Genomic DNA, 72,089 nt, shown 5'->3' on the forward strand with positions numbered 1-72,089 from the left:
ATCGACCCCTGTCAGTGTTGAATTCAGTTAAAGGCAAGTCTAAATAATTTAGTATTTAAACGTTTTCTTGCCTGAATTTAGTTAGTTTCAGATCTCAGATTTGGGCTTAAGCCATTCCGAAGTCTGGGTACCGGAACCCCAGCGACAATCCTCTGTGTATCATCTTGATGATGATTGTTGGGTGATCCATTGTATGGACACTGAATGACGTGCATTGTTGGGACATCGGAGGTGCCAGTTTATTGCCGTATGCTGTGCCTTTGCCCGCCTAGTATGTTTATGTACAATGCACAAGACTTGAATTTGATACTGGCAACAGTAGGGAGCCAGTAGAGTGCTTTAATGGCTGGTCTGATGTAAGTTCACCTATGACGATTAAAGCAAAGGTAGGCTGCCTGCTACTGAAGTCTTTGGAGCGTGGCAGTTAGCTTTTTTAGGAAGCTGGTGTGAAATATGCTATAGTAATTAAGCTATGCTAGGATGAGGGTCTAAGTCAGCTAGACTCTGCGTGCAGTGCAGAGGAACGGGAGGTTTTGCACAGAAGAGAGAGATGCATGTTTACATCCTGTATCACAGAGTAAACCTAGGGACAGAAAGGATGTAGGCATTGAAAAGGAAGCCTAGTTACTAAGATCTTGGCCTTGGTGCCATTTAGGTCCAGGCGTAATGTTAATTACACTGAGTAATCGGAAGAATTTCAGTAATTCTGTGTCACTCTTTGATGTAGAATTACCGATAATACTGCTATTACACCTGCTTATGCTAGTAAGAGTAATTTGGTGGATAAATTCCTACCACAAGTGCACATTTAGTGACTGCGAGTGGTTGCTCGCTATTCGTGTTCTGCTGCATTAAGCGCTATTTCTTAGTGCAAAAGGCATTCTCGTGCACATTTTGGATATGAGGGGGCTTTTTTGTTAAGAAATAGCTCTTAATACAGAATTACTCTTCTTGCATAATTATGTGTAATCTTGTGGAATTTTTCTCAAGGAGCTCACCTTCATGCAGTGGAACACCTGGTCCACGCGTCACAGACTGTTTGTGTTTGGATTATCTGCCCATGCTTGGATTATTAGGCCTATTATACAACAGGTATTGGATCTGTATGTTGTTAACATACATAAGGTTGCCTGGCGCCTCCACCCCATCTTCTTCCTCCACTCCTACTGGCCTACCGCTGGCAATTCTACTGACCTGCTGTGGTTGTGATTGTATTTTTTCCTCACAGGGCGAGGAGGTCCTGGATGTTACTCTTCTGTCCACCCTGCCCATCATGACGTTTGTGCTCCCGGTCATAGTATAACTGACCCCTTCCACATCCAGCCTCTCATGCACATGCCCATATTACCTACGTTGAATGAGGTGGCCATCTTACCGTGTTGTTTTATTTTGCAGCTCATTTTTTTAAACAACTTTTACAGTTTACTATTTGTTCATGTGACACTTATTTATATGATGTTTTAAATCTATTTGTTATTTCCAACGAAGAACAGTACCTACAACGGTTTTACGCAGTAACCAATGACAGTCCCAGGAACCATAAGTTCATGTACTGATGAATTTGGCTGACCGCTGTATTCCCAGGAAACATTTGAACCATCTGCCTACCCCTATGTTCTAGAGATCTTTCATTTCAAATCTTTGACTTTAGCCTAACCTTAAATATCCATTTAACAGCGGTTAGTAGGAGCTAGTGTTTCTAGTGGAGGCCAGCGGCGTAACATTTGCCCCATCAGCCCACATGGTGCGGGGGAGGTAGGGTTTGAGCTCCAAGGGCCCCCCTCAACACAGTACACTGTATCTGTAATCAAAGTGGTAGGTGGTGAGCCGGGGGGAGGGATGGTCCTACATCTGCTTTGCAGGGGGACACCCTCAAGTTTCGTTACGCCAGTGGTGGGGGTCCGGGTTTATATGGGTGAAACACCCATCGCCCACAGATTCCAACCATGACCAGCTCTTCATGAATTAAGGGACCCTTAGTATCCCTTAGAACATAATGTGGCTGCCCAAACCCCAGCACCAGTAATGCCCCTGGTGGAATAGTTTTTTGATTTTTAGAGGTCATTACACAATTGCTCGGATACAAGAATAAAGAGCTTGTGATATTCAATTTTGATTGACACATATCATTCAACAAACATAATCAATCCATAAAATGTAATTAAGATATAGCACTGAGGGTATTGCTAAAAACACATATTGTACGTTTCCCCTTGGTAGCTTAAAATTATCCCTTGGCTAACTACCTATGGACTTCCAGTGCTTCTCGAATAAAAAAAGAAAAAGAAGATAGAAACAGGGAAAACATCAATTCTTATAGGCCTATAAGCCTTCCTAATGCAGACTATAAAATCTTTACAAAACTGCTCGCCAATAGGCTAAATAAGATTGTCGGATCAATTATTTACCATGACCAAAGCAGTTTTATAGCAGGCAGACAGGTCTCCTCAAATACAAAGTTCTTAATTGAAGCTCTGGACTACTTTACCCTGAATAAAATAGAGGCACAGGTGGTATTTTTAGACGCCGAGAAAGCTTTTGATTTGGTGTCCTGGGAATGTCTTCTTTTCAATTCTTGCTAGATTTGGGTTTTCGGCAAAGTTTATACATATGGTGAAATATCTATACAAGCACGCTTCGGCACAAATAATTATCAACTCCAGAAATGCAGGAAGCTGTAAAGTAAATAGAGGTACACGCAAATTCTTTTTACCCTATTTATAGAACCTCTGGCAATAGCCATTAGACAAAAAGCACTACAAATACCACCACTGCAAGGCATGTCTAATATAAAATGATATGCCGATAATATCGTTCGGTCTCTTAAATCTAGTGAGAGCATCCAAAGGGAAATGTTTGCAATATTTACGGAATTTCAAGCACTGGGTGAGTACAAAATAAATAATACTAAGACGGAAATTTTACTTTGTAACTGTTTGGGTCACACATTAATTCCAGAACTCCAGTTATTATACAATTCGAGGCCTAAGAGTTATTTAGGTATATTTCTGACTGAAAATGTTAATTAATTATACACATTAAAATATGTTCCCCTGGTGCAAAAAGTTAAACGTTTATTTGCAAAATGGAACCAACTCCCAATTTCAATAATCGGACGGGGAGCACTAATACGAATGTCAATTTTTCCATTATTTAATTTTCTATTCTCAGCAATCCCTTATGCATTACAAATGTCTTTTTTTTTTTAAAGAAATAGATGGATTATTCTCATCTTTTATATGGGCCAATGAGATACAGAGATTAGCACTAGTTACTTTAAGTAATCCAAATGAGGAGGGAGGGTTAGCCCTCCCCAATTTGAGGGAATATTACTACGCAAATTTTGCACATAATACATATAGATTTTTTAATCATCTCAATCCTCTTTGCATGAAAACTTTTTTATGATAAGGAATCTAAAGGAGTATAGCATTTTAGATCCTTTGAGGCTTGTGAAGAACCCCCAAAAAGTAAGCTATAAGGTCTTCCAGTAATTTTTAAAACAAAAAGCCCAACTGCTTAAGCATTACGAAATACCTCAGGTAAATGGTTTCACATGTTTGGCTGACATTCACGTCGGGGAACAACGGCTGATCCAATCTAATATATTAAGGAAATGGGAGGAGAATAGATATAAACTTGTGGGTGATTTTCTTATTATTGACTCTTGGAAAAGATGGACAGAGATAGAGAATGGTCTGAACCATTCTAAAGATGTACTTAAATGGTCCTTTATTCAAATTAAGCACTTTTTTGAAGATATAGATCCAGCCACACTTAGCGCAAAATTAGAACTTAGTGAGGCTCTATTAGAAACGACTAGAAGGCGATCAATAAGTTGCTGGGTACAAATTCCTAATGAGCATAAGATTTCGAAGGTCTATGAAAAAGGTGAAGATAAATAGCAAATAAAAGAAGGCCTACAAATGTAAAGGGTGGTCTGGAAAAGGATCAACAAATTTAACACTACACTATTAAGAGGCGCCAATTTTAGGAGAATGCAATTTTATACCAAATGGCTATTATGTAGGACACATAACTTTCTGCATAGGGTATATTCCCAGATAGAGGATAGATGTTTTCGGTGTAATGCAGAAGAGGGAGGTACATGTACCCATATTGTTTGGGATTGTTCAAATATTAAGCAATTTTTGGGAAGAAATAGGGATGTACTGTAGATATAAGCTAGGACATATGATATCTGTTGATATGTACATTGCAACCCTTGGGTGCTCTGCTCCCCATATATAACTGTGAGTAACGCACAAGAAGAAGGTCTGTATATGCTGGCCTTAGTGACGAGATCCCAAATTCTTCAGAATTGTTGCAGCACGAACATACCTACTTTCTATAGCTTTTTTTTTCATAACAGTGGGGGGTTGGGCCTATGTACCCGCCCAAACTAGACCACCAATCAAACTAATAACAGAAGATTGTTTGGACGTACTGTTCAACTCTATCTATTTCAAGAAAACCACTTTTAAATCATAAAGTAGGTTTGGTGTCTTTACTTCACCTTTTCTTTATACAATTATTTGTGAAACATACATAAAAAGCATCAAACTCATGTCATAGAAAAGAGACATACATGTGACCATTCAACAAGACGTCAATAATACAATACAATACTATTACCATTAGGCAATTATACAACAAAAAGACATTAGCAACATAAATGACCAGTCCTAAATTTGGAAAGGAAAAAATAGCGGAGCAGACTTGTTTGTACTTTACATTGCTGAAACCTACTATAAACAGCTAGTCGACATTTACATTACAATCAGGCTGAATGCCTTGTTTGCACACTGTATTACTCAGTGAAATGATGATGGTTGCGGCTAGCTGTATATGGTCGACGCGTTTCGGAACCCTATTTTTCTTTGGGGGTTCTCCTCGGGACCAGGAGTAGGTCGGACTCTACCGTGTAATAGAATATAAAAGTAATGTAAGTATGGGTTTAGACTTATGCTTGTCCTACTTATAGTTGCTCTATTTACAAGTCTACTCTTACCTTTCATGCAAGCGAAGGTAAGTGCAAGAGATGATACTCATTCAATGGCAAAATGAACAGCAGCGTTCAAAAAGATTTCTGAAAGAAGTAAATATAAAAAGCTGTATTTTTTGGGGGTGCACTCCAAAAACAAAGCTGCCACAAAGTACTTTATTTAATGATTATTCCACAGCATTGGCATGATGCGTGGATGAACTGCGTACCTTGTCTAAAATGAAACTGGTCAAGAAAAGGACTTGCCTTATGTGATTCCTGGGAAAACTGTGTTAGCGATCCCTGGTGTGGTTTTCAGTAATTCTAACGCTGTTTCAAACTCGAGTGAAGAAACAAGTGAAATCAGGTCACATGATAGGTATTACACCTGTCAAAGCAATGCAAACAGGTTATGTTTTATGGCCTATTCGAGCACTTGTGGTAGCATTCTGATTAGCAAAAACATCCTCTAGATGGAAAAGAAAAGCAACTCACAGAAGCGTGTTCAGTGTCTCGCGCTTAGTCGAGGAAGGGGGACGTCGTGATTGTTACGCTGTGGGCGCTACTCCTGTGCAATGAAAAATAATGAACTAATGAAGGAGTGGGATCTGGTTTCGCAATGTAACGTCATTCAAGGATTAAATCAGTATCATGACCGTGCGTGTGAACAGAAACTTGCCTGGGTAATTCCTTTAAATTCCTAGCAGCGTCCCTCTCTGACCTCATTCCTTCGGCATCTCAGTAATGCGGAAGAGAGGTCTGGTTGACTCAAGGTATCACTTGTAGATCGCATCCTATGGGATGAGTCACATGATCGTTGCAAAGCATTCTGGTTAATGAAGTTTTGTTCGCATTACCAATTGATGGGTTACAGGGCATGTTAAGTGAATTGTAATTTTGGTAGTTGGTATAAAAAATTAGACTAGGTACGCGTTTCAAATGTTCAGAATATATGAATTCACAATCTGTTAATTTCGGACATCTCATTCAGTCCACTGATGGCAGTAATAAAGCGCATTATGAGGTAGGCCTCTCTTTTGAGTAGTGCCCTTTCCAGGTCACCTCCTCTCAGGCTTGGTTTGATCACGCTTAAGACTGTCCATCGAAAATCCTTTTCTGTGTTTTTGTGCTCTTCAAAATGTGCGACCAGTTGGTCACCTTGTTCTTAATTCGTGATCGGTGTTGGGTAATTCAGTGCCTAATTTCTTGTGTTTTTTTGCAGATGTAGATCAACGTGCAAGGGCAAATTATGGCATAGGCAACGTTCTTGGTCTTACATGTGGAGAAGTCATTATGTTTCCATTTGTCATTACCATTTAAGAATTCAGTGCCTTCAATGGTGGAGCTACAGGCTTGGCAGTTTCCACATCTATGATGTCCTAGTATTGGCGGTAAGTTCAAGAATGACCGTAGCGGTTCAGGCCTTTTAGGGGACTCTACTCAAGCATTCATGCAAACGCGTGTGGTTCACACCACATGAAGTCCTGCTTGAGAAAAAAGTAAAAAAAACATTGACTCGTCTTGTGTGTGTTTCCACGTTTGCTCCACACACAAATTCATTCAAGAAAATTGTGCGCCCGAACTGGCACTTGATAAAAGACATTGATAAGGATCTGCAGATCCCATTATTTGCCCTAAAAAAGAATGTCAGCATAGGGCAGCGTATCATTAGGGCGTCGGATGATTCCCCTAAAAGGCCTGAACCGCTGCGGTCATTCTTGAACTTACCGCAAATACTAGGACATCATAGATGTGGAAACTGCCAAGCCTGTAGCTCCACCATTGAAGGCACTGAATTCTTAAATGGTAATGACAAATGAAAACATAATGACTTCTCCACATGTGAGACCAAGAATGTTGTCTATGCCACAATTTGCCCTTGCTCATTGATCTACATCTGTGTATTCAATGCATAATGTAAGCTAATAACCCCTTCGCTACGGCGCAAATTCCGCCACAGTGCTGGGGGGGTGAGGGGTGAGCGCGGCGCTGCCATGCTCATGACGGAACCACGCCGTCATGAGTCACGGGCGAGCTGTGCTCATTTTTTTTTTTTTTTTTTTTTTTTTTTAAATTATTTTTATTGCAGGAATCAGTAAATCGTTACATGATCGGCCAACATTATATCTCAAACCAAAGCATTGAAACACAGCCCTCCATCCCCCTCCGGGTGTTGCTTACACAGCCATTCAGCCCACAACCCTGGGGTCGGGCGGCGAAATTCAATGGGGGCTCCGGAGGATGTCGAGGTTGGCCCGGAAGATCCATTGTCCTTCATCTGCATTTCTAAACAAGCCTATAACTCCAAAAGAACCCCCCACCCTCCAAACACCCCAATCCCAGGAAAACCCCTCCCCCCCCCCGCCATCAGCGCGCGGTATCGACCGCAACCGGATCTTCTAGAGGACCCATAGGGAAAACCAATACAGCTGAGAAGTGCAACCATCTAATGGGACTCGGGGCGCGCCGCTTCCTCACGTTCGGCGTCGCCGGGGGCGCAATAATCCCTAAGGGCCTGCACTAGCATCTCCCACTCCAGCGCTGTCTCCTCGGCCTTCTCGTTACGCTGCCTCCAAGCTAGCTGGTATCTAAGCGTGCTCTCCCCTGCTGCCCACTTCAAAAATTCGCTGTGCCACCGGCTCCCTGTCGGGCCGGCCCGTGCCTTCCAGTTCCTGGTCACCTCCCGTTTAGCAAGGAGCAGCCCCAAATCAATGAATTTACTAGATATTTTATTCTTGGGGGTATGAGGGAACCAGTGCAGGAGACCCACCGCCGCATCCAACGAAAGGGATCGCCCCGTCGTCTCCTCCAGGGTCTTCCCCACTTCCTCCCAATAGGCCGACAGTCCCGGGCAGGCCCACAGCATGTGGAGAAGGTCCGCCTCCTGGGCCGGGCACCTGGGGCACTCCGCCGATGCCGTAGCAAAATATCGCCTGATTTTCACCGGGGTCAAATATGCTCTATGGAGCACATAATAATGGACTAATTGAAAGCGGGCGTGGCGTGTGCCCTTCCAGGCTCGCCGCACCAACTGAGCCCAGGTCGTCTCCGGGATCTCCCTGCCAATGTCCTCCTCCCATCGGTTTCTCAGGGTGGTGAGGGGAGCCAGCCCCTCGTTGAGCAGTCTACCGTAAAGGCAAGTGACCGCCCTTACCGTGCCCGCGGACATCATCACGTATTGGCACACCTGGGATAAAGGGGGTTCCACCTGCCCGGACCGCCAATGCGCCTGGACCGCTCGAACAAGGGCCGAGTGCAGCAAAAAGTCGCCGCGGGGAATCCCGAAGCGATCAATGAGCTCCTGGAATGGCAGGATCGTCCCGTCCTCATATAGATCACCGATGAGCTGCAGACCTGCGTCCTCCCAGGTCGCCAAGCGCGACCAATCACCCCCATGGGGCAAAGCCGTTAGCATCCCCAGCGGTATTTCGGGTGCATACGGTGTTCGCTGGTGTCCCCGGGCGTGAGCTCGGTTCCAGCACAGGCGAACGGTCCGCTCCTCCATTGACAAGTCCTGCAAGGCCAATCGTTGCCTCATCACTATGAAGGAGAGAACATGCCTGGCCATACCCGTACCCCTCCTATCCTCGGGGCCCCGGAACTCCCGAGCGATCACCTGGGTGAAGGTCTGGAGCTGCGCCGCTAAGTAATACTTTTCGAAGTCCGGCACCGCCGGGCGAGCTGTGCTCATGACGGCGTGGTTCCGTCACGACTCTGCCCACTCTCTAATTCACCCGCACAGGCGGGGAATTAGAGCCACGTGGGAGGAGCGCCCGCCAACGGCCGCAGCATGACGGAACCACGCCGTCATGAGCACACGCCGCCCGTGGCTCATGACGGCGTGGTTCCGTCATGAGCACACAAGGGGTTAAGCAGTCTTAGGTGCGGAAACCTAAAGACATCCAGTTAAATCTTAGACAACTTAAAAATGGTCAAAAACGAGTGCGCGCTCTGAGGTGGAACCACACACTGGCAGCAGTGAAATCTGCAGATTTTAGACTCTGTTTGAAGTGTATTTCATTCACTATATCCATATGCTTAGGGCCTGATTACGAGTTTGGTGGTCCTCCTGTCAGCCCACCACTGCCGCACCTACAGGAGCACTGCCAAGCCCATAGTGCGCCTGCCTGCTGGATTAAGAGTGTAATCCAGGGCGGGCGGGCAGTGCTGCGGTAGTCTCACGGCAGTGGCCTGTTAGGCTCATAGGAGATCCTAAGATGCAGACCGCCGCCATGACAGTGCCTGCAGCATGTTACTGCATGTGGCATGCACCATGTCGAGCATGCCACACCGTGCAGGAGTGGGGTTGCAATTCCGAGGGGCACAACATGTGATCCCCCTGCATGCACCCCAGGCCAAGGAGTGGCAGAGGGCCCTGTTAGGGACCCCTTAGTTGCCTCTCTTCCACCCTTTTAATGGCAGGCTTGCTGCCATAAAAGGGGCGGTGGACAGGCAACTCAGAATATGTATGGCGGTGCGGCAGCGGCACCACCAGCATAATTGTGCTACTGACAGTTGCGCCACCGCCGCCGGATTCTGGACCCCGTCAGATGCAGCGGTCTTGTGGCGGTCTGACCACCACACTCATAATACGGCGGGCAGACCGCCAGTGTGGTGGTGGTCAGACTGTACTCGTATTGAGGCCCTTAGTGTTATTCTCCATTGTGTTTGGTCCAGAATCAACAATATTTATAATTTGTAGTATATGATTATGTAATGCAATGCATTTTGGTCTTGCTGTCCTTCCTCAGGACCTCAAACATTATTTCTTAAGACCCTATTTGCCTATGTGTGAAAAAATTACTTTTCTTTCCCCAAGTGAATCCATTATTATGTATCTAACTTGAAAATCTTGAAAGCGTTTAAGCCACCAATGGCGGTTTAAACCCTGTAGAGGTTTCCATGAAACATCGATCTTGGCTATGATACTTACATAATAGACCACTGTGGCTTCTGACTTCACTATGATACTTTACATAATGTCATTTTGTGCAACTGGTCTTGCTTTGGTGCTTTTAATCCTGTGGTAGTGTGCACACTGGACTGGCTCTGATGCTTAACATACACGGTTATTTGAAAAATTGGCCTGGCCAGGGTGCTCATCGTTCTGGGAAAATCTGGAAACTACTTTTGTTATGGTTCTTTAAATACTGAAGCAATAGTGGCACCGACATCTTGGGAGTTTCAGTTACTTAGAGGATAACTCAACCATCTGATGCAAACTCAGTAATCTGTGGGTAATGAGGACCCCTGGTAATCCAATGCAAAAGCCTTAGGACATTGGCCAGTCACCGAACACATGAACAGCCTACTGACATAATAACAAACACTGGCCTGTTTGAAAATCAGTGGTCTTCCGGTTCAGCTTCCCCAGTGAGCACAAATCTGGCATATTTTACTAGTATCTAAAACAGGTTCACACATTGAACTTTGGGGGATATTTAAAAGCCCCTATCGCCCCAGGAACATCACTTTTAAAGACGTTCCTGTGGCGATAGGGGCTTTCAGCCATGGCAGTGCAGGTAAGAGTTGTGGGGCGGAGATTGCAACAAACGACGATGAGGAAAAATTAAATAAATAATTATTTTTTTCTCGGCGTTGTCTGTCAAAATCCACCCCCCCCCCCCCCTGCCTGCCCACTGATCTTACCTGCACTGGCCGCGGCTGGGGGCTTCCCTTTATTTACAATGCGGCGTTAAGCCACTTAATGTGGCTTAACGCCGTCTTGTACATATGGCACCCTTTCACGCTATACTGAGCATGAAAGGGGTGGGCAGTGGGTGTTGGGATGGACGTTCTGTCGCAACACCAATTGATTTTGATGCTGCCCCATATTTACAAGGGTAGAGTAAATATGGGGCAGCGCCAAAATTAAGACCAGGTAAAACCTGGTCTTAACATGGCGAAACGAGGATAAATGTTTAATTTCTCCTTGTTTTTGCTGTTTCTATGTGTGCTGCATTGTGCAGCACACATAGAAACTGCAAATGCCATAAATTATTATGTGTCTCCAGGAAGGTGTCCCTTCCTGCGCATAAACAATCATTTAAAAAATGACCATTTGCAACTTCTATGTGTGCTGCACAATGCAGCACACATAGGAGTCTCAAATCGCCATTCTGGATTGTTTATGTGCAGGAAGGGACACCTTCCTGCGTATAAACATTCATTCCCTCAATGCAGGCACTCTTGCACCATGGGGCCTGCGTTGGCGGTAGGCAGCTGAATTTAACACCAGCGCAGGGAGAAACGCTGGGGTGCACCGTATTATTGTAAATATGGTGCATGACTGCGTTTCTAAAGTTAGGGAGCGTGGCGTTAGCTATTTTATAGCTAACGCCGCGCTCTGTCACTTTTGTTGTAAATATGCCCCTAAGTATTTTAGCAGCACTGTGACATATTGAAGTAGCAACCTAACGAAAGTGGTGGCACCATTGAATACTTGAGCAATGCTCAGATAAATTAGAGGGAACCTGGAGAATGATATAAACTTCTTGATATATAACGAATTCTGGTTTCTTTTTTCGAGCATAGTTTTTTGTGGGCTATTATAGACTATTAACCAAAACAGGAAAAGGGATGCATAGTAATGACATTGCCCATCATTTTGCAAACTAATGTTATTTTTCTTGGCACGATAATTCTAGTTGTGTAAAATTCCTGATAGCAAATTCTCCATATGAGGCACAAAAACAAATAGACACATACACGATTTGCTACACAAGAAATATTCTCCTACTTCGTAGGGCACACCATGAATTTTGTAAATATTTCTATTGGTTTATTTTGCAAACTGCAGTGAAATCAATAGACACTTAGCCAGTATAGTTAGAAACTTGGCTATAAAATGTAGAGTTTCGATACATTTCATGGTGTGAAAAATGCTGCTTTATTGGAAACAGGTGCACCTTACATCCAAATTCCCTTGGCCTGTGCCGTACAAAACTAAACCTCACTAAATCAAGTCTTCCTACATTACCCCCACCCCCTCCCCTAAGATGTTTCCCCCCCTGCAACAATTATAAACAACTGGCCATTCCTAACTTCTCTACACCTACCTAACTAGATAACTTTTTATGTTCTTCTCATAACTGTAACCATCGGACCTTATACCAAATGAACTAGGAAAAAACGCCACTCGAAGGGTGTCCTAGACAACCTTCGACCCCCCCCTAGGAATCCGAACGCTTCGGGTATCTGTGCACCCCTATTGCCTTGTCCAATGCCTCCTTTAGCTGTACTATGTACAGCTCCATGCCATAGCGGGACATATGAACCCCATCCTCTCTAAACAAGTATACTGCCGCATAGCGCAATTCCGGGTGCTCCATTCTCCCGAAACCCTCCTTATCGCAATAAACCCGCATATCCCTATTGATCTTCCTACGCGCTCTGTCTATAGCCACAGGACGCTCTGCCCCCCTCCACCTTCTCCTGGGTATGAATTCAGACCATATCACATGACACCCGGACCACTGCCGCCGAATCTCCCTCAAATCCCGCTGCATCTGCTTCAACAAAGCCAAGCCCTTGCACTGTACCAAGTCATTCTCCCCTAGATGGATGACCAAGACATCTGGACAAATCCCCCCCATGACCACTTGATTCAACATGGGAATTAATTCATGCCACCTCATGCCCCCCTTTCCATGCCAACGACAACTGAACAGCCCAGTATCCAGTCCTAAATTAGGATTCCTGTGCCTATCCCATTCAGAGTGCTCAGCCCGCTTCACAAAAGAATGTCCTACAATGAGGATCGACAGTCCTTCCACGTCTGGCCCCGCCACTGCACCTGAAAAGAGACACATGTAAACAAAACGAAAACTACCTCATGCCTCCTCCTCCATCCCGTGCCCCCGCAACCTAATGTATGTGTTGTAATCGCCTACTTGGTACGTTCCTTTCCCCCCCCCTCCTTCCTCCTCCCTTGGTTCTTCCCTCTCCCTGTCACCAACATTCCATTGCACCCTTCCTCTGATTAGGCTGGATCCTGTGGTGGTGTTTGACCATAAAAGAAGAGTTATCACTTACCTGCCTTCTGGTCATCATTATAACACTGGCCAGTATGTCTTGAAACAATCTGACTTCCACCTCCCCAAGCGCATAAGCTCCTCCTTCCCCCACCCATTCCGCGCTGCATCCGTCGCCGCCCCTATGCGAAAAGAGTGCGTCCCAAAACGTCTGGGATCCTCATCCAAGGCCTGCAAAGCGTGCCGTAGCACCCAGAGCAGCTGCGCCGCCGTCACCCTTCCTCCGTCTGCCTGGCGGAAAACCTCCCCGTCCTCCGTCTGCCCCCCCACAAGCCAGCCTCTCCCCCCACAGCGCGGGGCACACTACTCGCTCAACTACTGGGCCCAGGACCACCCACTGACCATCGCCCCTCTGGTCCGTCCTCGCGCACCGCAACAGGACCGCTACCTCCCGCGACTGCAATTCCACCTCCCCCCACCGCAGTCCTGGCTTACCCCGTGGCCCTACTAGCTCGGACACTCGAAAAGCCCCGAAATACATCCACGACATCAGTGTGGAAAACAACAGGACCTCCTCCCGATTGCGGTAGATATGAGGCATGAGCCGTATCAAGCAGCCAAGCATACCTTCCGTGATGGCACCGGCGTCTTGCACTCGTCCGCTTCTGTGGCTAGCCCATGGAACCTCTGCCATTGTGAACGAGACAAAGCATCCGCAATGTCATTGTCCACCCCTGGCACATGACATGCTTGAAACAGAATGTCATGTTCCAAACATTGCATTACAAAAAACCCTCAACAGTTTAAGCACCTGCGGATCCCGAGCCGATTGTCGATTCACGACATGCACCACCGCCATGTTATCCACCTTGAACAGCACCTTTTTATGCGCGAGCTCCTGCGCCCACACCGCCACCGCCACCACCAGAGGAAACAGCTCCAGAAATGCAATGCTCCTCCTCCCGTTCTGCCAAGCTAGCGGCCAGGTCTCTGCACACCACCTCCCCTGCCAGTACAGCCCGAAGCCCCCCACCCCAGCCGCATCCGAGGAGATGGTCACGTCCCAGTCCCATTCCTCCGGGGGAGCCATGGGGATACCATTGAAACGCTCCAAAAATGCCCGCCACATACTCAGATCCTCCTTCGTGCCCGCAGACAATCGCAAGTGGTGGTACGGTAATGTCAACCCGGACAAGGACAGCCCCAAACGCCGGCAAAACGTACGTCCCGCCTGCACCACTCGGCACGCAAAGGTCAAATGCCCCAACAGAACCTGCACCTCTCTCACCGTCACCTTCTGTTTCTCCAACAGAGTATCCACCAACACCAGCATATGCATCTTCTTGTCCCTCGGCCATGGTGCCTCCATAGCCTCCGAGTCCAGCTCTATTCCCAGAAATGACAGCACCGTGCTGGGACCTTTTGTCTTCTCTGGCGCCAGGGGCACACCCAGGTAGCCCATGAGCTCTGTAAAACTGTCCAGCTGCTGCTGGCAGTCCGCCGAACCGGGCCGTCCCACCAGGAAGAAGTCATCCAGGTAGTGCGTCACCGTCGCGTGCCCCATGAAAAAGCCCACTGCAGAAACGTGCTGAAACATTCGAACAACGCGCAGGAGATTGAACACCCCATGGGCAACGCCTTATCCACAAAAATAGAGCCGTCAAACTGTTTTCCCAGCAGTTCATAGTCTACCGGATGCACCAGCAACAGCTGTAAAGCGGACCTGATGTCACACTTTGCCATGAAAGCACCGGACCCCACCGACGCCACCAGACGCCGCGCCACATCGACCGAAGAGTAAGATACCGACGACAATTCTGCCGCTATGTAATCATTGACCGATGCCCCCTCGGGCCACGACAGATGTTGGATCAGCCGATATTGTCCCGGCTCCTTCTTCGGCACCACCCCTATGGGGGAAATGATCAAGTCCTGAATAGCGGCCCCGCGAAAGGGGCCTGCCATCCGCCCCTCCCGGACCTCTTTGCCCAGTTTCTCCCGAACCACCGCCTTATGCGTCTGGGCAGATGTCAAGTGCTCAGCCCACCGAGCGATCCGCGGACCCTCGTACCCCAGCTGGAAACCCTCCCGAAACCCCTGTTGCAACAGCCCTGCGTCCTCGGTCCGTGGATAAGACGCCAAGAAGGGTTCCAGCCGGTCCAGTTTAACTGGCGTATGAGCCTTTTCCCAAAGCCCCCTGTCCCCCCCACCACCCCTGCCCCCGGACGGTTGCCCTGTCGGAGCGGACTGCTGCCCTTGGCTGCCCCCTCTTCCCCAGCAATGCACCACTGGGTGGCGCTTTCCGCATTTAGAACATTTGTGGCGGAACTTGCAGTATTGCCGCGCGCAAGCTCCCTTGTTGTAATCCCAACACGCTCCCACATTGGCCCCCCCAGTACTCTCTCCTTGCACCCCCCTCCCGGGTGGGACGGGTTGGAAAGGGGCTGTGTAAAGCGTTTTTCCAAACTTAGCCCTGCCCATCGTCTGCTGGTATAGATCTGAGTCGATCTCTCCCCATTTTGCCTCCGGGTCCCAGGCCAGGCGCACCCCAAACTTCTCGTCATAGTGCGACCAGGCATAGCCCCCATACGTCAGCTGCGCCCGACGGATCACGTTCATGTATTTAAACAACGCAACGGACCTTTCCGGGTACTTGTCACAGTACACACTCGCAAAGATCAAAAACCCCGCCGACCAGTTCTCTATATTCGAGGGCACCTTGGGCCGCCGAGCCAGCTCCAGCTCTTCCTCCTTAGACCCCCTCCTTTGCCGTTATCTCCCTATGCAGGAGCTTCAAGATGTTCACATACTCTCCCTTCCAGACCTTTTCTTTGGTAGCCAAGGACAGATGCGCCCCCAGGGGCTTCGCAATGCCCATATACGGGAGTTTGCGCACCGGCACCTCATGACTCTCCTTCCCCTCCGTACCCTTAGCAGGCATCCCCCCAGCCCCCTTGTCACGCGTGGCCCCTGTCCCCTCGGTCCCTGCACCATCCGTCCCCACCCCTGTGTCCCGCACGTACGTACCCTTGCTCAAACGCACCCCCCCCATCGTCTCCCCTCCCCTCCGTGCCCACCGATACCCCGACCTGTGTAGTACCACCCGACCCCGACCCCGTCTCCACTCCTTGCCTCGCCTTACCTGGCGTCAAGGTCGGCGTCCGCACTGGATACCGCCGCCTAACCAGTTGCGCAGGAGGGGCCGTCACTCTATCCGCCTGGAATCGCTGGGGCTGCAAAGAACTAGCACAAGCATTGTTCCGCTCCCCCCCCCCTCCCCCTCCCGACCCTCTCGGATCTCCCCCTCTTCTACACTCTCCTCATCCACATCCCAAATGTACGGGCTGCAGCCGGCTCAACCCCGCCCGCTCCCTTCATGTGTGCAGCAATTCCTTCTAAGTCTACACTCCCGCTCCTTCGCCCTGTGCGCCACTCCTCATGGGCCCTATCTGGACTGTTGAAGCTCCGGCCCCGTCCCCCGAAGGCCGCATCAACCCTGCGGGGTGAGGCTGGCAGGGACCTACCGCCCCGCCTCCTGAATGGCGCACTCGCTGGGTCCCTTTGTGGGAGCGCGACCGCCCGCATGAGGCAGAGCCGGCCCATCCCCTCGGTGGATTGGAGCCGCATGAAGCTCTCCCGAGCACCTCACCATGCCTACCTGTCGAAAAAAAGAAGTGGCGTCCAACATGCCGGTGATAAGCCTATCCCCCGACCCGCCGCACCCCCCAGCGTTTCCCCAAACCCCCCTTCCCCTCCCGCCCCAGAGGAATGTCCCCATCGCCGCGACAGCATAGCCCTCCCCGCCCCCAGGGTCCCACCCCTACCCCAGCCGCCCCACCCCACATCCCCCCACTCTCCCCGTCGCTCCACGCCAATGACTCCAGCTCACACCGTACCGTGCTGACCCCTGACGACCCCCCTGCTGCCCCGGCACCTCCCCCCACGACCCACTCCCTGGCCCCATCCCTCCGCACCCCCGCGTCCGGCCCACTCTCGCCCCCACCCCCCTTCCCAGCCCCTCCCCCACCTCCAACGCAGGCCGAGAATACCCCCGCGCCAGCTCCCCGCCCCATCCCCATCCCCTTGTGGCGCCCCCCACCCTGCTCCCAGTACTCTGCTCCCCCCGGCCCCCGTGAGTACTCCCTCCCCCCATTTCCTACTGGGCCCCTCCCCCCCCGGTGGCCCAGCCTGCAACCCCCCGCTAAAGCCCCCCTCCCCCGACGCCCCGCACCCTCGAGCCTGCGGCCTCCCAACTGTTGGGCTCCCCACCGGGCTTCCCCCCGACCCCCCCCCCCCTTCACCCTCACTCTCTATCAGTAGTGGCGAGGCCTCCCCGCTGGGCCCCGGTGCAGGGGCATCCCCAGCACCGTCCTTCTAGTGCCCTGTAGAAGCTCCCCGCCCCTCGGCCCCGAACCACGCCTTCCGCCTGTCCCCCCACGCGCCCTGGGCCCCCCACGCTGTGCCTGATTAACTGCCACCCTCCCACCCCTTCCTTGAAAGCCAATGCAGGCCTCCTCACTTGCCGCCTCAGGCGCTTCATCGGGGGGGCCGCGTGCACCATGCGGCCGCACCCCCCGCGTCCGCCGGGCCGCGCTTCTGCGCCCGCAGCTGGTCACAGGCGAGCACCGCTGCCGCCACTCCACTCGCGGCGGCGTGCCTGGGGGGCCTTACCTTCACGTCGGGCCGCACGAGATCCATGTGGCCTGCGTCCTCCATTAAACGCAGCGCCTCAACGACGCGCGGATCCTCCCACTGGGCCATCACCGCCACGTCTCAGTATACCGCCTTTCACCTCTGTAACAGCCGGCCAACCGCGTAGGCTTGTCGCACGGAGTCTTGCCACTAATGCCCTTAGGCGATCTCAAAGCCCCTGTTACTCTGCACCACGCGCCACGATTCAGGCCACAAAAATTTACCCCACCACAAAGCCTCCCCCAGCCGGCTGTCGGGTCACGACCACCAATATGGTGGCTCGCGACACAAAATGGCCGGCTTTAAACCCTCCCAGCCCAAAAACCGCACAACCCCAGCCCAACGAGCCCAAAGGAGCCCAAGGCATGCCCCACGTGGTACGGCTGCCTCCCCGGCCCCTAAACTCCCCGGGGGTGGCAGGCCTCCCGCTGGTCGGCCGCCCCCCCCAAACCCCATTCTGTGCTGCGTTTCCCTGACCCCAGTCCTCCGTGTTTATCGCCATCCACTGGAACGCCAATAAAAAAAATTGCCTGAGTGATTTTGTAGACGTGCACATGCGTGGTGCGTGTGCCTACACAATTAAGTAACCGCTAGGTCATGGCACCTTTTCTGTTTCTTAACGTTTTTTGCCTTTAACCATGCAGAACAGTATCGGAGATGACTTACAGCATGACTAAAAATCATTGGCAAAGCCAGTAGTTCCCAAAGGAGTGTGAGAATGATGGGTCGGACAAAGAGACTAGAGAGGCTGAGTTAAGGGTACAGAGAGAGGGGCAACTGGTGGAAAGAGAAATTAAGTATAAAGTGTAAAGAGGAGAAGTAGGGAGATAGAAACAGATGCAGAAGAGAATGTGAGGTGAGGTTGATACAGATGTAGAGCAAGAGAGGACGTGGGAGAAAAATGTGAAGTAGATATAGAATTAGAGACAGAAGTGAGGTAGAAAAATGTAAAAAGAGAGGTTGGAAGAGATAGGTGAGGTAGAAGGGCTGAGTTGACATGGAGAAGGGGGTGCTGAGATACGTGTGAGAAAGAGGGGAGTTCAGGGAATGTAGAGAAAAAGAGGTAAAGAGAAAAGTAGAGGAGGTGAGAAAAGATTCAAGTAGTGAGAGATGAGGTAAACTGAACAGAGGTGGCGCGGAAAGAGAGAGGGGAGGTGGAGAAGTGAGATAGAAAACGTAGTTCCGGGTAGATTAGAGATATATTAAAGTAGTCACAGAGTTGTGGGGTAGGGAACTTTCGTATCAACGGTCGCTCGCGCCTGCTGACACCCAGAAAGCACTGAGATTTTAGGCTTCACGCTTGGGATGCCGGGATGGGTGCAGTCTCAGCCCTTGAACACGCTGGATCCTGGAAGTGACGTACACTTTATTCTCAGTCCTGGGATCTTTAGTATTGTTCAGTTTCATGCCCGGCCTTCAAGGCGACTCCGATCTTTGGTCCTAAGTGTTACCGTCCCTGGGAACCAGAGCTGTCTGAGAACATTCCTGAGGAATTTATAATAGTAATGAGTGTACCAGGAGGGGGCGGCGGGGCACAGGTGTCAAGCTGCGGGCAGAGGTTTCCATGCACAGGAGCTGCTTGGGACCCATCGTGTTAATGAGAGTAACAGACAGAGCTATAGAATACCCTTTAACTTTGACAATCTCACCCTAATGTGTTTTCATAGATCAAACCAATCCAGAGCGCTTTAAATAGATATATTCCAATCCGCGGTTGAAATTACTGAAAGTATGGGAACGGTGATCCTAAGTGTAACGGGACCTGGCTAGTAATTGTGGGAGCGGGGTCAAAAACTCAGCTACAATGGGCAAAATAATCTATAGCTTCTTTAGTTGGTCTTTCGCTTTCAGGAAACTGAATATGAAATAATCACTCACCTTCAGTGAAAAATAAATACAAATTAAATGAATCTGTGGAAAATGCACGCTTACACATTAAGAAACCTCAAGTGGTGAATGCAATCGCTGCAGATGTCTGTATGTGTAACCAGAGAGTCACAGACTTGAAACCTGGGTGGCACAGTGGGGAATAGTGACTTGTGTAATTAGTGCTCCGAGGTCCTAGCTCGTGACAGAAAGCGCAGTGAAAATGTGAGTGATTGTTTAAAGCGGTATTATAGGCTGCAGCAAAATGTGCAGAAGATTTAGGGCCCAATTCACAAAGAGCTTCTGCACTTGTGGCGGGGGTCCCGCAGTCGTGGCGGGGGCCCGCAGCGAAGCCTACGCCATAAGTGCAGAGGCCCTTTGTAAATTGGACCCTACTGTTTCAGGTAAAAAAAGTGCATTCATGATATAGATTTTAGGAATATGTAACTTGATTACGTATTCCAGGCATTTTTATGTGTTCAGTAAAAGGAGACACTCCAGAACTAATCTGCCCTTACATTACCTCTCAAATCTTTGTCACTGTGAAGCTTCAAGGGACTCCATTAAATAAAGCCTATATTGGCTCCCACGCAGCCCATACATTGCTCATCAACCAGTGACGCATCTTTACATGTCTGTCAGATTGCAGGCACCCCGGAGAGAAGGCTTGTTGTTTCTTCTTAGCTCTCTGTCCCTCCCTTGGCTTCACAGCACGAAGACCACCCACTCTCGTCGCTTTCTGCCACAGGCACCCAAAGGTGAGCATTAACTGTACAGGGAGGGTTGTTTCTTAGCAAAAAATATGGGAACTATTTATGTGAAATTAAAAAAACCTAGAGCACGTCGTTCCCCATAGATCCCACCGCTTTGACTTCTGATTCCACTCATGTACAATGGTTGGAATGTAAGATTTTATATCAGGCGGAGTATAGAGGGGTAAAAACGCAGAAAGGGTGATCTTATGGGAGTTCTCCAGGGACATCACATGCGCAGTACACAGAGAGTGTTTAAGTCTTAAGATGTAGAAGATGTGACTGGCAGAGAGATACATGGTTACAAGGCATTAGCACAACCACTACCTTCATTCTTGCAGTAGGGGACTGCGGAACACTTTCCTCGCATGGGGCTACCTGTCTGCTCAGCATTCACCATACCACTAGTGCACCAGAACAGTATACATCTGTTAGAGAGCTACTTGGCTCAGATTTGCATTGTGCAAAGCCTTACAGCCATAATCCTGGTTTAGAAAAATGTTAATTAAAAATGACAAAATGGCTGTCATGCTTCACAACACATAAACACATGCTTAACCATCGGTGGAAACCTTGGAATAGAAACTTATTGTAAGACTACCAGCCATATAAACGTTGTGACACATGCATTCATATGCGAATGACAATAAAAAAGTATTGGCAAAGTCAATAGCTCAGCCTTTTAAAGGTAAGACCTTTCCGCTTTACCAATGCTTGGATAACTTGACCTCAGTACACCATGTCTCCTTTGGTTTCAAAGCAGTGTGCAAGCCGGAAAACACTTTTGGGACAGTTCTAGGATTCTAGTGTTTACTTTTTACCCCAACAGGCATCCGACACAATCACATCCCTCCTAACTAATCCCAAACCTTTATGACAACTACAAATTCACTAACATTCTTCTTAAAAGATACCCTCCGCTTTTAGCCATGTTTTCCCAACTAACAGGCACACCTGACCACTACTTACAAAAACAACTTACTTCCCCTTTCAAACACACTGCCATCATTCTATCCCTACTCTAAAACGTGGTAAACACCCAAGAAATCAAGAGGACAAACCTAACACAACTAATGCACAAGGGGGAAAAACACTTCTTACTAATGTATTAACTATTAAATTCTAATCTTGGGTTCCGGAGTACCGTGCTACTCGCCTCAAAGTGCTTCAACGCCTTATCAACGGTATTAAGTGCTATATAAATATAATTTACAATTACAACTAGTGCTCAATGTGCGCTGATGGTTGCAGGTGCTCGGAACCAACAGACATTTGTATGGACTGGGCCTATTTGTCATCATCAGAACTTTGACCCAGAGAAATAGAGATTAAGGTAAAAAAGGGAGAAAGAAGGAGGAGAAAGATATTAAAAAGTGACAAACTGAAAAAGCAAGGATGAAAAAAGACAGGAAGTGCTGGGTGGTGGTAGAAAGAGCCATGAATTGGAATCAAGCCTAGGTAGCATCAGAAGTTCAGAAACCTCAGCATTTGTCAGTGTTAGGTGAGGGCTCCTAAGAAAGACTTTTGTGACTGCACCTAATCTTGTGCTAAGTCTGGCAAAGGGCATCCAAAATGCATCTTACTGGCTTTAGTGCTCAAGCTCACTCACACACACACAGAGCCTGTAACTAAACATGTGCTACACGCATTACCCTCAGGCACACACTCGACATACAAACGGGATGCCAATGAAAGGTTCTGGCCATACACATAACAAAGGAACACAACTGGGGTCAGTATGCCCAACTCTCAGTGACACATACAATAGGTATTGATAAAGGCATTAGGTCTTCCCATTGCAAAAGCTATTGGCTTCGGCAATGTGTTTTAGCCATGATCTACACTAGTGTGTCTGCTGGGTGGGGTAGATTCAGGTGTGGTAGAATGGGGTAGATTGAAGTAGTGTGGATTGGGGTAGAATGGAGTACATTTCAGTGGAGTGGGTTAGATTGGGGTATAGTGGGTATATTGTGGTGGGGTAGAGTGAGGTAGACTGGAGTGGGGTAGATTGTAGTGGAGCAGAGTGGGGTAGATTGGTGGGCAGTGGAGTGAATTGGTGTGGAGTGGGGTTGAATCGGGTAGATTGGGGTGGAGCAAAGTGGGGTAGATTGGGATACAGTGTAGTAGGGTGGGGTATATTGGAGTGGGGTAGATTGTAGTGGAGTGGGGATGACTGGGGCGGAGTGGGGTAGATTGGGGTAGAATAGAGTGGGATAGATTCGAGTGGAGTGGGGTCGATTGGAGTGGAGTAGATCAGAGTGGGTTAGATTGGATTGGAGTGGAGTGGGGTGGATTGTAGTGGAGTGGGGTAGATTTGAGAAGATTGGAGTGGAGTGGTATGGAGTGTGGTAGTTTGGGGTGGCGTGGGGTGGGGTAGATTGGAGTGGGGTATATTGGAGTGGAGTGGGGTAGATTGGGGAAGAGTGGAATGGGATGGATTGGGGTAGATTGGAGTGGAGTGGGTAGATTTGAGTGGAGCTGATTGGGTGGATTAGAGTAGGGTAGATTTGAATGGAGTGGGGTCGATTAGGGTGCAGTGAGGTATATTGGGGTGATTTGAGTGGGTTAGTTTGGGTGGGTAGAGTGGATTCGATTGGGGTAGAGTGAGGTAGAGTACATTGGGGTGGGGTAGATTGGAGATTGGGAGCTGGACGTGGATTGGGGTAGATTGGATGGATTGGAGTGGGGTAGATTGGGTGGATTGGAGTGGGGTATATTGAAGTGGAGTGGAGGAGGTTGTGTTAGATTGGAGTGGGGAAGATTGGGGTAGAGTGGAGTGGGGGAGATTGGAGTGGAATGGAGAGTGGAGTGGGGTAGTTTGGTGTAGGGTAGATGGGAGTGGGGTAGATTGGAATGAAGTGAGGTAGATTGACGTAGAATGGAGAGGAGTAGGGTAGATTGGGGTATTTGGAGTTGGGTAGATTGGCGTGGGGTAGATTGGGGTTGGTTATATTGGAGTTTAGTAGCTTGGAGTGGAGTGGGGTAGATTGAGGAAGAGTGGAATGGGGTGGAGTGAGGTAGATTGCAGTGTGGTGGGGTAGATTGGGGAAGAGTGGGATGGGTGGATTGCAGTAGTTGGAGTAGAGTAGATTGGAATGGAATGGGGTAGATTGCAGTGGGGTGGGGTAGATTGGGGAAGAGTGGAATTGGTGGATTGCAGTAGATTGGAGTGGAGTAGATTGGAATGGAATGGGGTAGATTGCACTGGGGGGATAGATTGGGTGGATTGGAGAAGGGTAGATTGGAATCGGGTGAGTTAGATTGGAGTGGAGTTGATTTGGTGGATTAGAATGGGTAGATTGGTTGGATTGGAGTGGGGTAGATTAGAGTGGAGTGATGTAGATTGTGGTAGATTGGAGTGGGGTTGATAGGGGTAGGGTAGAGCGGGGTAGATTGGAGTGGAGTGGGGTAGATTGGAATGGGGTGGATTAGGGTGGAGTGTTGTAGAATGGGTGGATTGGGCTTGATTGGAGTTAAGTGGGGTAGATTAGTGTGGGGTAGAGTGAAGTAGATTGGTATAGAGTTGATTTGGGTAGATTGGAGTGGGGTAGATTGGAATGGAGTGGGGTATTTTGGGTTAATTGGAGTGGGATGACTGCGTGAATTTGAGTGGTAGAGTGGAGTGGGGTAGATTGGAGTGGAGTAGATTGGGGTAGAGTGGTGTGAGATAGATTGGAGTGGAATGGGGCAGATTTGGGTAGATTGGAGTGGCGCGGTGTAGATTGGATTGCATTAGAGTTGAGTGGGGTAGATTGGAGAGGGGTAAGTGGCGTGGAGCTGAGTCGTGTGACATGTCGTAGAGTGTCTTAGAGTGTAGTGTAGTATAATGAAGTGGAATAGCATAGAGTGGAGTAGAGTGTTGTAGAGTGGAGTAGTGTAAAGTGGAGTGGCGTAGTGTGGAGTATGCATGGTGTGGTAGTGCCCTGCCATTACAGGTAACACAATTTCAATTGAAATGACCATTACATTTGCACAGACCTACAGTTTTACTGCACACAAATGGTAATGTGTGGAAATGTCATCACCTAGAGTATTGATGTGCTTTGATCTTATTAAAATATTTGTTTCCATCACACTTAAGGATTACAAAAAAATGTACTCTGTTTCTACTTTTCCAGTTGTGATGTATTCTGAAATATCAGCAGTTCGTTTTTGTTGTGTAGTAGAAAAAATAACATCCCACAGCCTGTCCTTTCACATGGGTACTCAGCAGGATGGATTGTCACATAAATTCTCTCACTTTGAAGTCAGCGAAAGAAAATAAACACCAACCTTCCTCGAAATAAAGAGCCTGACATTTGACCTCTGTCTTTGAATGCACTGCAAATGTGACAAGAAAAGGATTTAAAGGCCTGTTTACAGAAAACGAATACTCTGAAGGATACAGTAAACAAGAAATGCTCATGGGAGGGTCAAACAGGACAGGCTTGAACAAATAAAGCCAGCAAATAGAAAGCAAGCAAATGTGAGTTACAATCCATAAAGCCAATAGTAAGCAATGGCCGAAATGCATTCCCAGGGAAGCTTTCAGAAAACCCACAAGAAGTGGTAAGCAAACCAGACAGCTGCGCTTTCTGGTAGTCTTCAACTTAAAAAGGTCCGGTCACACAATTGATCTTTCCAAAACATGGTATGGTGCTATCATCACTTCTTGGACTATATCTAGGTCAGGGACAGTACTCCTCTGTCCACTATGAGGGCACGCATGGTGCACCTCTCCAGGTTAAAGGCTCGGTCAAGGACATCACAAAGTCAGAGGATTCCTAGGCCTCTGTGCACATACTTAGATTAGCATGCCTTAGATTAGCAGGGAATTGGGGCCAAAATAAAAGCCTGGATTCCAGATATTCATGCAGTCTGGCACTCATGGCAGGGGAAGACACCTGTATGTCATGTAGGGGCCATTCCCACCCCATCAACCACATTGTGATGCTTTCAAGCTGGTATTTCTAGCATTCAACATGCAGCCTATGGTCTGCTGACAAGCCTTAATTTTTGGTCCCTAAATTTCAGCTAGCTGGATTGGGCTACAAAGTTTTCATTATTTGAGAGACCAAACTTTGGTTGTATTTTATAGAGTTTTGTGTGGGCAATCGCATGCTGCATTGCATTGCAAATCAGTATTTATTTACGGTACATTAAAAAGGCCTACATGTGCAGCACAAATATCGGGTTCCACGTGAGTGCCTGCACTTCAGTTTATTGCCACATCCCATTAAGGGGGCAACCGGGCAGGCAGGGGATACTGGGCCACAACTGTGGTGGTACAGGTCATTAACTGTGTTATCCTGGGATCCATCCTTCTATGGCTTTGCAAAATGGGCCACATATACCTTTTTCACACTTGCCTTTCAGGGTAGTGATGGTGAGCAGTCAAAGGCTTCTGAGGGAGTTAGTGTGAGCGGGGCAGGAACTCAGAACTCAAACAGTCAAACAAAAGACACAATCTCAATGTCCAACCCAATGATTATCTTTTTTTTATATATATATTTATTTTTATTGCAGTTTTATATATAAACAGCACAGAGTTATAAAACAAGTTAAAACGTGAGGGTTAATCAGATCTTCTTAACTATCGAAAGAAAAAAATCACAATTATCCAACAAAATTTACAAACGACAAAATTTGATATGACTGAAAATAACAATTAAATCCACCCCCACGTATTCAAATGAATCAGGGAACTTTAGAAGCCTGAGACTCCTTTCAACTCAGAATAGGAGCCCAGATGCGCCTACCCAATAATCTCCCTCTTTTGCCCTTTCTCTCGTAAATACCTCTTTCCAAATTAAACATGGCAAGCAACCGCGCGAGCCAGTGCTGGAATGTTGGGGCTACTGGGTCTATCCAGGCCGAATCGATACAGATCCGCACTATGGCCATAGCCAGGAAGAGGAAGCGATAAGATAGATCTTGCCCTCCGTTGCTACTAACCCCGAGAAGTATTAAAGCCGGGGTTAGCTTAACTTTCACGCCCAATGTCAGGTCAAGAAATTTCTCGATGGAATTCATTAAAGTTTCAAGATGTGGGCAGGACGCAAACATATGAGCTAAATCAGCATCCAACGAGTCACACCGAGGGCATCTAACTCCTACCTGCCCCCCCCCCATTGTGCAATACTCGCCGGGGTGGAATAAAGTGCAAAAATTGTCTTATAATGCTGAGGTTGAAGCCCTGCAGAAAACACAACCGTCTTCCCCAGTTTTAAGGAATCAAGAATATTCTCCGGTTCTACACCCAACCGTTTTGTCCATTTATTCCCATATTCAGCATACATTGTCTTTATAGTGCAGATCCTACCATCCCTAATAGCATCAATGACTTCAACTTTGCCAAAGCCATTGAGCCCTCCCACCTTCCTGCTAAAGAAGCTTCGTAGCTGAAGATATTTAAAAAAGTTAGTCTTTTCAAGGCCAAACTCAGACTGGATGTCTCTGAACTGGCTAATTCCATCTGTCCGTATTAAATCCCCAGCATTCTGAACCCCTCGCCTCGCCCATTCTGCCATAGTTACATCAGAGAAAATCCCCGGAAACATAGGGTTATATACAATTGAGTGTAGAAATGTATTTTCCCGAGGCCCTTCTTCTTTTTAAGTGCAGCCCAGATTTTAAAAGCTGCCAGCAGGGTCTTAAATTTTGTTTTCTTTTAATAGCTAGGCTCACTAAACAGTTCACCGCTTCATCGGCAAGCAATAACTTATACACATCTGGGAGCCCTGCTTCGGCCCAGAGATCCGTAGGGCACCCACCAAACAAACTATTCATATATTGGAGGGCCGCAGCCCAATAATAGGTTTTAAAATGAGGGACTGCAAAGCCACCTTTTTCCCTAGGCAGTGACATATACCTAAGAGCCCTCCTAGTTTTCCCGTGCGCCCAGATAAACCGATTTACTATGTTCTCCAGTACAACAAACCAATGTTTTTCAAATTCCAAGGGAATTGCCCTGAACAGATAAAGTATTTTGGGTAAAAACACCATCTTTACCACATTGCAGCGGCCCACTAATGACATATGTAAGTTGTTAAATCTGTCAAAGTCTGATTTTGCCTTCCCAATTACGGGCTCGATGTTTCTTGCCACTAACTTCCCCAGTTCCAGTGTAATATCTATGCCCAAATAGACAGCTGATTCAGTCACTCGCAGATCATCCAAATCCACATTTCTGTTCTTAATTATCATTTTTCTTTGCTTATTTAAGGCATACCCAGAGAGTCTGCCAAAGTCATGTGCTACCATCTCAACTGCAGCTAACGCAGTTGAGGGATTGGAGGTAACGATGGCGACATCGTCCGCGTAAGCCAAAACTTTTGTTTCCAACCCGTGACAAACAATAGGCTTGATTCCATTGTTAGCCTCCAGCAGCCGTATTAAAGGATCAATATAGATGGCAAAAAGGAGAGGGGAACACGGGCAGCCCTGCCTTGTCCCATGCTGAATAAAGAAAGGTGCGGTATAGCCCCCATTCAATCTTAACCGAGCCGTAGGTGCTCTATACAAAACCTGAATAGCTTCAATGAATCCTCTCCCGATGCCAAACCATCTCAGAGCCTCCCAGAGGTAGTCCCAGGAGACCCTATCAAATGCTTTCTCAGCATCCAGAAGCATGACAGCCATAGGGTCCCCTGAGATCTCAGTTGCATCGAAAAGAGTTATAACCTGACGAGTATGCTGTGTTGTTCCCCTCCCCGGTATAAACCCGTGCTGACAAGGGTGAATTGTTTTCCCAATAATATAATTTAATCGTGTCGCCATAGCTTTGGAAAAGATTTTAACGTCACTATTTATAAGTGTTATTGGCCTATATGACCCGGGTTCCCTGGGTGCCTTACCCTTTTTCAAACAAATTATAATATTTGCTCCCACCCAAGACTCAGGAGCAGAACCACGCTTTTGAGCTTGGCAAATAATATCAACCAGATCAGGTCCGATTACATCCACAAAAGTTTTGTAAAACTCTAGTGGGATCTGATCTGGACCGGCAGCCTTACCAGAGGGTAGACTGCGCAGTGCACTAAAGATCTCATACTGGGTCAGAGCGGTCTCAAGAATCTCATTGTCTTCAGGGTCAATGCTCTGCAAGGGGATATTACTTAGATACTCCTGGATTGAGCTTTGCTCCATTGAAGATTCCTCACCATATAAATGTTGCTAAAATTGTCAGAACACTACCCGGATCCCGGATGAGTCAGCCGTTATGTTCCCACTATTATTCACAATTTTGAATATCTCCCCTGCTATACTCTTTTGTCTCAATCTAACTGAGAGGGTATGCCCCACCTGCTCACTGAACTCATAGCAATGCTCTCTTTTAGCCAGAAGCTTTCCGCGTCCTTAACAGCTGTCAGATCTCCTACTTCGGCCTTGGGTAGGGCCAGCCGGAGCAATATATCCTCGATTGGTTTACCCATATTAATAGCAAGCTCCTCCTCCATCCCAATCAGAGTATTACAAAGTGCTTCCTTTCGCTGTGCCGCCTTTTTCTGCCGGTGGAAACTGTAGCTCAATTTCTCACCTCTGACTCCTGCTTTAAACGTGTCCTAGACTATCCCTGTGCGAGTGCTCTTCCTGTTAATATCCCAGAATTCCTTAATCCAATCTTTCATATGGAGCACATATTCTGGATCTTTTAGAAGCCCCCTTTCAAAGGTCCAGACCCGCTCGGACCTCATCCCCCCCAGTGAGGGCAACCGTGAGAACTAAGGGGTTATGACCTGAGAGTATCCAGGGATATTTCTCTATCCTAAACCTTGAAATAAAAAAATGTGACACAAAGAAATGATCAAGTCGGGAAACAGCCTTATGGGGAGCAGAAAAAAACGTGCTACCAGGGTCTTCGGGCTTTAAATAAGCACACACATCAGTAAGTCCATTATCCCTTACTAAATTTGTAAGGGCTTTAAAAACCCTCCTTGGGGGAGGAGCCTAGCGCGTGCCCAAGATGGCTGCGTGAGCTTTGAGCTCCCGAGACCCTCGCGCCCTCCGTCGATCATCCTGTTCTTCATCCTGTCATCTATGCACGGTATCTTGCAGATGAGTCACCGTGGGGACGATTGACGCTGTCCGGGCCAAAATCGCCCGTCGGGGACCGGAGTTGTGGACGATGGCGGATTGAGGCCTACATCCGAGGGATGCCAGGGGCTCGCGTTGGCAAGATGCCCGGCCTCTAATTGAACAACAGCGGGCCAGCGGGGTGTGAACGGGCGGATGGTGATCGTCGCACTTTCACTTTCACTTTCTAGCCTTGTGCTGGCTCCGGCCTGAGAGCGCATCCGGAGGCTCCACGGACACCTGGAGGACTCGTGCCCGCCTTGCTCGTTGAGTGACGGTCCGGCCTGTCTCGGCTAACTGGGTGAGGGACTTTTCTCCGGAATTGTCTATCTCGATCCTGCAATGTCGGCCAAAGCGGAGGCTGACAAGCCGAAACTCAAGACAACCAGGCGGGGAGGTTATACCCAGTCCAACAACATGGATCGCTATGCCCAGCAGAAGGGGTCCCCAGGTGGATCGGGACAATCGTTGGAAGTACAGAAAACTGGCCCGGCCACGGAGCTGTTGTTGCAGGATGTTATGGGGGCTATAGAGGGGATGCAAACATCGATCGGGCGGCAGTTTGATGCCTTGGCGCAAAAAGTGGACACTATTTTGGTCGATGTTAACTTGATCCGCTCGGATTTGGCAAAAACCAATGAGCGGGTCAAGTCCCTGGACCTCAAGACTACGGGCCTTGCCGATGATGTATTGGGACTGCAAGCGGAGGTCGAGAAGCTGCGGTCTGCTAGTGATCTCTCTGCCCGTCGGCTGGAAGACTTTGAAGGCCGGGCCAGGCGCAACAACGTGCGCATTACTGGAGTCACGGAATCCTCGGAGGAGCGCTCAGTGGACCTCCTCGTCGAAGACTTGGTTGTGAACCATCTTGGGCCTAAGGGCCTTGGAAAGTTTTTTGCGGTAGAACGTGCTCACAGGGTACCTGGCAGGAGGCCTAAGGTGGGAGCTCCCCCAAGGCCGATTGTCGCCAGAATTTTTCATTTTCGAGATCGGGACGCTATCCTGCAAGCATCGAGGGTGACGGGCCCGGTTCCTTTTCAGAACGCCTCTGTGAACTTTTATCCTGACTTCACCCAGATGGTGCAAAAGCAAAGGCAGTCTTTCCTGGGGGTTAAGAGACGCCTTAGGGAGATGGAGTTAAAATACGCTATGCTTTTCCCTGCCAGACTGCGTGTGGTGTACGAGGATCGGACTTTCTTCTTCGACTCGCCTGAAATGGCCGGAGAGTGGTTGGACGCTCTGCCACGGAGGCGGCCCAGCGGAGACTGCAACACGGATAGGGACAGTGACCGGGCTGAGCAGGAGTGATGCCCCGTGTGTTGGGTCCATTTATTTTTGCCCCGGACATTGACTTGTGGCTAACTGCAGTAATGAGGGGGTGGCGGAGGGCCGTTTGGAGTTCTTTCCTCCCTTGGGGTTCTTTTTGTAGATTTGTTTTTGATAGGGCGACAGGCACACTGCAAGTTGGGGGGGCTTTGTAAGCTGAAGCAGGGGTGCAGGGAGGGGGGGTGGACATGGGATGTTGGGGTGGTTGTTGGGGGGGTTTTTCTTGCAAGGCGTAGTAATTGTTGGCAGGATGGTTTGGGGGTGGCTTTGCGGGGGGGGGTGACGGTCTCTTGATGTTTGGGGATGGGGGGTAGGGGCCTCAATATTATTAGCTGGAACGTTAATGGCTTGGGTGATCGGATTAAGCGGGGGATCGTCTTACAATTCCTGAAACGGGCCTCGCCTGACGTTGCCCTATTGCAGGAAACACATCTTATAGGCAACACGTGCTATGCACTCAATGGAAAGGGCTTTTCATCGGGCTCCAGGGGAGCGTGCATACTTGTGCGTGCCTCACTGCCACTGGAGGTCGATTCCACCATTGTTGACGATAGGGGGCGCTTTGTAGCTGTGGCGGGGAGCTGGGAGGGTAGAAAATAGGTACTGGTTTCTGTGTATGTTCCTCCGGCCCTGCAGGCCTCCACGTTTGCGGATCTGGGCAGAGCCTTGTTGGAACTCCCCGAGGGACTGTTGGTGGTGGGGGGGATTTCAATGCTGTTGGTTCTGGGCTGCTAGATAGGCACCCGCCCAGGGATACCGGGGGGGCTAAGAGGTGGCTTCCTGATTTCATGGACACTTTTGGCTTTGTGGACTGCTGGAGGCTCCTGCACCCCGCCCAGTGTCAGTATACCTTTCACTCCGGGGCGCATGGGAGTCTTTCCCGGATTGATTATGTGCTCACCCTGGCTGCGAATGCCTCGCTAGTTTCTGAGGCTCGACATATGGCACGCGGCATATCTGACCACTCTCCGGTGTGGGTCCGCTTTGATATTGGCCGGGTGGGAGGGGGTAGGGTTGCTCCCATTAACCCCTGGTACTTTCGTGACCCCAAGACGCGCAGGGCACTGCTGAAGGCAGTTGATCACTATTTCCGGGACAATCAGGGTTCGGTGGATTCGGCGGTGTCTCTGTTGGAGGCGTTTAAGACCGTTTTGAGAGGGGAGGCCCTCTCACTGGTGGTGGCCGCCAAGCTACGAACGGACGCCGAGGTGGTGCAGATTGAAGATGAGATTGCGGCTTTGGAAGAGACCCTAGGGGAGGGGATGGAAGCGGATACGCTGCATAATCTGAGTTTGAAGCAGTCGGAGTACAGGGATTTGGTGGAGAATGCTGCCAAGACCCTTGGCAGGGAGCAGCAGGGCCGGCTGTATGATGTTGGGGACAAGGCCGGGAAACTGCTAGCTTGGTTGGACAAAAAAGAGCGGGTCAATAGAGTGGTGCCGGAGCTAACGACGGAGGAGGGAGCGATTGTTACTGACCCCGACGGTATCGTCCAGTGTTTCTCGGATTATTTCCGCGTAGTGTACACTTCGGTTTCGGACAGGCCGACTGCGGACTCGTGTGACCTCTTGCGTGATATTGCTCTGCCCTGCCTCTCTGACGTAGATAGGGACGACTTGGATGGTGATATAACGGTTGATGAGGTGGCGGGCGCCATCCGTGCGTTGAACTCGGGTAAGGCCTCCGGTCCGAATGGCTTGCCTATCGAATTGTACAAGCTTTGTCCGGATAAGATCGCTCCTCACCTGCGCGCCATGTTTGTGGAGGCGCGGGGGAACGGATATCTGCCGCTTGATCAACGATTGGCAACCATAGTGGCGATACATAAGGACGGTAAGCCTCGGGACAAATGTAGTTCCCATCGGCCGATATCGCTTCTTAACGCTGAGCCGAAAATCCTCGCTAAGGTCCTGGCGAACCGCTTGGTCCGAGTACTTGAGGACTTGATCCACCCGGACCAATCGGGCTTCATTCCTCATCGTAACACTGCTTTGAATCTTAGGCGCCTCCATGGTGTGATCGCTAGGGCGGACACGCTGCGGGAGCCAGCTATAGTGGCGTCCCTTGACGCCACGATGGCGTTCGACACGGTGGAGTGGGCATATCTGTGGGCGGTACTCGCCAAGTTCGGCTTTGGACCCGGATTTGTTGACTGGGTGAGGTTGCTTTATGAGGGTCCCCTTGCTAGCGTTGTGGTAAACGGGAGGGCTTCCAGGCCGTTTAAGCTGGGAAGAGGCACCCGGCAGGGGTGCCCCCTGTCGCCTTTGTTGTTCGCCCTTGCTCTTGAGCCGCTTGCAGCGTGGATAAGATGGCATCCGAGTATACGTGGCCTCCGATGGTCGCCCGACTATGAGGATCGTATCTCACTTTACGCCGACGACATCCTATTATACCTCGCTTCGCCCCAGAAGTCTCTCATAGTGGTTTGCGACGTCTTGACTTCCTTTGTTAGGAACTCGGGCCTTGTTATCAACTGGGGAAAGTCGTATCTGTATGTACTGTGTGGCGATGTTCCACCTGTCCCCCGACACTGTTCGATTCAGATCGCCCAGCAGGGCTTCCGATATCTGGGGATTTACATCTCCACTGACCCCACCCTGCGATATGAGAAGAATCTGCTCCCCCCCCTGGCGCGTCTGCGGCGGGATGCGGCGGGATGGCGGAGGCTGCCGCTCTCTCTCCTCGGACGCGCCGCATTGTTTAAAATGATGTCTCTTCCCCGTTTTCTTTATGCACTGCAGAATACTCTTGACTGGGTCCCGACTAGTTATTTTAGAGAAGTTGAGAGCCTCCAACGCTCGCTATTGTGGGATGGGCGACCACGCATAGCGATCGCTAAGTTGACGCTTCCGTGGTACGATGGTGGTATTGCGCTTCCGGACATTCGCAGATACTACTGGGCCACCCAGTTGTGCGCGATTAATCATGGCGTCTATGGCTCGGCGTCGAGCCCCGGCTTCGCTATGGATCGGTGGCTACTGCGTGGCGGTAATTACCACAGGGCCTTGTACTCGAAGTCGTTGGACTCGTCCCTTACGGGGCCCACTGGGGTGGCGGTGCGGGTGTGGAAGTTGGCGACGGACTCCCTGGGCTGGAAGGGCAGACTTACCCTTGCTACCCCGCTATTTGACTCGGATATCCTTGGGAAGCTTTGGCATACGAAAGGGTTTGAGAAATGGGATTTGATCGGCATCTCAAGGGTGGGAGACTTGCTGGCTCGGGGCGAGGTGAAGTCCTTTGAGGAGCTGCGGAAGGAGTATGAGCTGGGGAACACTGAGTTTTTCCACTATGCCCAGGTGCGTCACGCCTTGCGATCGGTCCTTGTAGAAGGGGAGAAGGTGCCTGCGTCCTCTCCATTGGAAGACCGCATACTGGATGGCCATATGCCGGAGAGCACGATCTCTCTCATCTATAAGAAGCTAATTAATGTCCGGGCTGACCTTCTTCGTGGGTTGCGGGATCAATGGACTAGGGACGGCCTCGAACTGGATGATGAGGACTGGCAATATGCAGTTTCCTCTCCTAAGGAGGTTGCGATCCCGTCGCGTCTGCGGCTAGTGCAGCTCAAAATACTTAATCGAGTCTACGTGACAGGTCCTAGGCTGGTCCACATGGGTTTTTCGGAGGAGGGCCTATGTAAGCGAGGCTGTGGCATGGTGGGCACCTTCCTCCATATTATTTGGGAATGCGGCGTGATTGTGGAGTTTTGGAAGCGAGTGCATGCAGTGATGGGGGAGGTGACGGGCATTGTCATGCAACCGGAGGCGCGGTGTTGTCTCTTGAACGTCTGGGGTCCTACCGATCTTGATGACGCACAGACTCAGTGGGTTACCCTGGGGAACATGGTGGCCAAGCGGGATATTGCGCGCCTGTGGGGCTCGGCAGTGCCTCCCGCGCTGGCAGCGTGGAAGGAAAATATGGACTGGTGCATGCTCAGGGAAAAGACAGTGTATTGTGCTAGAGGGCGCCCGCGGAAATGGCATGCAGTATGGGGGCAATGGAACCACTATAGAGGGGACATATGTCTGCCCCCTGACCTGGATCAGCCAGAGGAGCAGCTCCCCCCTTGACATTCTTTCCGGCTATATGCGTATTGTGGATGATTGATTGCCTATTGTGGGTCTCTGCTTTCCCCCTCCCTCCCCTCATTATAGTATTGTTTCTGGTAGACGAATGGGACGGACTTCCCCTGATGAGCACCCCTCATGTGCACTCGAAGATTAACGCCTTGCAAGGGTTTGGTTTGTGTTGATGTTTCTTTTTAAAATTGAACCCTTTATTTGATTCTCCTGTTTACTCAGTGCGAATGCATCTCTATGTTGCTTCACCTATGCTGCCGAACCTCCGGGCTGTCGGCTGAATAGCTGTGTTCCGGATAAATTGAATAAAGGTTTAAAAAAAAAAAAAAAAAAAAACCCTCCTTTTCCGACCGGAGTATCCACCTCCAACATTAACCCAAAGCCCACCCAGTCCATTAATATTAAAATCTCCACACATTATTACAGGAGTGGGCCATGTTGCAAGCTCAGTATCCAAAAATTCAAAGACCTCAGGGTCATCACCAGTCGATCCATAGATTGAGAAGATTGTAAAAATTCCACCTCCCCATGAGCATTCGACCACAGCCCTACGGCCCCACCTATCAGATAATTTTCTTTTAGCTATTATATCCCTCCTCCGAGTAAGGATAGCGACCCCTCTTGTTCGACTACCTTGCTTGGTATTAACCTCTGGTACCCTCTATGTGGGTCTCTTGAATACATAGTATATCAATTCGTAATGTTTTAAGTAAGATTGCAGCCTTTTGCCTTTTACCTTGGTCATTTAGCCCACATACATTGATTGAAGCAATTCAAAAACTCATTATAACATATTAAGGAAGTTTCCTTCTAAAGACATACATGATTGCCTCTTTAATTCAACCAAAACTAGTCTACCAAAGCTCATTTTCTTCCCATTTCCATGGCTGTTTACCGAAGTTTCCCTTGTGTATTGTACTGTGCAGTACTGTGCTGTGCCCTTACCCACCACCCTGACCCCCCCTACCAAAATACCACCCCCCTCAACAACCCTTACAGGCAGATAGGTTAGACATGACCTATGTATGGCAGCTGATCTCACATCTCGAATCGCCGCGGTCCCCCCCACCCCCAAAGCCCAAAAACACCATATAAACCCACCCCCGGTTACTATCTCAACCTAAGCAAATATGAAAAGAAGGGGGGTTACACCAGCTTAGTTTAAGCTTCAGGTTGCCGCAGCCCAGATCCCCGACCAAATGAGCAGTTTCAGAATCATCAATCAATCGGCAGTCGGGCCCTCATGCGACAAACTCCACCCCTCCCCTTTGCATCCTTCAATTCAGTAATATACTGTGCCTTGACTTCCGAAAAAAACATTTGCACCCTCCCATTTAGGATGACCTTAAGCCGAGCGGGAAATAAAAAATAGGCATCACAACCCCTCCCCTGGCAGAAATCAGGGCGAGCGAAAAAGGTGTGCCCCTCAAAAGTCCATTTGGAATCTAGCCTCGCTCTGTCAATTATGGCTTGTCTTAGGAGAAAGTTCCCGATGTAAATTAAAATTGCTCTTGGTCGCTCCCCTTGACTAGCTGCGTTGGCTTTCCTCTGTGTCATTGGGAAGCGGTGTGCCCGCTGTACCTCCGCATCCCAGTTCCAATGGGCAAGATCGGGAAAAGCTCCCTTTAGGAGAGATACGACAAAGGACATTATATTTTCCCCTTCAACGTTTACTGCCAGGCTTAATAGCCGCGCATTGTTTCGCGTTGCCTGTTTTCAAAGTCTTCAAGCTTCCAGCACATATCCAAAGATTGTATTTCCTGAGATTCCTTGAATACCTGTAGCTTACCGACTTCCTCCTCCAAGGCAACAGTTCTATCTTCCATGTGAGTGACCCTTTCAGCCATATCAGTGCACAGTTTATTTACTTTGCACATGGAGCCATGCAATTTTTTGGTGGTTTGAAGTGATCTTCGACTCTCCAGTCTAGAGTCCCCCTGCATCTGTTTGAGAGTAGAATACAGTAACTCTAGCGAGGGTGGAGCAGCGGATTCAGAGCCAATGGAGACTCCTTGCGCAGCGACCTGCGAATCGTTCCATAGGTCGTACTTGTGGCAGAATAGTCCCATTCAAGCTTACGAGCCGTAGCTGAATCAAATTTAGCAAGTCTAGCCCTGGACCTTGCCCGTCCCTTCGAAGCCGAAGACCTACTACGGTGCATTTTTTGTGTAGTAGAAGATTCCCCAGAATCTGTCTCATCGGAAGTATTGGGATCACTGGGCGTTGGCAATTCAGAGTCATCATTAAGCGAGTAAAACTTGTCCACCTCCGGGGACCCCAAGGGCGTTTTTGACCACAATGGGTTCGAGATTTGGCCAGCAGCATTGTCCAGAGATATGGCCATATGCGAAGCATCAGTCATAGTGACTAGACGATTATTGCCAGTATTACCACCTTCCACGATAGGAACGGGGCCATTATCGCCTGTCCTGCCAGAACGAGCATTGGCACTAGCCTGGAGGGGCCGATCATCAGGTTCCACAGGATCATCAGGTTCCACAGGATTTCCATCTCCACTTGCGGTCTTACCCTGTTCTCCAAGCAGCTCTAGGGAAGATGGCAGCGATGGCAGGGTTTCCTCTTCGGCATCCAGGTTCGCATGCCGGTCCTGCTCCGGACCGGGTTGTGCACTCAGCTTAGCCGCAAGCTCAGACGCGACGGAGAGTTGAACCGAACTAGTCTCCGCTACAGCAGCCTCCATTGTACCCAATGCTGCGGCCCCCTTCAAACTGGGGGCGTTCTGCTTTCCGAGAGAGACAGTAGAGACTGAAGCCGACAAGAAGGCTTCTACAACGGTTGGCCGCCGCCGCACGGAGACGGGTCCCTCCTGCTACGCTGGCATCTTTTTGTTTACTCCCGCTCTCGTCACCCTTTTTCGAAGGGGCCCCATGCCGAGATTGATTCGGATCCCGCACGGCCTCTGTTGGGGGGACTCCTTGACAATCTTGTTCACTTTGGGGGCCATAACTTGCCGACAGCTCCAGCAGCACTTCTGGAGATACAGAGATATCAGCTGGAGGGTCAAAGCAAATCTCCTAGATTTCCGCAAGCATCAGTGACATCCAAAACCCAGCAGCCTGACCAGCGAATCATACAGGTAGCTGCGAGGTAGCATGGTATCCCATTATCTGCACATCCTTAGACGCCTCAGGGGGAGAGAGACTGCAGCGACTCTCACTGAGGTCAGTCAGCGGCCATCTTGCCTCAACCCAATGATTATATTAATAAAAATAAAAGTACTTCAGTATCACAGCCAAACACAATGCTACAGACATTAACTGGAATTCAGCTACTGGGTGCTACAATTACTTCTAGTATGCTCTGGGAAAGTACGCCATTTTCCACACCCTCTATGGTGACTTGACAAACCCCTGTGGTGTCCTCAATATCTACAGTGTCCAGCGGAGAGAAAAGCTCATAGGCAGAATCAGGTTCCGGTGAGTTTACTATCAGTCTGAGCAAGCAACCTCCATTTTTGGTAACCCAAAGGTCAGTTTAATCCGCTCTTGAGCTAAAAGAGTTAATGCTGGCAACATTTATCCTCCTAACAGGAAGGCATATCTATATAAGCTGAAGATACAGTCTCTCAGTCTTCGAGTTCGGGCTCTCTGTTACCTGTTCACTGGGTTGTAGCTCAGCAATTGAGGGTGCACTTTTCAAGGTCGCACCATCAGCGTCTTCGTCAGTGGGTGCAGGGTCACAGGCACTGGACCCGTCTTCTCAACTCTTGCTGCTGTGAACAACAACAATGGAGGCCTTCGCAGCCGTAGCCCATCTTCAGCAGTCGTGGCCTCGTGGCAGTTGTTCGAGTCCTCCTCAGTGGCATTGATTTTGATAGTTTCGGGTTGCACACAGGGCCGGACTGGGAACCAAAACCGGCCCTGGCAAAGTGCTCGGCCGGCCACCCACGGGGCTTGGGGGTGCCGCCGAGCTCTATGCCAGGGCTGGTTTTCGGCCGATTTTGTTACAGGGCCGATTTTGCAGCTATGCTGCATAAACGGCCCTGTTACAAAAACGGCTCCACCCGTGCGGCGCACCGGGGTATTGCCCGGTGCCCGCTACGGCCAGTCCGGCCCTGGTTGCACAGCACGTCGAGGCGGCAGCAGAACTCATCCCTCTAGTCATGTTGCAAGGATGCCAGAGGGTACCACTATCCTCTTGAACCAGGAAAAAGGTTTGTTCAGTAGCGTTAATGCACAAAAATCGGTATACTGCCAGCACTTCTGCATGTCAACAACCAGGACAGAGGCGTTTGTGCTATGGCAGTATAGAAAGCACACTTGCTACGCACCCAGTTCATAGAATATGTTCTGGACTTTAGAATCACCATGGACAAGCCCAGGCCTCAGTGGACAGGCTGAATTAGTGTGACAGTTGGACCAAAAACAGTCAGCATAACAGTGTCAAATGCAGTCGGGGCACCCATGGCAGGGGTATATGCCTGTTTAGCATGCAGGAGGCATTCCCACCTAAAATTAATGTTCTTCACAAACTCTCTGCCCATTCATCTGTAAACTGAGACAGAAGAGATATGCTTTAGGAAAAAAACGAAAAACATGATTTTCAACGAAGATTTGCAAACTCTAGCTGTCCTCACATTATGTTCTATACCTTTTGCCACAATCCGTACTCCTTTGGTGTGTGTTGGACTTTATTAAATGCATGGATGGATTGGAAAATGCATCAGGTGCAAAATCACACTATTAAAGCAGAAATACTACTCGTGTGAGGCACAGACCCACAAAGAGAAGGCAACATAACTATCTACAAGATGTATAGCAATACTTCCTTCATAAGATGAAAAGAAATGGAGAGATTGCAGCACAGCTTCTCACACCAGGGGCCTTATGACACATGGGGCACACTTTCCCTGTTTGCACCACGGCGCTCATTAAAACGGTGCACTCGGCGCAAACATGGAAAGTGCTCCCTATTACATTGAATGCGCTGGGCAACCTCGAAGTCATGCTGCCCTGGGGGCAGCGCATTCATGTGAAAAATGAGGCGACTTTGAAGCAGTGGCTCCGTGTTTCACTGTGCAGGCGGCAACCGGCCTGCACTTTTAAGAGGGAAGAGAGATCCACTTGTAAGCAGTGCAGTGAGTGACTGCACCTGCTTGCAAGGGGATGTCTGGGGGCTCCATAAGACCCCTTTGACCCCTCCAGACTGCTGCCATCGGGAAGTGCACTGACAGCGTGCCACCTTTTGGGTGGCGCACTGTTAGTGCGCCTCCTGACAGCTTCTTTCCCTCCGCACCCACGTCTATAATATGGCACCGGTATAGAGGCAAAGGAATTTGATTCCCCTATGCAAATGAGGAAACACCCTCTGGTCAAAAGTGCTGCCGCTATATGTCCACCAGCGCTATCTAAATTACAGAAAGGGCTGCACAAGCATCTGCGGCCCTTTCTGTAACACCAAAGTCCCATAGTGTACAGGAACAGAGTAACAGCTATACTACTCCCTATCCGAAGCAGCAAAACCGTGTATGAACAGCAGTATTAAGTGTACAAAGCATTGGGAAAATGCCATAGAAGCCATGTTCATTTATTACTTTTGTCTGCTTGGGTGAGTCACCCAAAATGACATGGATATTCCTAGAAGTGGGTCTCAGCTTGCTATGTTACAGGGCTTCAAGCTGCACTTCAAGGATGAGGCCCAACAGTGCCGAAACGTATCCACCGTGTCTTGTTTCATCATACAGCGGTGACGTGGCCTAGCCGTTTGAGGTGAACTGTCACTTTTGTAGTTTGGCCTAGTCTGATTTAAAAATGTCTGAAATTGCACTGACAAGCTAAACAAGCATTTGCAATGCAATAGGTCTCGCATCTACGAGAGTTTAAGCTATTGGCATTGTAAATGACAATGTCTTTTATTTATATGTTTTGATAATTAACACATAAAAAAAAGGCATTGTCACGTACAATGGCAATAGCTTGTTGCAGGGATTCTGCTTATGCACAGAACTATGCACAGGAAACCAGGACCTCAGTTAATTGTGGTGTACCAAAAACTCACCTCAGAACCCAGAACCCCTTATCCGACCAGCATCATCAGTGTCCCATTCGTTATCCGAGGTTTATCTCGGCGGTCCCAATGTATAGACAACCCAGAACAAGCGACTTAGTGTATTTCTCAGGAATGGTGGGAATCAGAAATACCTGTTTGTAATTATTCTCATATCAGTCCACAACAGAATAAACAGAGACACGGTAAAGTTTAAAGAGTTTATTTTATAAACCTCGTGTCCTAAGATGCAGTACTTTGGCTAACATAAGCAGACAAACGATTAAAATCAAAACCATCATCTACCGCCTGATCTCCCGAGGCGTCTCCGGGAGCAACGCTCATTTTAAGTGACTGCTTGTTGACTTTTAACATTTCTTACCGGCATTTGCACTTTCAGCGCTTCTGACATAGCGCTCTTGGATCCTCCCTGGCTGCCCCTTCTCCTGCATGCGACCCAGACCGCCTCCACTCACCGCCCCCTCCTCACCTGGCTCTCGGAGTGGGATGGGCGGGTCCACCATCTTGGCCGGTTCTGGGCGCCGCGCTGCAGTTCTTTGGCTCCTCCATCCCCTGCCACGCCTCTTTCATCCCCCTCCCTCATGTGCCCCTACATTATGACCACTTACTCCCGGCAGCGCAGCGGACGAGCGCAGCGGGCGCGACGAAGGCGCGCCGAAGTTGCGCCTAAGTTAAGCCCGTCTGCGCCCGTCCGTGCCGGGACCAGGGGCCACACACCCTGCTCCCGTCCTGGCTTATACGTCAGCCCAACTTATTGCCTTTTCAGGTCCTTCCCTTGCACCTCTTTCATTACTGCATCACATTGATTCACTTGGCATTCTTGCCACTTCCTCCTCTCACCCTGCACCTGTCTCGCACTGTCCTATTCCTTGCCCCTCTGATTTCTCTCCTGCTCCCTGCCTTTCTTCTGTTCCTAATCTAGCTTCTGCTAACTTACTCAACACCCGTTCTGCAGTCAGACATCAGACGGCACTCTTCAATCTTTTGACCACGGATTCTCCTGACTTTCTTTTCTTGACCGAAACTTGGTTTTCCTCCGATTCCCTTCCTGATCTCCTGGCTATTCTCCCCGATTCCTACTATGCCCTCCGAGCTGACCGTCCGGTCGGTAAGGCTGGGGGTGGTGTGGCGATGATCATCCGGTCATCTCTTAAATTTCAACTTCTTACTCACCCCCCCAAACCAAACGTGGACTACTTGGTGGCCCGCTCACTTAATCTTTCTGCCCCTGTTACCGTTGTGCTTGTGTACCGCCCCCCCCCAATCTATGCCTTCTTTTGTAGCTTCCCTCCAGGACCTCTTGGCCACCTTGGTGGTTAATAATTCATCTGTCCTTTTGCTCGGCGATTTTAACTTCTGGCCGGGCGATCTTAGGGAAGATTCTTCCTCTAAAGACTTTTCTGCCACCCTTCAGTGCTTGAACCTCTCATCTCATGTTACAGTCCCTACCCACGTTCAGGGCCATATTCTGGACCAACTTTGGTCTACACGTCCTATCATTTCATCTCCCTCCATATTTCCTTGTGTCTGGTCGCACCATTTTATTATTTCTTTTTCTATTCATCTGGGCGCGGCTGATAAGCCCCCTCTTCCGAAAAACCTGCTAGCCCGTAATGGGAATCAGATTGATCTTGATTCCCTCTCGCTCACCTTGGCTTCCTCTGCCCCGGACCTTAATGACCTTCCTCTTGAATCCCAGGCTGACGCTGTCAGTTTCTGGCTCTCCTCCTCCTGTGACTTAGTTGCCCCGCTTAGAAAGATCAAAGCGGTTCGCCCTTATGACGCGCACAAATGGTTCTCTCCAGAGTTAAAAGCGCTAAAACTCGATCTTAGGCGGTCGGAACGCCACTGGAGACGGAACTACAGTTCCTCCTTGCGCGCCAAATATAAATCACTCCTCACTGAATATAAAAAAGCTATCTTAGTGGCCAAAACCTCATACTTCACTGAGAGAGTCGCTCTGGCCGCTAACAAATCCCGTGAAATTTTTTCTTTGGTTCACAATCTTGCCACCTCTGATCGCTCTACCCCCAGCCTCGTCCCCTCACAGTCCCTTTGTTCCTCACTTAATGATTTTTTTATTGACAAGATTTTGAAGATCAAAGCCAATATTCCTAGTGTGCCTCATCCTAGTTCTACTTGTCTCCCTCCCTCTCCCTCTTTCGCCCTCTTCCCCCCCATCTCTCTCGAATCATTTCTTAAATTACTGGCCAAAGTCAAGTCCGGCTCTCCCGCGGACTGTGCACCGGCTCGCATTCTTAAAACTCTTTTCACTAACTGTCCTGCCCCTCCTCTTGCTCTTCTTAATTCTTCATTGGCTCTTGGCTCTGTTCCCTCCTCTTTTAAATCTGCTATAGTTTTCCCCATTTTAAAAAAAAACGGTCTTGATCCCTCTCTTCTTTCTAACTTACGACCTATTTCTCTTCTCCCTTATCTTGGTAAGATTCTCGAAGCCTATGTTACCTCCTGCCTCTCCACTTATGTCGAGGAGCACGGCCTTTTGGCATCCCATCAGGCGGGCTTCCGCCCGGGCCACTCCACGGAGGCGGTGGTCCTCGCGGTCTTGGATGAACTTAAGGGGAAAGCTGACTCTAATCTCCCCCAAGCCCTAGTCCTCCTCGATTTGTCCGCTGCGTTTGACACGGTCGACCATTCCATCCTTCTCGACCGTGTCAGATCAGCTGGCATCCGGGGCGCGGCCTTTTCTTGGCTCGCGTCCTTTCTCCGCGAGAGGTCTCAGGCGGTTCATCTTTCTGGCTTCTCTGCCCCTTCCCGTCCGGTCACTTGTGGTGTCCCCCAGGGTTCCTCCCTTTCCCCTCTTCTTTTCAATCTTTATATCCAACCCCTTATCACTTCCCTTCTTGAGCTGGGGGTCTCTGTGTACAACTACGCAGATGACCTTCAGCTCGTCTTTGATCTGTCTTCTTCTCCTGATTCCCTTCCTAAGTTTTCTTCCACTCTAGTTTTTATTTCTGAGTGGATGAGTGCCAACCACTTGAAGCTTAACCCGGACAAGACGGAACTTGTCCTCACTGGTGGTCCTTCCAATCCCTGGTCGCCTGTACACTGGCCCCCCTCTTTTGGCCCTCCCCCTCTTCCCGTCCCCTCTGTTCGCACCCTTGGTATTAAAGTCAGCCATGATCTATCAATGCACAGTCAGATTAGCTCTGTTGTGTCTTCCTGTTTCTTGTCCCTCCGTCTTATCCGGAAGATTTCACGGTTCTTTTCCATCGACGCACTTAAAACCATAGTCTTGGCCCTGGTCATCTCTCGCCTCGACTATGGGAATGGCCTGTATGTGGGCATACCCGTTTCTGAATCCCGCAGACTTCAGGCCATTCAAAATCAAGCGGCCCGCCTCATCCTCTCTCTTCCTAAATCCTCCCACATCACACCTGCACTCAAGTCCCTTCACTGGCTTCCTGTTCGCTTTAGATCTCTCTTTAAATTGGCTTGTTTAGCCTTTCAGGCTCATTCCCGCTCTGCTCCTCATTTCATCACTTCTCTTATCTCCTCTCACGCTCCCAGCCGCACTCTTCGTTCTTCTTCACTGTCTCTTCTGCACATCCCCCGTTTTCGTAAAACCAGAACGGGGGGTACACGGTTCTCAGTTCTGGCCCCTCAGTTTTGGAACAGTCTTCCACTCTCCATTCGTTCTATTCCTATTTATTCTCATTTTCGTAAAGCCCTCAAAACCTTCCTCTTCTCTCAGGCGTTTCTTTCCTAGTCCCTCGGGATGTTCTCTGTGAGCTCTGATCAGGTCTTCAGCGCCAGGAAGCCGCTTGGCCGCAGTGCGCCTTATCAAATACTTTTTTCATTTCACTTCATTTCATTTCATCAGCATAGTTACAATACCACAGAAAATGAAAGGAGTGATCATACTAAAATGACAGTGGATCTCAGCCACCTTCCTTTCGCTAGCAAACTAATATTATTATTAGACTAGTAAAAGGTCTCTAGGCTTGAATGGGGAACCCCATACCGTAAAGATCAGCTCAGTGAGATCACATCACAGGATCAGCTAGGCTCTGCTCCTGGGAAAGCTCTTCTTCCGAATGTAATGAAAACATGTAACACTGCAATATTAAAAGCACCCGACTTTCAGGTATTTGCAGCTGTGTGCGTGTTATGGCTAAATAGTGGGCCGATCAACCTGAACCCAACAACATGCACCGTCTAGCGACCCAGACTGTTTCTTTACACGATGTGCAGACCAAGGTCGCTGCTCACTGTTAATGTGAAGCAAAGTCGAGCAAGCATTTCTCAATTAATAACATGTGACTACAGTGTCGTGTGCAAAAGCAGCAAAAGTGGCAAGATGGCTTTCTCACATCTAACGCGGTTGTGCTAACTTAGCATTGTACATATATAGATAACGATCTTCACTACAAGCTCAAACGCTGGTAAATGCCAGACCTATTCAAAGAAGTGGCCGCTTTTGTCCTGGGCTGCTTGGAAAGTGAAAACGCGTATGACGCGCTGAATGTTGCCGGAAAGCATGCCCTGCCTGCAGTAAGAAACACTATTTAAAGAAAATGCTGCTTACAGACTAAATAAGAATAAGGTCCAATTTCACAAAGAGGTGGTGGAAAAGCAGTACAAAATGAAGCACTTTTATGACAACATGAATTGAGTTAACGACTCATCGGTCCAATTTAGTGACCAAGTTAGGATTAAATATTATGGAAAGAAAAAAATCTTTGTAAATTTAGTGATCCTGTTAAGGTGATCAAGGAAGGGGGTACAGTTCTTCTTGTGGAAAATGGACAGTGGTGGAATAACTCCACTGTTATGGTGTTGAAATCTCTAGGATGCGAAACACCATTTTGCTCCTCTGCTGATACATCATTCTCCCAGGTATACGATTCCCCTCATACCAGTAATGCCTCTAATATCTACCTGAGTTCTAATGCCAGTAGCAGTTCTTCTGATGCTAGATCTGATCTGAGTGAATGTGTTCCTTGTAATACCAGGGTTTACGCTAATTCTAGCCGTTCCAATAGGAATGCTTAACCTCCTTCAAGATTTAAGCTATGTGGTGCATTCATTTATTTGAAAAAGAGGGAAAAGATGTTGTACCTGCATCTATGTGTTTAGCTTACTCATTTTCCTGCCCTTATCCTTCCCAGTTGTGTGTGTGCGAGCTCCATGCGATGTAAATGTAATTGCATATATAGATTAACATATATATATACATATATATGTATGTGTGTGTACATATGTGTATATGTATATATATATATATATATATATATATATATATATATATATATATATATATATATATATATATATATATATATATATATATATATATATATATATATATATATCGGTCGGTGGGACAGTTGCTGCATACTTTCTGTGAACAAGCAACGTTCATCATTCATTCACATCATTAATTTCATACATGCCAACATTTCTAGAACAGGAAGGTGGGGGATTTTGAAAAATAAATCAGGGGAATTCATGTTCCTCCTTGACTACCACAAAGCAGAGGCAATTTCAAGTGGGAGACAGCTAAAATAAAGCAACTTTTGCCTTCGTAAAACGGGAGTCTCCAGCAGGAATCGCGTCTATTGGCATATATGCTACTTCACACCATTTCCTGTTTTTTTCTGTTTATGGGATAAGTGTCCTTTTCTACCCGAGGTTCTGAAAATCGACGGCATCATTCGTGACCGAAAAGCTGAGAAACCTTTTCCAAACCTGTGCAAAGCCCTGAGAATTGGTTGCCAGATAATGGCACAATTGGTCTAAAAAACAAGTGCCTTTGCCGCGAACACCATCCGTTGCAGCCCGCCTCGCTTTTGCAGGCTTTTTTGATTGTTTACGTCCCACTTGTCCTTTAGGAGGGGTGGGGGCAAAGCAGGGAACCCCGTGTCCCAAAGACTCTTGTTCATGTTTTTTTTTTTTTTTTTTTAAGTTTAAAGATGATTTTATTGAAGAATGAAAAAAGTTGCAGTACAATAATAGTATACATATATGATAAAAAATACATTATAAATCAGATCAGAGCAATGGAAGAGGTAGGGATAGAAAGAGAAAGAAGAAAAGAGGGAGAGAAAAGGGGATATCATCAAAAACATAATACAGCAATATATTAAATAAGTGGTAGTATAAGGAACAAATATGATTTCATAATACAGGCAATATTATGTAACAGGAAATAGAGCAAATTGGTAAAGTTACCTATAATAGTACTATCAGAATGATTAACAAGAACAAAAGCATCAAGGAGGTTTAGATACTTCTTCTCTGCAGGGGTTGTGTAAGGGAATGGATTGGGCAGATACATTTAGAAAAGAGGTAACGGGTAGCCATAATAGGTCTCTTTTAATCGCAAGGGAGAGAGGATAGACATATGCTCTATCTAGCCTATGGTTATAACAAACCCCATACCACCATGCTTGATAGGAAATAAGGGAAGTATCTTTCCAAGCTTTCGTGATTTGTTGAAATGCCACAGCAAGAAGGAGGTCAACAATGGAGGTATCAGTGTTGGAGGGGGACCATATTTGTGAGAGACTCCCAAGAAAAATATGAGAAAAAGAAAGGGGGAAATTGGTAGAAAGAATGGAATTAATTTGTCGCCAAACTTTGCCCCAAAAAAGGTGAACAGCAGGGCAAGTAAACAACATGTGGTTAAGATCAGCCACTAAAGCCGAACAAGACCAACAGCTGGACGGGATAGAGGGGTCAATGTGGTGTAGTTTGGATGGGGTAATTAAAAGTCGATTGTATATAAAAAATAGCGTTTGGGTTGTGTTCGCCGCTCTAGATGATTTCCTTATTTTGATCCAAATGTTATCCCAAGTAGTAAGAGGAAAACAATCCCCTAAATCTGATTCCCAGGCACATTCCACAGAAGATTTCATTCGATTAGCAGACGTATCTCGTAATTTTTTATAGATTTGAGAAGCCGACGGAGAAGAGTGCAAAGATGGTAAGGAAATGAGAGAGGAATTGTGTTGAATGGAAGTATCCGTAAGGGCATCCAAAGTAGCCTGAGCCGCTGATTTTAACAGAATATATTTAGGGTGAAAAGAAAGAGGGAGAGAGAAACGATCCTGAAGAACAGAAAAGGGGATAAAAGAACCATCATGAAAGAGTTGATGAGTCCATTTGAGACCTAGGGAGAGCCAATCGTTCCAAAAGATAGATCTATTTTTAATCTTGATAAGAGAGTTATACCAAATAGGGGACTGTAAAAAACGAGCACGGTCATCTAGGTTATGTAAAATAATGGGTTGAAAGGTCTTACAAACATGTTGGAGAATAGGAAGAGAAAATTTCTTTGGAGCTTGTGACAATGCAACAAATTCTTCAAACGTAAAAGGTTGAAAAAAGGAAGACTCAACCTCTACCCATAGAGGACAGGAAGAGGGGTCGGAAGTATGATCAGAAATGAAAAAGGCAGAATGAGCAAGGAAAAAGGAAGTATGATACGACGAAAAATCAGGAAAGTTAACACCACCTAAGTGTTTAGGAGATTTGAGTCTAGAGAAAGACATTCTGGCCGTTTTGTTTTGCCATAAAAATTTAGATAAAATGGAGTAGATATTCTTGTAATAGAACTTAGGAATGTGAACCGGAAGATTTGACAAAAGAAATAGAACTAAAGGAACCAGCATCATCTTAATAGAATCTAGTCTACCCCACCAAGATAGGAACAAAGGATGCCATTGACTCGTAGAGGTAGAGAGAGCAGTAAGTAAATTTTTAAAGTTCAAAGCCACTGTGTCCTTAATAGAAGGTGTAAACCAAAGACCAAGATATTTGATTTTGTTCGGGCTCCAATTAAAGGAAGAAGTTAAAAAATCGGCATGAAAACAAAATTTATTGAGAGGAAGAATTTCGCACTTGTCTACATTAAGCTTATATCCAGACACTGATGCATAGTTCGAGACTTCTGATAAAAATGCTGGAAGAGATGTATGGGGATTCGAGAGAAATAATAAAATATCATCTGCGTATGCGGAAATCTTTAACTGTGTAGAACCATAAGGGAAACCAGAAATATCAGCGTTCATACGAATTTTAGATAAGAAGGGTTCTAATGCTAGTATAAATAAGAGTGGGGACAGCGGGCATCCCTGTCGAACTCCACGGAGAAGCGGAAAGGAAGAGGAAACAAGGCCATTAGCTAGAATGAAGGATGTAGGAGAAGAATAAAGCATTGAGACATAAGAAAGAAATTTAGGACCGAAACCAAACCAGGAAAGGGAGGAAAAAATAAATTGCCAATTGACTCTATCAAAAGCTTTCTCAGCGTCCAATGCAATAGCTGCCAAGGATGACTTATGAGAGTGCGATTTACTTAAAACATTAAAGAAGAGACGGGTATTATCAGATAAGTGACGTCCTTTGATAAATCCACATTGTTCTTTGGCAATTAATTTTGGGAGAATTTTTTCTAAACGAAGGGCAAGGATCTTGGCAAAAATTTTGTAATCTAAATTAATTAAGGAAATGGGCCTATAGTTCTTACAAAAGGAGTGATCTTTACCATCCTTGGGGAGAAGACAAATAAGGGCCTCCTGAAAGGTACCTTCTGATCTTTGGGAAGTTATAAAGAATGAGAAAAGTTGGTGAATCCTAGGAAGAAGTAAGGAGGAGAAATGGGAATAGAATTCTATAGTAAACCCATCAGGGCCAGGGGCTTTACCCCTCTTCAGAGTTTGGATAGCCTCCAAAATGTCATTACGAGTAATGTCAGCCTCTAGAGGGGAAAAATCAACTTCTGAGGAAGAAGGTGGGGCAATGGACGATAAATAACGAGTAATTTCGGATGCAGTTGGAGAGGCTTCCGGAGTATATAGACGCTGATAGAAATCCGTAAATTCGGCCAAAATATCTTCATCCTTATGGACCTTAACATTATCGGAGGTAACAATAGATTCAATTTTAGTGCGTTCCTTCCTGACTTTGAGGTATCTAGCAAGAAGATTACCGGCTTTATTTTGGGCAGTATAATACTTAGCACTAGACTTAAGTAAAAATAGATTGGCAGAATCAGTGGAAATTTTGTTAAAGGAGAGCTTAGCCTTAATAAGGTTATCTAAGTCGGATTGCTTCTTAGAAAGGTAAAAGGAGTGTTCTAATTGTTTAATTTGTGTGTTAAGTGATTGGGCTGATTGAGAGGCTTTACGACGCTTGCGGGCAACAAATGTAATAATGAAGTCTCTAGAGGCGGCTTTAAAAGTGTCCCAAATAAGGGAGGGAGTTAACTGAGGTGAGTCATTTTCTACAAAAAATGAAGAGGCAAAATCCATAAAAGCTGGTGGAAATTGTGGGTCCAGTAAAAGAGAATTATTAAACCTCCATCTCCTAGTGCCTTTCACGGGGGGGAGTAAGTCCAGGTTTAAGGAGACTGGAGCATGATCAGAAATTAGGATAGAACCTATGTCTGAATGAGTAATTAGCTGAGTGAGGGCTTTGGAAATGAAAATATAATCTAACCGGGACTGGGAAGAGTGAGGGGGTGAGTAAAAGGTATACTCTCTAAGAGTAGGATGGCAGAGCCTCCACGAATCAACAAGGGCTCTTTGGGAAATAGTGGATGTAAACAGAGAATGCATGTGGGAAGGGGAGAATCTAGAGTCAGATCTTCTATCCAAAAAGGGATCTACAACCATATTACAGTCCCCACCCAAAATTAGATAATCATCGGTGACTTGCATAAGTAAGGAGAGAATATGGGGCCAAAAGGTTTTGTCAGGAACAGTGGGAGCATAAATATTAATAATAGTCAAAGGAATTTTATTAATCAGCAAAGAAACTGCTACCCACCTACCATCTGTATCGTTATCTTGATTGACAAGCTGAACATCTAACTTCTTATGGCATAGAATGGCAACACCATTGCGCTTCCCAGAACCAGGAGAGGCAAACACATGACCAACCCAATTACGACGCAACTTAGGAATTTCAGTATCTTTAACATGAATTTCTTGTAGTAAAACAATATCCCCTTTTAAATTTGCTACATGAGATAAAACTCTTTGGCGTTTAATAGGTGACCCAAGACCTTTAACATTCCAGGATAAAATATTCAAAGTCATTCACCTAGAAGGAGAAAAATGTAAATAAAAGGATAACGAAAAAGTATAAATAGGGAAAAATTGGGTAGTAACCTTACATTAGTAAAGGAAGGAAAAACAAAGCATTGCAGAGAGAAGAGATAGTATCAAACACAAGAGAGAAAGGTAGATACATAGTATAATGAATACGACCAAGGAACTACCATAAAACACATTATATTGAAAAGGGAAGAAAATCAAAGAGTATAGAGATAAAATAAGAATGAAAGAGGTATGAACAAATAAGGAAAAAAGATAAAAGATAGATTGAAGAAATTGAACCCCGAGAAAGAGGGAAGAAGAAAGAGAAAAGCAATAGGTAAGAGTAAAAGAAAGAAGAATGAAACAATGATACTGAGAAAAGAAAGAAGAAGTAAGAGAGGAAAATAGAAAAAGGAGAAGAAAGCGAGAAAGCATACAAGACCAATTCCATAAACATAAGAACACAATGGCAAAAGACATACCACAGGAGAACAAGAAAGGATGAGGGTGTTGGAACCACATCAGGGAAATGAAACGCCGAACGGGAAACCACATGGCAACGACGGCAGGGAGGGCGGCATCCAGGAAAATTGAAGAGGATAACAGACAGGGGCCCACGTATCCAAAACTAAGGGGAAAAAAGACCAAATACAAATGTTAACGAGGTGGAACAATAAACAATATACAGTAAAACAACTAACATTCTACACGAGAGAAGAAAAATAATCATAATCTGGAGACATCCATAGACTCGTGACGACAGTTATTCAAAAATTGTTGGAGAACAGCCGGATCTTCATAAGAGACAGTCTTGTTATTATATGTCACTTTAAAAAGGCATGGATGGAAAAGGCCATATCTCGCATTCAGACTTCGAAGAGCAGGTCTCATTTCCAGGAATTTTTTCCGACGATCTGCAGTCACTTTGGCATAATCTTGAGTAAAAAATAGATTGGAGCCTTGCCAAGAGATCTTTCCTTTTTGTTTGGCAGCTTGAAGTACTTTGAGGAGGTCCGTATATTCCAAAAAATATAGAATAGTACCTCGAGGTCTCGCTGAGGAGGAGGAAGAAGCAGACAACCGGCCCAAACGATGAGCGCGTTGAATGTTCAAAGGAGGAGATTCAGGAAGACCAAGGAGAGACGGTAAAAATGACTGAAAAAATGAAATTGGATTGGAACCTTCAAGGCCTTCAGCTAAACCATAAATACGTAAGTTGTTGCGCCTGTTGCGGTTTTCTAATTGTTCGACTTGTTGTTTGAGTCGATCAACTTCTGTATGTAAGAGGGGTACTTGCTGTAGGGTATCTTCGGACGCGTCAACTCTTTGTTCAAGGACCACAACTCTCTGGACGGTGTGAGACCAGTTGTCTTCAAGGCTTTGTAGACGCGAATTAGTTTCTTCCATATACGGCTTCAAAGCACGAATTTCCTCAAGGAGAAGATCCATAGAGACTGAAGAGGATGGATTAGTAGGAGAAGGAGGGTTAATTTTTGCCCGTTTGACAGAGGGCGGAGCTGTGGGTAATTTGGAGAGTTGTTTGGGGCGAGTATCCGTCAAAGAGGAGGATTTATGATCGGAGGACTCTGGAGAAGCTTCATCCATAGTGTCCCGTAGGACATTAAAAGGATTGTTGTCAGCCAGTGGTGAGGAGATAACTTGGTGAGCCCCAGCGCGGGCGCCACTGCGAGCACCGCGCGGCATTGCCATGTAGAAACAGAAGACAAAGTCTCTTTTGATGACGGAAGAGACTATCTCAAATAGAGATGATTCGGACAACAATATCTGTCAAAAATTGGAAAAAGTCCGCCACAGAGCGTTGATGAAAGAAGAACAAAAAACTGAAGAAAAAAGATTTTGCGGGAAGTACTCCAATAATTGTCACAAAGAAAACCCGGAAGCTACACCATACACGAAGAAAAAAAAAAAAAAAAAACCTCTGTGCATATATTATAATGTCAGTCTCGTAGTGAATGGTACTGATAAAAGGGTGACGAACGCATCAGTAAACTATCGTCACAAAAAACAAAATGGCGGCCGTTGTTCTGACTGACTGCATTTCTGGAAATAAAATCACCTTAACGGCATGGAAACTCTCCGTTATTCCTCACACCGATAGCTGAGGTATTCCGACGAAGGACATGTCGATTTTGAGACCCAGAACAGAAGAAAAGAAGCCTGGAAGCCCTCTACTGTCTACGTCGCCGCGGAGCTCCCGAAATCAGCGGCCATCACCAACGGCTCCAAAGCCACGCCCCCTTGTTCATGTTTTTTAACCGCTTACATCTGCCACAAAGTAAAAATGCTTCTGGGTTGCAGCCCGACCCCACCAACCAAATCCAGGTGGGGCTCAAGCCGTTCTCCACCTTTCTTTCTGCGAGAAATGAAGAACGGCACAAGCGTAGGTAAGGTGGTAGTGCAGAGGAAGTTGTACGCGGTTCAAGCGTGGCGGGCTAGACAGCGGCGCAAAATATGCATTTGAGCCGGTCAATGGCCCATGGTGAAATGGCCCAGGACACATAAACAATGTTGTCAAAGGTGAAGGATAACCTAGAAATGGTGAGAGAAGACAACGTAGTTTTAGAACGTTGACGTGAGCGCTGAGTGTGTGGACTGCACAAGACGGAGATCAGAGACCAAGACATGGAACACGGACAAAATAAAACAAGGCGCTCACGAGCGCAGTTGCTGCTCTTATTTCAGGCATGCAGGCGGCCGCGTTGAGTGCAGGCAAAAAACAGATATAAATAAATCAGGCGTGAGGGAGGAGAGAGGAGAGGCCATCACACGCTGTACAGTGTGCCAAACAAAGCAATCTCTTTGTGAAATCGAAAGCGAGGGAGCTAAGCCCACAAAGGAGGGACATTTAAGCAAATGCAACAATAACAAGCCTGCATTTCTAAATGACCCAGATAACAGCCAATGGCAATTGGTGGGTGTGCCAAACCCCACAGAAGAGATATAACAGTTCGATCGAAGCTCGACTTAAAAACTATGCAGTGGAATGTATCAATAAAAATTGCTAGTGCTTCGTATTAACAATTATTTCCATACATTGCTTTTTATGCTTTCCAAATAATTACCGATGTTACAGTGGCATGTCCAGGAGTTCCTCTCAAGGCCACTCTGAAACCCGGGTTCAATCTACACCTCACACATGAGCCCAATAAGGCTGAATCACAGCTGAGATCACTTGTGCCCCTGTTTAGAGAGGTTGTGGCCAGAGCCGTCATGACTTTTTAGGGTTATAGAGACTGTAACCAACTTAAATGTGTCAACTAGGATAGCTACATTGATTTATGTATGAGATGTGTATGGAATGTGGATGTATGAGTGAGTGGTGTGTGTGATTTTTGTTCTTTACCTGGGTTTGTTTAGATAAATATTTTTGTATTAGAGATTTGTTGTAAACAATAGAATTGCATAATTTTGATAATGTTATAAATGAACGATGATAAAAAAAAAGGACAATATTAAAACAAAATAAATAAAAGTAAAGAAATAAAATTGTATTGGTAAATTGAATTCTTCATTCAATAGCCCAAGTTTCTTTATATAAAAAACAGTAGTTTGAAAGTACAAGAAATAACATATAGGTCGTGAGGGAGCTTTATTCTTCAGAGCCGTCTTAACTCATGGGCATGCTGGGCAGTTGCCCGGGGGCGCCATGGGCATAGGGGGCCCCATGCAGACCAGAATTTAACACTAATTTTCCCTTAAACATTTTTATTCCTGTGAGTGGTCGTGTAGACGGGGCCCAGTGCACTGCTTTGCCTGGGGGCCTATAATGCTGTCAAGACCGCCCTTTTTGTGGCATAGAAGTTCGGGCTCACCTGCCCATTTTTGGAGTAGCACAACCGATTTGCCTAGGGCTGGTTCTTATATTTAAAGGCACAGACAACTATCAAATGGTGGAATGTAATGTACCCAGAGAAATTATCAGTGGTTCATATTGATTGAAACATTTCCATGAATCCCATTTTGTGCTATCTAAGTGAGTTGTCGTAAGTTACATGGGCATGTGAAGGTGTGCCTCTCAAGGCAGCGGTACTATCTGGGTTCAAGCTGCATCTCACCAATGAGCCCAACAAGGAGAAAACACAAGCGTAGCCCCTTGTGGTCTCATTCAAGGGGATGTGGGCAGGAAATCAGACTGGACAGCGCCTTTTCGTGGTAGACCCAAGACTGATTGGAATATGGTTTCTTTCCTCTTTTTAATGTAACAATGGTAAGCAGCAGTGGTTCATACTGTGTCTGCAGAATGATGTCAGATCAATAGGTATTGTCTTATGTAAAGCATGATTAATTTAATGCGTAACAGTTGTTTTCTTTGTCACACTGAACCCTATTAACTGGAAGTTACAGTCTGCATTCCAATTCTCGTCCCTGTCACCCAACAATAAGCTTTTTCTGTAGAAACTTTGCTTGAATGATGATATTTTCAAAGGTCCTCTGTTTTCAATCTCATGAAGCCATCCCTGCATCTGCTCGTTGTATTATCAAAATCTTTCAGTTTCTAGAAACCTCTGTATTGGTGCACAAATGTGTGCATCACCTTGCCTTGGGGAGCTCAAGTCCTTAGATGCTGAGAGAACCAGCTGCGGGCTCCATTTTACTGCTATTTAGGTCTCTTTTTAATAAATACATCATCGGGCTCAGTAGAAACTTAAAGCTGTTCATTTCTTTTACACTGGCAACTGAGGAGATGCCAAACAGCAAATTTTCTTAGGCATTTACTGCCCTTTTTTCCATCTAAAATAATTCACCAACACAGGGATTTTTTCCCCCGAAGAGTAGAAATCAGCTGTAATAAAAGTGCTACTAAAAGGTCTTCTTTGTGTCCAGATGACTCAACAACTTGTCTTCAATCTCACTGCTGCCTTTTGCGAGTAAACTGCTGAAAAAGATGGTGCCCTTCCAGTTCCAACCACATGCTCGAGCAGTTGGCCTCCTAGATGCGTCTCGGGGGGTGGGCACTTCCATCCTGGATGTAGTACACTATTGATGAAACTCTCAACCTTAAATGATCTAAGCAGACATGTAAAGACTTATGGGTGATGTACGGTGTTGGCAGAACACTGATTTTGTTAGCTCTATCATCAGCCTTTGATACCATTGATCATGCCATTCTTCTATGAACCTTTTCCAACCTTGGTGTTTCCAGCACTGTTTTAAAATTCTTTATTTCTCAGAGAGCAGAAGCATGAGAAATGGCATCCCACCAGGCTCCATCGCATCACTTTTTGTGTTTAAATTACACATGAGACCCTTGCCCATAAGTTATGACTTTGACATAACTCTAGAAGATGTGCTTTCTCACCCATGGTTGAACTTGGTTCAATGCACCTGCGATGAATGTGAAAGACAGGTTATTGTAGGCCCGCAGAACACTATTCAATGTGGAATTGAAAATAGAAGTATTGCTTCTGGGTTACTAACAATTCCATTAAAGGGATCAGGGTTATTGTGGAAACACTAGCAAACCTTATTTCGTTATTCACTGTATCACACACACTTGTATTAAGAAGAATGAACAATTTTAAGTAAAGGGTATTTATTGCTAAAGGAACAATCTGTTTCTCAGTACATCTAAAACAACTTCACCGAATATTATAAAAACAGCAAGAAGGCATTTTATAAAGAATGAGAATAACATTAACATTTCTAGCATAATTAAAATGTAATTTAAAAGGTCATCTAGAACCTAACACCCTAACATTTACTTCTATGCGCTATACTACGAGAGCATGGAAGGCAGAGCAATTTGCAGTCTAGAGTTTCTTAGGGAGAAGCAACGCACTGCATACCATGTTGACAGCAAAGAAATGTCCATGGAGTGGTAAGTGAAACATGACAGAAATGTCCATGCAGTGGCACAGGCCATTTCTGTCCTGTTTCTCTGTACTACTGCATTGGCATTTCTGACCTGTGCCACTGCATGGACATTTATTCCTATTTCACTAGCCACTCCCTGGACATTTATGTCCTGTTACACTGTGCCACTGCATGGACATCTCTGACCTGTGCCACTGCATTCACATTTCTTCTCATTTCACTTACCACTGCATGGAAATTTCTGTCCTGTTTCACTGTGTCATTTCATGGACATTACTGTCCTGTTTCACTGTGCCACTACATGGACATTTCTGTCCAGTTTCACTGTGCCACTTCATGGACATTTCTGCCCTGTTCCACTATGCCACTTCATGGACATTTCTGACTTGTGCCTCTGCATGGACATTTCTTCCCATTTCACCTACCAATGCATGGACAAATCTGTCCCGTTTCACTCTGCCACTGCATGGACATTTCTTCCTATTTCACTTACCACTGCATAGACATTTCTGGTCCGTTTCATTGTGCCACTGCATGGACATTCTTCCAATTTCACTTACCACTGCAAAGATATTTTTGGTCTGTTTCACTGTGCCACTGCTTGGACATTCTTCCAATTTCACTTACCACTGCATAGATATTTTTGGTCTGTTTCACTGTGCCACTGCTTGGACATTTATATCCTGTTTCACTTACAACTACATAGACATTTCTGGTCTGTTTCACTGTGCCACTGCATGGACATTCTTACAATTTCACTTATCACTGCATGGACATGTATATCCTGTTTCACTTACCACTGCATCGACATCTCTGTCCTGTTTCACCGTGCCAATGCATGGACATTTCTTTCCCTTTCACTTACCTATTCATTTACATTTCTAGTCTGTTTTACTGTGCCACTGCATGTACATTCTTCCCATTTCACTTACCACTGCATGGACAGTTCTGTCCTGTTTCACTGTGCCACTGCATGGACATTTCTTCCCATTTAATTTACCACTGCATGGACAATTCTGGTCTGTTTCACTGTGCCACTGCATGAACATTCTTCCCATTTCACTTACCACTGCATGGACATTTCTGTCCAATTTCACTGTGCCACTGCATGGAAATCTCTATCCTGTTTCAGTGTGCCACTGTATGGACATTTCTGCCCCGTTTCACTGTGCCACTGCATGGAATTTCTTACCATTTCAGTTATGACTGCATGGACATTTCTGTTCTGTTTCACTGTGCCACTGCATGGACATTTCTTTCTTAGGGTGTCAAAAGGGCCTTTTAATCCCATGGGCATTTCCCTGGTATCCTGGAGCTCTTGGAGGCGGATTTTGAAAACCAAGGGCCACTCCTGGTGCCTTTTGTCACTTTCCCCTGCTCCCGGAGAGGAAGGATTCAAGAGCGAGAAAGAGAGGGAGAGGGAAACAGGAGGAACGTAGAGAGAAAGCGACCAGAGGTGGAGGAGACAGAGAGAGAGAGAGAATGGATGGAAGGAAAGAGATACATTCCGCGAGAAGACATAGGTAGTGGGCTGTTTTGACAATTTTTACTAGACTCCTTTAGGTTCCCCAGTCCGGCCCTGCCTTCCTATTTCACTGTGTGGCTGCATGCAGCATACTACGGCCATCTTGTCCTAGACAATAAAATGCTGCGCTCGTGACCTTTACAGAAAGTGAGTCACCTGCACCTGCGCCGGTTACCTTTGCACCAGTCTAGACTGGCAGGTACAATAGTCAGTTTCGAACTGGTTGATCTGTGCAACCATCAGTGAATTATTGTCAGGCACCGGTTTAAGACTGCCTGGCACTAGTGCTAAAGATGGCCGCCACTAGTGCAATGGATGTCATCTGGGCCTCACAGCTGCGATATATTGCTGATCCCTCTCAGTCTGAATTTATAGCAGGGTGAGATCTGACCAGTCTCCGGATCGGCCCGCAGGGGTTATGGTCTAGAGACCTTTTGTGTTCTGGAAGCCTCACCCCCCTCGGGTCCCATGTTTGGCTCTCCGATTCCCCGCACAGAGAGCCCTTTCACGGTGTCAGCAGATGATAGATCATTGCCCTGGACACAGTTTCTTGCATCAACAGTGCACGGTGTTGAAATGGTGAAAACACAGGTCCTGATGCCGTGGGACCCCTGGCCCCTGACCCCGGAGAGATGAGCGCTGCTCCCAGCTGTCATCACAGAGTTAAAGGGACAGTAGTCGTGAGAAGCAATTGCCGGCAGGTGTCTGGTTACAGCCCTGGGCAGGCAGGGTGCGTGCATGTGAAAAGAGAAGGGGCGGCTGCCTTCCCCTGCCCTCCCGACCCCAAGGACTGCTCAGCTGTCGATGATTTCCTCTTTCTGTATCCCATGGGGGGAGGGGGGTGGGATGTTGAGGTACCGTGGACTGCACCAGCTGTCAGGACAGGACTCACATACCTGTATCCCAGGGCCCCTGATACCAAAGTCTGCGATGTGCAGGGTGGCAAAGAAAGCAGAAGGACGGTCATTCAAATGCCAATAATTAATCCATACATGTCGCTAGAGCAATTTATTAACTCATCAATTAATTTACATATTTATTATTGGTGTTTCATAATGCGCAGTTACTCACTGGTAATCTTCATTACTTCGAGTCCTTGTCTTCCCGTTCCATTCCTGGGCCTCTCCCTGGATCTGGTGATTGTTTTTGTTTTCTTTTGAGTTTCTTTGGTATTCTCAGGCTGTCAGGGTGACGCACTTCCCCCCTTTATGCCTACTGGGTAGGCAGCGCCATATTGGGAGAAGTATTTTGACCTTACCTTGGTAAAACGTTCTGGTTCCAACACCACAAGCTGCTCGTGGATAAGCAATGGGACAGGAAGACGGACGAGGAGGTAATGTAACTAAGTAATCTTCTGGAGTGCCACATGGATGTCTACGTAACTGCGCCACCTGCAGGGTACTTGGTCTGGGTTTTAAGTGTGCAGGTCCTCCCCTGTACTGAGTCTTTGCCCCTCTTTAACTTGGAAGGGAGAGTACCTGCACTGGGATAATACAGAAACTTTTGAGGAGGAAAATGTGCTCTGGACAGATGGTACCCTATATTTCTATTTAAAGCATTGCTTTGAGTGCGAAGGGGCACAGAGAGGTGTTATGTACCTAACAATGCTTAATTTGAGCTGGTGGTTTCCGGTGCTAAGCACCAGCCCTTAATTGTCAGCACTGGCTCTTGTGACAGACCACCACATGGGGGCGCTGTCTGTTTAATTATGAGATGAGCATAACAACCGTATTTATTAAGTAAAATCTGCAAAGAAAATTAATAATACCAGCCTCGCGCCATTATTATAGTTTTGTGTGGCTTGAAATAGTCACAATTGTAGCAGTGCAATGGTTAGGTGTTATGTTAGTAGTGTCATTGGCAGCACTGGCAGGGGCAATGCGTGGTGCAGGGTGCAGTGGCCTTCTGAGAAGAGCCCATGGCACTTAATATTTTACAAATTAAGCACTGGTACCTAAGCATATATAGTGAATATAGTGAAGAGGTAAGGACAGTTCAGCAATTAACATCACTTGGCCACAGTTTAGTGGCGTAATTCAAAATGAAGGCCCCCCGCAGAATATGATGAGGGACCCTTGGGTCCTGAGTCTCCAATGTATCTAACTTATCTTCATAGGCCTTGGGCTGAATGGGGGCCTCTGGCGTTTGGAAAACTCTGAAGAGTTGAGGCCTGCGTTATGCCCCTGCCACAGTTCAGAAGAGAACATTGGGAATATGGTGTTGGAACCAGAACTCAAAGAAACGTCATCCTAGGCCCATTCATTTTAGACAGGAGCATAAGCCATAATCCAGGGGCGGCTCCGCCATTTGAGTGGAGGAGCAATGCCCGACAAGCCCCAGAGCTGAAAAATAAAATGGTAATCAAGTTTATTTATCACCATTTTATTTTTAAGCAACCCGCCCTGCACTAAGTGTCAGGACGGAGCGGGGCCAGCGCTGCTGAGTGGCAGCAGCAGAGAGGAATGCTGGGTGCTTTAAAATGCACATGTCTCTTTGACCAGCCGTTTTGGGCCGGACAACCAAACATGCACATTTTAAAATTCTCTAATCCAGCTGTTTTGGACAGCTGGGTTAGAGAAAGCGCAGGCCTCCAATGCTCTTAGGAGTGCTGAGAGAGGCCGCTCTATCAAATCCTGGTGCTGCTTTCATGCTGGGAAAGCAGCACCAGCATTGGGTAGTTCGGTTTCCTGCATCGGGAGCTGCCTGGAAGACACCCGAGGGAGCAGGACTTTGCTCTAACAAGGTAAGTGAGTTTATGTTTTTTTGGGGGGGGTTGGCCATCCCCTGCCACACCGCCCTCGGTACAAGCCAGCCCTCACTACCATTATCATTAAACTGATACATATATATTTCTATATTGCCCCATTCCTTAAGCAAATCACACGGTGCTTAATTTGTTAAATATTAAATTCCGGGGTCTAAAGTTTTCCCCATAAGCCTACCTCCGATGCAGGCGAAAGTTGAGATTGCTGATACCAACATTGTCTAGTTTTGTTGCCACCTCATGCCTCTTTCATCCACCACCCTACGCTTCCTGCCCTATTGTCTCATTCCTGCAGGTTCTCTTTCTTCAATGATTTCTCCCTTTGGCGCTGTTTTCCCGTCCTTCCCTTTCTTCATCTTTCCTCCTTTTCTCTCTGTTGTTCTGGGTCAAAGTCTGATGATGAAAAATAAGTCTCACTCCCCAAAAATGAGAGCCAGTGAACCCCAAACAGCTACCAGCTCAAATTAAGCACTGAATTCACCTCCCCCAAACTTGATTCTAAAGTGCCCTCCCAGGACTGATCGCCTGGCCTTCCTCATAAGGCCAAAAAGGCTCAACTGCAGGTCACAAGTTTTAATCACGGCAAAGCCAACTCAGCATGTCCTACTGAGTACCTGTAATTCCGGTTAGGAATAGCAATAGCTATTTATCGGGTGTACCTTAAATCTCATCCTGCAGCAACAAAGGCTTTATGCTATCATAATAGACATTGGAGTTTTTAGACTGCCAAGACTTTCAACGTCTAGTGCATTGGGCTATTGGGGGTCCAATAGAGGGGTGGGGTTTTACTGCTTTACACTCGCTTGCAACCTCTGTGCTGTGCTATCTGTGAAACAAAACTTCGTTTCCTTTTTTGACAATGTTTTTAATCAATTGTAAAATCTAATGTAATACCTTTCTGTCAGATCGTATCCCGCTTGTTTTTATTGCTGGGTGAAAGGGTGGTATTTTTAAAGCTTGTGAACGCTTTATTCTTTGCGAGGGAATCTGTGGGGTGATTTGCTATCTGCTTCAGGTGGGACTTCACTCACTTCCTGGTCTTGCCGGTCAGCCATAGAGAGGCGCCATTTTTGTAGTGCGCTCTCTAGTCTTTCTGGCTGCCGGCCTACAAAGATGCACGCGGGGCGGACGCGCATGCCTTGAGGGGTTTTACTGCTTTACACTCGCTTGCAACCTCTGTGCTATCTGTGAAACAAAACTTCGTTTCCTTTTTTGACAATGTTTTTAATCAATTGTAAAATCTAATGTAATACCTTTCTGTCAGATCGTATCCCGCTTGTTTTTATTGCTGGGTGAAAGGGTGGTATTTTTAAAGCTTGTGAACGCTTTATTCTTTGCGAGGGAATCTGTGGGGTGATTTGCTATCTGCTTCAGGTGGGACTTCACTCACTTCCTGGTCTTGCCGGTCAGCCATAGAGAGGCGCCATTTTTGTAGTGCGCTCTCTAGTCTTTCTGGCTGCCGGCCTACAAAGATGCACGCGGGGCGGACGCGCATGCCTTGAGGGGTTTTACTGCTTTACACTCGCTTGCAACCTCTGTGCTGTGCTATCTGTGAAACAAAACTTCGTTTCCTTTTTTGACAATGTTTTTAATCAATTGTAAAATCTAATGTAATACCTTTCTGTCAGATCGTATCCCGCTTGTTTTTATTGCTGGGTGAAAGGGTGGTATTTTTAAAGCTTGTGAACGCTTTATTCTTTGCGAGGGAATCTGTGGGGTGATTTGCTATCTGCTTCAGGTGGGACTTCACTCACTTCCTGGTCTTGCCGGTCAGCCATAGAGAGGCGCCATTTTTGTAGTGCGCTCTCTAGTCTTTCTGGCTGCCGGCCTACAAAGATGCACGCGGGGCGGACGCGCATGCCTTGAGGGGTTTTACTGCTTTACACTCGCTTGCAACCTCTGTGCTGTGCTATCTGTGAAACAAAACTTCGTTTCCTTTTTTGACAATGTTTTTAATCAATTGTAAAATCTAATGTAATACCTTTCTGTCAGATCGTATCCCGCTTGTTTTTATTGCTGGGTGAAAGGGTGGTATTTTTAAAGCTTGTGAACGCTTTATTCTTTGCGAGGGAATCTGTGGGGTGATTTGCTATCTGCTTCAGGTGGGACTTCACTCACTTCCTGGTCTTGCCGGTCAGCCATAGAGAGGCGCCATTTTTGTAGTGCGCTCTCTAGTCTTTCTTGCTGCCGGCCTACAAAGATGCATGCGGGGCGGACGCGCAGCGGACGAGCGCAGCGGGCGCGCCGCTGGCGCGCCGAAGGCCCGCCTAAGGCAAGCCCGTCTGCGCCCGTCCGCGCCTCGGATGCGCCCTGCGCCCGTTACTCTGCTCATCCAATGGGGGCGTTCGTGCTGCGCTGACCTATGGTAGGGACAAGCTACTGAGTCTCAATGTGACTTTAGGTCTTTCACACTCTCAGTTTGATATGTTGAATGTTCAGAAGCATGTTTGTGCTGTTTGTGGCTTCTGTCTCCCGGCTATCTCTCCTGATGCCTCATGTTTGTTAGGTCAACGGCATAAACGAGATATTGTTCCATCCATCTCTGCCGCCCTAATTAATGTACGGTCTCTAAAAAAACATCACGCCGACATCTTCGACCTGCTCTCCGACCACCCTGTTGACCTTCTGTTCCTTACGGAAACCTGGCTCGATTCCAACTCTGACCCCTATGTTACTCTGGCTATCCCGGAGGGCTTTAAAGTGGCTAGGGCCGACCGTTCTGAAGGCAGGGGTGGCGGTGTAGCGGTTGTTTTCAGAGACAAATGGGAATTTATTAGGGGCGAAACCCATGCTTGGGGCACTGGTGAAGCGCTGGATTTCAGTATTAGGTTCTCCCCCCATTTTCTACTTGGTGGGGCGCTGGTCTATCGTCCCCCTGGCTCTGCCCATGCTACCATTCAGAAGTGGGGAGATGAGCTTACTGCTAGGGCGCTTCGCTTTTCCCAGTTCTTGTTCCTTGGTGACTTGAATTTACACCTGGATCAAGGGTCATCTACCGAGGCTTGTGCCTTTAAAGAGATTCTTCAGATGACTCAACTGTCTCAATGGGTTATCCACCCTACGCATCAGGGTGGCCACATCCTTGACCCGATCTGTTCTAATTTTAACATCCTAGTTGAGGATCCTCTTCCCCTTGTGTGGTCAGACCACTTTATCACTTTTTTTTCCTGGAAGGCTGGCCAGCCCCATGCTGCTGATTCTACTTCACGGAAACCAGCCTTTAAGAAGGTTGACCCCGTTTCTTTGGCTGGGGCCCTGGCGGCCTCCAGGCCTTACCTCATTAATAATCTCGAGTGGAGTCTTGCTGGCTTTTCCAACTGGCTGGACAAGTCCATGACCTTGCTGGCTATTCCTACCTCCTCTCGGCCCTCGAGAGTTGCGCCTTCAAAACCATGGTTTTCGGCTGAGTTGCGCACGCTTAAACACAGTTGCAAAAAACTGGAACGGACCTGGCGCCGTCAGGACTACTGTCCTCTGGCTAAGGCCGCTCTGAGGATTAAGCAAAAGATCTATTACGCCGCCATTTCTCAGGCTAAAAAGCAATATTTCACCGAGCGTATTGAACAGGCCTGTAATAACTCGAAGGAGATCTTTCATATAGTCCAGAGTTTTACATCCCCTGCCGCTCTCAACTGTTCGGGCCCGGCCACGATTGACTGGTGCAATACCCTTTCCTGCTTTTTCTCGGATAAAATCCGTATGATACAGCAGTCCTTGCCTGTGTGTTCAGCTTTCCAGGCGGAAGATGGATTGATTGCACCCTCTCAGGGCGCTCCAATACACGCTCTGTCGGTCTTCTCTCCTGTCGACATGGCTAGTACTCTGAAATTACTTAAGGGCCTCAAGTCCGGTTCACCTTCGGATTTATGCCCTGCCAGACTGCTGGCCGCGGTCGCGGAGATCATCAACCCTGAGGTGAATGCTATTATTAACCTTTCCCTTGGGGAGGCTTGTATTCCGCCGGAGTGGAAACAGGCAAAAATTCTTCCATTACTGAAGAAACCGTCCCTTGACCCCACGCTGCCTGGCAATTATCGCCCTATCTCCCTTCTCCCTTGCCTTGCTAAGGTATGTGAGAAGGTAGTGACCCGACAACTTTCCGAATTCGTGGAAAGATCTGAGGCCTTGCACCCAGCCCAGTCTGGGTTTCGGGCATCCTATAGCACAGAGTCAGCGCTAGTGGAGATCTCAGAGGCGATTAGGGACTGCTTAGATGCTGGTGGCAGAGCAGCTCTGGTAATGCTTGATCTGTCAGCAGCATTTGACACGGTGCCTCATGCCAGACTGCTCTCCCGCCTCTCTGAGATTGGGGTTTCTGGCTTGGCCCTCGCTTGGCTGAGGTCTTTTCTGGAGGGTCGTACCCAACAGGTTTGGGTGCCACCGGCCGCCTCTTCTCGGCAGGAGGTCCCCACAGGTGTCCCCCAAGGTTCGTCCCTTAGCCCCCTCCTTTTTAACATCTATGTTACTCCTCTGGTCTTTTTGGCCGAGAAGTTGGGGGCTAAGGTGATAGCCTATGCGGATGACACACAGCTTCTTTTTACCTGGGCCAAGGGGGAAGACTCCGTCTTGCCTGTGCAGAAGTGTCTGTCTTCGGTATTTGGTTGGCTTGCTAGAGCCCAACTCAAGTGCAACAATGACAAATCAGAGATCCTTCTGTATGGTAACTTCCCCTTGGACCTCAGACGTGAGATCTGGCCCCCGGATCTTCCTCCTCCTCCCTCTAATGGTAACTCCGTTAAAAATCTTGGAGTTTGGTTTGAGGATAACCTGTCGTTCTCGGCCCAGGTGAAGAAGGTCTCGGGTGGCTGTTTTGGCCTTCTTAAGGTTCTTAGGGGTTTTCTTCCTCTTCTCCCTAGAACTGCCAAGGAAACGGTTGTTCGAGCACTGATACTCTCCCGCCTGGACTATGCCAATGCCCTGTATGTGGGCTTACCTGGCTACTCCATGTACAAACTACAAGTGATCCAAAATGCAGCCGCAAGGCTCCTCCTTGGAATCGCCAGAAGTAGCAGCGTCCGCGCTCATCTCCGTGCCCTGCATTGGCTGCCCATGGCCGAAAGGGTTAAGTTTAAAGCATTGGTCATTGCCCACAAAGCCCTTCACAACCTGGGTCCCATCTATCTGCAGAGGCGGTTTTCCTTTTATGTCCCGACCAGAGCTCTTCGCTCTTCAGCCCTCCTGCTGGCCAAGGTTCCACGTTTCTCCCGGTCCAGGATCGGGGGCAGCTCGCTCGCGGTCAAAGCTGCCGCGGCCTGGAATGCTCTCCCTTTCTTCTTGCGCAACACTAAGGACCCACTTTGTTTTAAACATCTCCTTAAAACCCATCTGTTTCCATAGCCTCTCACTTTAGTTCTCCTCATTTGGCTTCGCGCTGGGACACTCCTTGGAGTAACTATCGCGCGTTATAAATCTATCTAACATAACATAACATAATAGCTGGTGTCCAGTCATGGTATAGTTTGGAGGCCTGTTAGCGACTTAACAGTTCCTGCTCTTGTGAATGCGGACAGATGTACTAGTGTCATCTCCTACTATGACTACATCAGGGGTGCCAACCTTAAGTGGCAAGTAGCTAGAAAGCAACCAATTGTAGTGAGGATTGTATGGTGGTATGGCATCCATGAGACTAGATGGACACTCGAAAGCCAGTCAACACCAGGGTGGAGAGCGATCATGACCTTAAACAGTGATATTTTAGGAACTGTATGGGCTATCACAATTCAGATGGTTTCCGAATCAGGATAAGGGCAGCCATGGTCAGCCAGCTGTTTCAAAGGGCATCCCAGGGGTATGAAGATATAAATATAGATATAAAGTGCCGGGGCTCTCGTCAGGAGACAGCTTGCACTAGCCCGTTTCTCCTGTTAGCCCACCTAAACCAACCATGAAAGTGGGAGAGGATGTGGCGTAATGGCCAGATGCCAGCTTCGGAGCTGGGGAACCAGGTTCGAGTTTCTGCGTCGGCTCAACATCTTGTGATTCTGGGCAAATCACTCAATCTCCCCATGACTACCATAAATGAATGTGTCCTTAACTTGTGCACATGAAAAGCTCCGGTGTTGATGATTAAGTGCTGGTGCTGAGCACCGGAAACCACCGGCTTAAGTTAAGCACTGGTATAGACTTTAACTCCTTCTGACTGGGCAAGGCCTGGCATGGGGTTTTTTGCTCGGTTCCAAACCAGCGGCACTGCAGAGATCATGTGGCTCCTAGGCAGTCTTGGTTCCTTGCATCATTCTCCAGACAGAGCTTAAGCCAGCTGAGAGTTGTGCAGCTCTTCCTGAGGTCATGATGCGCTTCTCCATGCAAGGAAATCCAGATCTGAATCTCTTTCAGGTCACAGCAGCAAAGTCTTCCAGGAATCCATGTTTCGGCCCCGCCTCATGGAGAGTACCCTGACGCAAATGTTCTGCACCTGGCAGTGCTGCGGCCTAACACTACTCTACAGGGTCTCTTCAGTATCCTAATAATGAACAAGGTTCTGGGTCCAAGCGATCCCGGGGCATATTTACTAGAAAAGGATGCAGGGTGGCGCTGCAAGCTATCTTGCTGCGCCGAGCTGCGTCTCTGGGAAAGTGCAGGGATGCGTCGCATTTACAGCAATATGACACATCCTTGTGATTTCCTCTGCGCTGGTGCACAATTGGCTGTTGGCGTTAGAATCTGACGCATTGCCAGGTTTACAAAACCTTGTAAATCTGTGAATGTGTCAGAATCCATGGGTGTTGTGTGGGAATACCCACAGCAACACCCATGGTACGCACCTTTCACACAGAGTAATGCGTGAAATGGTGCCCTATTTACAAGGCCATGAAAAGCCACTCAGGGTGACTTTGCGTGGCTTTGTAAATATGGCTCAACACTGTGTACCACTGAAGCGTAAAAAAAAGTGACGCTCTGGTGACGCAGAGGCCGTGCGAATACCCCCCCAGTATTTATAATACTTTTGGTGCAACAGGTGAAAAACCTTCGACCATCAAAGTGCCGCCTTGTTCAAAATGACCCTTTTCTCCCCCTGTGTGTCTTGTTTTTGAGGGTTTCACGACTAAGGAGTGTAAGATCATGCCAGTTACAGCTGTTCAAAGGTGTCAATGTTGGTCTAGCCCAGACAGAGCACAACAGGTCACTGTTATTACGCGACAAACAGTAAGAGGGGAAGAGACAGGGCTGTGTTGGATTTCACTGGAGCAGAGGAGACCTACCATATTACAAATGGAAGGGCATAACATGGCAGTCTGAGGGATGAAGAAGAGTCAGAGGAGGAAGAAAGATTGCAGCAAAAATGGCACTGTGGAAGGATAGAGGAAGGGGAGTCGTTGGGAGGCCGGCTCTTGGGCGGTGCGATCGGTGCCACCGCACCGGGTACAGGCTTCTGGGGGCTTTTTGTTGCCACATATATAGTGGATTTTTAGAAGCACCTGTTACAGTGTTCCAGGCCTCCAGGAAGTTTCAGGCAACAATAAAAATGCCAAGAAAACTCTGGTGATTAATAGAGCTGCTGGGGATGGTCGAGTTTTGTCTAGTGGAAGTTTTGACTCAAGTAGCGCAGAGAATTAATATGCCTGCTGCAAACCGCATGTACCCCTGCAGATCACAGAGGTGCATATAATGTAAATAGTTCAGTGGGTTACTTCTTTTGTTGGAGAGATCCTTTCGTTACTTACAAATTATCAAGTAAATGAGCTATAAACTGTCACCCAAGCCTACAGATAGATATAGACTTATCCAAAACGGCGCCTCCAAAGGGAAAAAAAACTACCCAGCGCCAAGAGACCTGTTGGTGAACATGCGCTCTACAAATCCCCAATAACATCAAAGAGATGCATTGAAACTGCAAGGTATAGAATAAAGCATTGATTTCTCCCCCAGTCTTTCATTATCCTAATGTTGCAAAAAGGTTTCATCTGGGTAGAAATCAGTTCTTATTAGTAAAGACAACCCCCAACCATGGTGGTACGTTTTAAATTCTGAGTTTGTGCTTCTCCAGATAAAGCACTCTTAAACTATACTGCCTACCAGGATGAATGATATGTAACTGCTACACCTTGTAGTCCTCTTTCTTGAGTAACATTTCCTTTACCCTGATTTACACATGTGTGATTTATTGTCTCTGTGTAACGTGTGTGTGATGTAAATTGCTCTGACACCCTACACTGGTATGAGTGGTGCTATAAAATGAATTAAATGCATCTGAGAGAGTGGTTTTGGAGACTTGAGGGCACTGTTAAAGAGTGGTAGTTGGAATCCGTGGAGAAGCAGCTCATTGGGGGCATCAACAAACATACTCGCACTGGGCACCACCAGCACTAAAGCTGGCCCTGGCCAGATCACAAAGGTACTCAAATCCCACAGGGATTAGTACTAGAACCTCAAAAACACCAAATCCCACCAAAATTCACTAATCAAATTTGCAGAAACATGCAGGTTACGAATTCAAAAATACAATACACACACAAAACACAAGACATTGGTCATTGTAAGCATTATTTAGCAAATTTCGCCAACCTTCATGGTCTCAGGGCATGGATAGGTGAGCAGTCATCCCAACTGCACCTCTACCTCCACACGACCTCAGCAAAGATCTTAGCTGTGTAAGAATGTGTCAAAGAACCAGATACAGATTTCAGTGCATCAATTAGACAGGAATGTGAACACTCCAAAAACATCCTTTGGGGTATCAGTAGGAAGGTGTGATCCCCTGCTGAATCCTTAGGTTCTCATTTATGTGTTTTTTGCCGTAGGGCAGCGCAGCAGGCCTTGCTGCTGCGCTGCCATACAGCAAAAGAAAAGGGCAGGAATGTGCCGTATCTATTAGATTCGGCACATTCCTGTCCTTTTTCCCTGCGCCAGCACACAATGGGCTGCTGAGCGCCAACGCAGGCCCCTTTGCACCATGGTGCAAGGGTGCCTGTGTTGCGGGGATGATTATTTTTGTGCAGGAAGGGAAACGTTCCTGCACATAAACAGTCACAAGAGGCTTTTTCCTCTTTCTATGTGTGCTGCAGAATGCAACACACACAAAGAGGAAAAAGGAGAAATAAAGATATTTCTCGTTGTTGTGCCTCCCTTATGCCTCCCCAGGGGAGTCGTACGTTTTTGGCGCTGCCTGAGACTTACGCTTTCTCCTAAATCTGGGGCAGTGTCAAAGCCATGGCTGTTGCTGGGAACACTCCCAGCAACACCCATGGACGCCTCTTTCAGTTTTCTGCATGAAAGGGGCATATATTTGCCATGAAAAGTGGCTTTACATGGCCTTATAAATATACCAGTGGCACATTGCGCCACCGTAACGTCAAAAAAGTGACGTTCCAGTGGCACAAATGTGGTTGGTTGTAACGGGTACAACTGCTTATGGCATTTGTGATTAGTTTTAGCATCAGCCTATCAGTTTCATGTTTCATTTCTTAAGCCCAATGGCATCCTTACATTGCTCCTACTGCCTTTTGTCTTTTATTAACATTACTAATATGGCATTCAATAACCTTTAAAAAACACTCCTTTTGTATCACTGTCAAGCCTGCATTGAAACAGGTGTTATTATTCCAACATCCTTTGGTCCCAGTGCCCTTGTTGGTATGACGAACTGTGTTTTAAGACCAAGTGCTACAGATCCTACTATGTAAAGCTCTAGCCTCCAATAACTTGCATTCTCTTTACTTTCACTAGCTGTAATGTAAAGTTTGGATCTCTGATCAAGGGGTGCGAGCCTGCAGTGTTATAGTTTCTTTCTGTAGTTGCAGCCTTTGGCTATGCATCTCTACTCCCTGCAGCCCTGGAAGAAATGATAAGGCCTAAAAAGGAGTTGTTTAGGTGGCTGGCTTTAGGCTGGAAACCATTTTAGTTCCTACAAAGTCAACATTCAAACATTTTCCAGGTATGGGTCATTGAGATCATTATCTTTCTTGATTTGCTGGGCACCTAAAATGTTACACAGACCGCCGTTTTAATTGGCTGGTGATTCCTCCTCTATCTCCCTATACCGAAAACATACTGAGCTTCTGCAGCCAATAGTTTGAAGAGTATCATTTTGACTCCCTAAGTAGATTGAGAGAGTGCTTGCTGCTAATGCAGCTTTTTTCTGTCACACTCACTGTAAGTGGCATCGGACTAAGAAATGGAGACATACAAAAGTGAGAAGAGAGCTCTAGATCCCCCTTTTTCTGTCACAACCTTCCAGACAGCACAGCTGCCTTGTTCTCTAAATACATTTTGGGGATAGTCAGAAAGTTGACCTAGGAACGTATTCCGCCTGTTGCTTACCATTGGCTTTGTAACTCACATTTTCTGGCTCTTTTTTGCTTTAGGCTGTCCAGCTCGACATCATCCCTCCCATTGCCCAAACCTTATTTACTGTATTTTTCCACAAACGCGCTTTCTGTAAACAAGCCTTTAAACCTTGTTCTTATTTTTTCATATTTGCTGTGCATTCAAAGACAGACCAGACAGGTGTTTATTTTTCTTTCTCTGACTTCAAAGTGAGAGGATTTATGTGACAGTCATGCTGGCTCCAGGGGATCTGCTTGAGGAAGGTTGTACAATCTTATTTTTTTTCCAGCACACAACAAAATATAAATGTCTGTAAATGAACTGTGCTAACGATCAAATCAATACATTGGGTTATGGCATTTCCACGCATTATCGTTTGTGTGCTGTATACTTTTATCACTAAAATGTATGTGAATGAAAGTCTTTTCAATTGAAGAGGTGTTGTCTGTAATGGCAATACACTACCATACCATTCCTACTCCATGTTACCCCACTGCACACTACTCTGCATCACTCCATCCCACTGCACTCTAATCTGCACCACTCCACATTACGCCACTCCAATGCACACTGTGTCACTGCACTCTTATTGACACCACTCCACTTGACTCCTCTCAACTCTACTCCACTCTAAGCCAATGCACTCTACCCCATACTACTCTACTATGCAGCACTGCACTCGTCTCCAATGCACTCTACACTACTCGACTCCATGCCACCATACGCTGCACTACTGCACTCTATGCCACTGCACTCTACGCCAATGCACTCTACTCTGTACCACTCCACTGTATGTCCGTGCACTCTATGCCAATCTACTCTATGCCACTCTAATCTACTCTGCACCACTGTACTCTACTCTGAAACAATCTATCTGTGCCACTG

This window comes from Triturus cristatus, chromosome 9, assembly GCF_964204655.1.
Source record: "Triturus cristatus chromosome 9, aTriCri1.1, whole genome shotgun sequence".
Lineage (NCBI taxonomy): Eukaryota > Metazoa > Chordata > Amphibia > Caudata > Salamandridae > Triturus > Triturus cristatus.